Source organism: Lepisma saccharinum, unplaced genomic scaffold, assembly GCF_977018435.1.
Source record: "Lepisma saccharinum unplaced genomic scaffold, izLepSacc3.1 HAP1_SCAFFOLD_641, whole genome shotgun sequence".
Lineage (NCBI taxonomy): Eukaryota > Metazoa > Arthropoda > Insecta > Zygentoma > Lepismatidae > Lepisma > Lepisma saccharinum.
Genome location: NW_028143312.1, coordinates 63,662 through 135,750, shown reverse-complemented (window position 1 = coordinate 135,750; position 72,089 = coordinate 63,662). Strand labels below are relative to the sequence as shown.

Here is a 72,089-nt window from a genome sequence, read left to right as displayed (position 1 = left end):
TTTTCAAGGTATTTTTGAAGTATTACTGGTTTTTTGGGTGCATCAACACTTGGGTTATTTCCATTTGGTTTATTATACGAGGCTACAATCACTATCTGAACACTGAAATTCTCTGATTGAAACTAAAAGCTTAGGCTGTAACTAGAGACTTAGTATGTATATCGACAATTTATAGGACAACACAAACCTTACAAAGGATTATAGGTGACGTAGGACCACACGCCAGAGGTTTGTTAATCTGCAAGAAGCATTTACAGCTAATATTACGAGGAAATGAGGTTGATTTTTTACTGTTTCACAAGAATGCTACCTTTTATACACCCAATATTTGCTTTTTCAAGTAACTACATGTACCAGAAGTACTTACAGGCCAACTCTAACTAGACTTCGATTTATATAAATGTGGCAAGAACTATATTTCTGAGGAAGTACGCAAAAGCAGATTACACGATTAAAGTATCTGAAAAACAGATTTTTCTATGTAAGTATATTTTTATTGACTGGATTATTTAACAGATCAAACAGGAGGACTGCAAAATTCATTAAATGTAGTTCTATAGTATAGGTGGTTTCAGAGATATAAAAAAAACAAATATAAGATTTCGCTTTTTTTTGCTTCTGAGGCTAATTGCGACGCTAAGGGTAAATGGCGAGGAAATGTAACGGAGGAGAAACACTCTCAAAAGTTATGGTCTGCATGTAAGTTAATACCACAGAGATATTACAGTAGGTGTAGGTTCTACCACCAGAACATTTCTATTATAATAATACTGGTTATGCTGTACTGTTAGCTAAAGATGCTGATATTTGAGAAACTTAAAAGCTTATTTGCAAAATTTTAAGATAAATAATAATCTGTTAGACTGTAAACATATTTTATATCCATTCTGCACAAGATCCGATGACAAAATTTAAAAATTGTAATCGCCCAGACAGAGACTCGAACCCTGGACAGATAGGTTAAAAGCCTAACGCTATACCAACTAAGCTATCTGGGCACAAGGTATTTTTTTTTGAAAAGTTAGTTATGTTAAGAAATATATTGAAACACTTGAGAACACTTTTGGTCTGGTTCGACAGACAAGGAGACAACATTTCTAAATTTTTACAGACTGGGTGTATTTTTCCACTATAGAGGCCTTCACTATATGTAATTCGAAACGCTAAAGTTCAGCTAGCTTCCAAAATTGAGGTAAAGATTGTGTTTGGCGAGATTAACAAGTTACAATTATATCCAGTTACGGACAAATAAAGCTAAAACTCCTAGATTTACTGTACTAGCCAAGTTTTAGTAACATTTTCTTCACTTTAGTACAAATACCAAAGAAATAGGTATATTTTATTTATAATTTGACAAAATGTACTAGTATTTAATTTACAAAGTTAGGTAAAAAGCAGTATTTTTTAAAAATATTGTTACTGCCTTCAAATTTTATGTTATTTAGCCACTAACAACTGATTTACACTGTTTGTCATCCTTTAAATAGGAAAAGAAGGAATTATTTGTTTATTATTTTTACTTTATATTTATATTTATTTAAGAAAACAATTCTACAGTTAAATTAATTTTAACAAATTGTTACTAATTTATATATCAAAGTTATGTTATTTAGAGTGTATCAAGGCGTATAAAGTTAATATTTGTACTTATCAGTTCAACTAACAATTATATTTTACACACAAAAGATGATGTTTACAGTTAAATTACTTGAATCAGAGAATAATATTTTACAGTAATTGATTCATTCAGCACTAGTCAGTACTTTTATGCTTCAGAAAGTTTTCTTAATTTTCTATTACGCATGAAATTTTGGGCTATTTTTAAAATGTATTTCTAAGGCAAACTGGTTTAATTTTCTGCTTATAATGCAAAGTTGACATAGTTTTCGCACAATGCATTGTACATTTGTTATATTCTCTACTTACAATCCAAATATTATGCTTATTTAATGTATAACTAACTAACTCTCTAGCCTTCTTAAACCCGAAGGTTCATGGCTGCAGCAACACATGCCTTTCATCTGTCCCTGTCCTGAGCAAGATCTATATACTCCTTTTCTTCCCTACCAATTTCCTTTTGGTCCATCTCTACATTATCCCTCCATCTTTGCTTTGGTCTTTCTATTGGTTTTTTACCATCAGGTTTCCCAACAAGAATCCTGTATACTCTTCTTTCCTCTCCCATTTGTACCACAGGATCTACACACCTAAGTCTTTTTGATTTAATCATTCTAATAATATCTGGACATGAATACAAATTATGTACTTCCAAATTATGTATTCTTCTCCACTCATCTGTCTCCTCATCTGTTTTAGGTCCAAATATTTTCCTAAGGATTTTATTTTCAAATACTCTCAATTTATGTTCCTTTTTCAATGTAAGGGACCAAGTTTATTTAATGTATTTAACTTTTATTTTTTGTAATTAACAAAAATTAAAAGCTTATACTGTAGTTATTATATCTTTTTCTATCAGCTTATTTTGAAATTAATATTATTAGGTATAGTCTTTGATTTATAACTATATTGCTTTTTTTATCAATTTATCTAAGAGTACACGCAGACAAACACATGTGTTCACACTTTTATGTAAATAGATATGCCTTTTTTCAATATTTTAGTATGAAGATTGCACTTTAGCTATTTAAGCAAGGGTAGGAAAGGTAGGATTTCTGAGAATTTGTTGCAGGATTTTGTTGTCCAACTATAGATGAGAACTGAGCTGGGAGACTGTTTTGAACCTTTTCATGAGAGTTTGCATGTGAACTGTATGCAAATTGAGCACTATTGACTGTGCATGCTTCTAAGTTTTGCTGTTATTTTACATCAAGTCTGTGAGACTGTAGTCAGTTTTCCCATTTCAAGTAGTTTTTATTGATTGTATTTGTATATGTTGTGGGGACTTAGCAGTTTTATGTTATGAGGCAGTTTGTTGTAGAATATTTTTACATGATTGTTTTGAGATATTGAGTGTCTGCTGTTTTACTTGTAATTATTTTCCTTCTTGTGTTGTGTATTTGACTATATTTTGTTCAAGTTCGTAGTATTTAGAATAATTGTTATTGACTTGTAGATGTAGGGAGTAATAATCCTTTGCAAGATGCCCTATACTTTAGTCTGAATATTATTCTTAGTGTTCACTTTTGAAGCCTTAGTATTCTGGTAGTATTATTAATGTAGAGGTAAATTAGGCTGAAACGTAGGCATTTTTTTCTGATAAATTATACTCACTTAGTTGTTTCAGCAGGTAGAAATTGCATGATGGTTTACTGCTGATGATGTTCATTTGCTCTTCTTATGTACTACGTATGATGTAGCTTACTTGAGTAACTGGAATTTTCTACTGAAAAAAGGATTGCTTGTCTATTTTATTCCTATGTTGCTGAGTTTGTCCATAAGCAAGCCATGTTTTTTACTCTATCCTATGCCTTGGAAGAATCTAGATATATTGTGTTTGCAGTTTTATGTTTCTCTAAGGTTTCAGCTATGTAGTTTTTAAACTGTGCTATGGGTGTGACTATTGATTTCTCTTTCTGGATGCCATGTTGGTTTCTGTGTATTCCTCTTGCTGCTTGAATTTGACTTAGGTTGTTTGCTTGTTTTCTTAGATCTTTATTTGTTCAGTATTTTTTATTTTTTTTAATATTCTTTTACATAAAAAATTCAAAGTACATTGTTAAAGTCAAAGTGTGTTAAAATTCAATTTTTCAAAGTTAAAGTTTTAAAAATACAATTTTCTAAAATTAAAAGTTATAATAGTACATTTTTGTTAGTAGAAGTTTTTATACTAGGGTAAATTGTTTTGTTGTTAAAGTAAAATGTTAGTTAATGTAAAATTAAAGTAATTAAAATTCAATTTTTCAAAGTTAAAGTTTTAAAAATACAATATTTTCTAAAATTAAATGTTTTAATAGTGCATTTTTGTTAGTAGAAGTTTTTATACTAGAGTAAATTCTTTTGTTGTTAAAGTAAAATATATTAGTTAATGTAAAATTAAAGTAATTAAAATTAAAAAAATAAAAAATACTGAACAAATAAAGATCTAAGAAAACAAGCAAACAACCTAAGTCAAATTCAAGCAGCAAGAGGAATACACAGAAACCAACATGGCATCCAGAAAGAGAAATCAATAGTCACACCCATAGCACAGTTTAAAAACTACATAGCTGAAACCTTAGAGAAACATAAAACTGCAAACACAATATAACTAGATTCTTCCAAGGCATAGGATAGAGTAAAAAAACATGGCTTGCTTATGGACAAACTCAACAACATAGGAATAAAATAGACAAGCAATCCTTTTTTCAGTAGAAAATTCCAGTTACTCAAGTAAGCTACATCATACGTAGTACATAAGAAGAACAAATGAACATCATCAGCAGTAAACCATCATGCAACTTCTACCTGCTGAAACAACTAAGTGAGTATAATTTATCAGAAAAAATGCCTACGTTTCAGCCTAATTTACCTCTACATTAATAATACTACCAGAATACTAAGGCTTCAAAAGTGAACACTAAGAATAATATTCAGACTAAAGTATAGGGCATCTTGCAAAGGATTATTACTCCCTACATCTACAAGTCAATAACAATTATTCTAAATAATACGAACTTGGACAAAATATAGTCAAATACACAACACAAGAAGGAAAATAATTACAAGTAAAACAGCAGACGGTCAATATCTCAAAACAATCATGTAAAAATATTCTACAACAAACTGCCTCATAACATAAAACTGCTAAGTCCCCACAACATATACAAATACAATCAATAAAAACTACTTGAAATGGGAAAACTGACTACAGTCTCACAGACTTGATGTAAAATAACAGCAAAACTTAGAAGCATGCACAGTCAATAATGTTCAATTTGCATACAGTTCACATGCAAACTCTCATGAAAAGGTTCAAAACAGTCTCCCAGCTCAGTTCTCATCTATACTTGGACAACAAAATCCTGCAACAAATTCTCAGAAATCCTACCTTTCCTACCCTTGCTTAAATAGCTAAAGTGCAATCTTCATACTAAAATATTGAAAAAAGGCATATCTATGTACATAAAAGTGTGAACACATGTGTTTGTCTGCGTGTACTCTTAGATAAATTGATAAAAAAAGCAATATAGTTATAAATCAAAGACTATACCTAATAATATTAATTTCAAAATAAGCTGATAGAAAAAGATATAATAACTACAGTATAAGCTTTTAATTTTTGTTAATTACAAAAAATAAAAGTTAAATACAGTAAATAAACTTGGTCCCTTACATTGAAAAAGGAACATAAATTGAGAGTATTTGAAAATAAAATCCTTAGGAAAATATTTGGACCTAAAACAGATGAGGAGACAGATGAGTGGAGAAGAATACATAATTTGTATTCATGTCCAGATATTATTAGAATGATTAAATCAAAAAGACTTAGGTGTGTAGATCCTGTGGTACGAATGGGAGAGGAAAGAAGAGTATACAGGATTCTTGTTGGGAAACCTGATGGTAAAATACCAATAGGAAGACCAAAACAAAGATGGAGGGATAATATAGAGATGGACCTAAAGGAAATTGGTAGGGAAGGAAAGAAGTATATAGATCTTGCTCAGGACAGGGACAGATGAAAGGCATGAGTTGTTGCAGCCATGAACATTCGGGTTTAAGAAGGCTAGAGAGTTAGTTAGTTATACATTAAATAAGCATAATATTTGGATTGTAAGTAGAGAATATAACAAATGTACAATGCATTGTGCGAAAACTATGTCAACTTTGCATTATAAGCAGAAAATTAAACCAGTTTGCCTTAGAAATACATTTTAAAAATAGCCCAAAATAGCATGCGTAATAGAAAATTAAGAAAACTTTCTGAAGCATAAAAGTACTGACTAGTGCTGAATGAATCAATTACTGTAAAATATTATTCTCTGATTCAAGTAATTTAACTGTAAACATCATCTTTTGTGTGTAAAATATAATTGTTAGTTGAACTGATAAGTACAAATATTAACTTTATACGCCTTGATACACTCTAAATAACATAACTTTGATATATAAATTAGTAACAATTTGTTAAAATTAAGTTAAACTGTAGAATTGTTTTCTTAAATAAATATAAATATAAAGTAAAAATAATAAACAAATAATTCCTTCTTTTCCTATTTAAAGGATGCCAAACAGTGTAAATCAGTTGTTAGTGGCTAAATAACATAAAATTTGAAGGCAGTAACAATATTTTAAAAAATACTGATTTTTACCTAACTTTGTGAATTAAATACTAGTACATTTTGTCAAATTATAAATAAAATATACCTATTTCTTTGATATTTGTACTAAAGTGAAGAAAATGTTACTAAAACTTGGCTAGTACAGCAAATCTTAGAATTTTAGCTTTATTTGTCCGTAACTGGATATAATTGTAACTTGTTAATCTCGCCAAACACAATTTTTACCTCAATTTTGGAAGCTAGCTGAACTTTAGCGTTTCGAATTACATATAGTGAAGGCCTCTATAGTGGAAAAATACACCCAGTCTGTAAAAATTTGGAAATGTTGTCTCCTTCTCTGTCGAACCAGACCAAGAGTGTTCTCAGGTGTTTCAATATATTTCTTAACATAACTAACTTTTTAAAAATGCAGGTAGCTTAGTTTGTATAGCGCTAGGCTTTTAACCTATCTGTCCAGGGTTCAAGTCCCTGGCAGAGTTGTTACAATTTTAGATTTTGTCATCGGATCTTGTGCAGAGTTCAAATTTCATAAGTTATATAGTTAGTGTTGGCATGTGTGCTTCTGGTACATGTAGTTACTTGAAAAAGCAAATATTGGTTGTGTAAAAAATAGCCTCCTTGTGAAACAATGAAAAATTAACATTATATCCTCATAGCATTAGTTGCAACTGCTTCTTGCAGATTAACAAAGCTCTGGCGTGTGGTCGTACGTCACCTATAATCCTTTGTAAGGTTCGTGTTGTCCTATAAATTGTCGATATACATGCTAAGTCCCTAGTTACAGCCTAAGCTTTTAGCTTCAATAAATGTATTTTAGTCCTCGGAGACATATATTGATCTTAGAGTAAAAAATAAACCTCGTATAATAAACCAAATGGAAATAACCCAAGTGTTGATACACCCAAAGAAGCCAGTAAAACTTCAAAAATACCTTGAAAAAGGCTATAAAGCTAAATAATTCTTCTAGAATAGTAAAAAAGTTTGGAAAGTGGACCTAGGCCCCTAAGCCGTCTGTTAACTTCGTATTATAATTATATTGTTAAATTGTTATATGTAAGGGGAAAAACAATATTAGTAAGCGTCCAAATATGGACCCTCGGTAAAGGGGTTTCAGACCTCATAGACACATCATAATTTTCGTTACACTAAAAAATTGCCCTCGTATAAAAGCAAATAGTTGAAATGTTAAACATTTCGTGTACTTTATCCAGTAAGCCTTAGCTAGAAATACAATAAATGCGTTACAGACATAAAAATTAAGCAAGCTTTGATATTCTAGTGGCACATAATAAGTATAAAATATCCTTTAAAATACTCTGACAAATAGTTGTGGGTTGTCTGAGATCAACATTTTCAAGTCCTCTCTCCTCTCTCCTGCATAAATAGGCTCTAGAATTCACTAAGCCTCAAAATAATATTGGGTACATAAAATAAAAAGCAGATGAGAGAGTGATGCTGATCACATCTCCAAAATAGCAAAAACAAAAGTATATGGATGGAGCCCTACCTGATATATTTAGGAAACATTACCTAGTATAAAAGTAACAAAATACTCAGCAAACTCTAAAATAAACAAACTTTCCTACGTGGCAGGCGTAACCTGCCCTAAATAAATACATATAGAAATACAGAACCAAAAATAGCATAGTGGAAATCAGTAAACCCTAATAATAATAATAATAATAATAATATATTCTGTGGCTTACATTCTAGCTAAAAGTACTTTTTTTAGTGTTTTTGAAAAAATTAAATAAATACTAAACTCTAAGTTAAAAATTTGTAAATGTATATATGATACAAAACAAAATAAATAAAAATTAATACATACCCTGCAAAAAATCAATAAAAAAGTTGAAAACCTCTCTTTGTGCATCCAAAATATAATAACAAATCCTTTCTGACTGGATTAAATTGTGTTATTTGAGTAATATTAAGCCTAAACTTGTAAAATAAAAGGGTAAAACTTGACGAAACATACTTTTGCATCCAAAATATAATTCAAAACACATCTAAATTGTGTTATTTGAGTAAACTAGAGAATAATCCTGTAAACTTGGAAAATCTCTCTCTCTCTCTCTCTCTCTCTCTGTGTGTGTGTGTGTGTGTGTGTGAGTGTGTGTGTGTGTGTGTGTGAGTGTGTGTGTGTGTGTGTCTTTGAGAGTCCAAAATGTAATAAAAAAACACGTTCAAATCGTGTCATTTGAGTAAATATTAGGCTAAACGTGTAAAATAAACAAATAAAAGTTGAGAACACACACTTTGTGTGTCGAAAATGTAACTAAAAATCTTTCCTGAACAGATAGAATTGTGTTATTTGAGTAATAATAAGCCTAAACTTGTGAAATAAACAGATAGAAGTTGAGAACACACACTTTGTGTGTCGAAAATGCGACTAAAAGTCTTTCCTGAACAGATTGAATTGTATTATTTTGGTAATAATAAGCCTAAACTTGTGAAATAAACAGATAGAAGTTGAGATCACACACTCTGTGTGTCGAAAATGCGACTAAAAGTCTTTCCTGAACAGATTGAATTGTATTATTTTGGTAATAATAAGCCTAAACTTGTGAAATAAACAGATAGAAATTGAGATCACACACTCTGTGTGTCGAAAATATAACTAAAAGTCTTTCCTGAACAGATTGAATTGTGTTATTTTGGTAATAATAAGCCTAAACTTGTGAAATAAACAGATAGAAGTTGAGAACACACACTTTGTGTGTCGAAAATGTAACTAAAAGTCTTTCCTGAACAGATAGAATTGTGTTATTTGAGTAAAAAATAGGCATAAACTTGTAAATAATAAATTAAAAGTTGAAAAAATCTCTTTGTAAATACAAAATTTAATAAAAAATGTTGCCTGAATAGTACAAATAGTGTTATTTTGGTAAAAATTAACTTAAAGTTGTAAAATAATAAGTTAAAAGTTGAAAAAATGTCTTTGTAAGTCCAAAATTTAATAAAAAATGTTGCCTGATTAGTACAAATAGTGTTATTTTGGTAAAAAATTAATATAAAGTTGTAAAATAATAAGTTAAACGTAGAAAAAAATGTCTTTGTGAGTCCAAAATTTAATAAAAAATGTTGCTTGAATAGTACAAATAGTGTTATTTAGGTAAAAAATTAACTTAAAGTTGTAAAATAATAAGTTAAAAAGTTGTAAAAATGTCTTTGTAAGTCCAAAATTTAATAAAAAATGTTGCTGATTAGTACAAATAGTGTTATTTTGGTAAAAAATTAATATAAAGTTGTAAAATAATAAGTTAAACGTTGAAAAAATGTCTTTGTGAGTCCAAAATTTAATAAAAAATGTTGCTGATTAGTACAAATAGTGTTATTTTGGTAAAAAAATTAACATAAAATTGTAAAATAATAAGTTAAACGTTGAAAAAATGTCTTTGTGAGTGCAAAATTTAATAAAAAATGTTGCTTGAATAGTACAAATAGTGTTATTTTGGTAAAAATAAGGATAAGCTGTGAAAATGTTTGACATAAAGTCAAAGTTTGGTAAAAAATAAACTCAAAATTAAGTTAAATAGCACACAGTAACATACATTTACTACCTAAATCAATAATCAAACGGTCCTAGGTTCGTTACCCCGTGATAAAAGCAAATGGTGAAAACTATAGGCCCCGTCCCTAATAGCTCTCCCTTCTTCATAGTACAGATAAAAAAAACCTGCGCTAAAGCGTCCTGTGCCTTGGAGGCAAACCTGAGCGGAATATTAATTGGCGGCGGAAACCGCATAGCTTCAGAGATTTGACCATTGCTGCGCCTTCTCAGACATCCTTTGTTGTCTGATTGAATCCCTCCCCTGCCCTACGGCATTGCATAGCTTTCCCCTGTTCTTGCGTACTGGTTAACCTTGAAAAAACCGGTTCTGAAAATCTACCGACGCGTTCTCTGATTGGTGATTCAGATTCCTTCTTTGTTCTGACGTTCTGACGTCATTTGACCTTGAACGCAGACTCCCCAAATTCCTTTCTCGTCTACCTGCGCGGAGTTCAGATTCTGAGACAGTATTCTGTCTAGCGTCTAAAACCACCGTCTTTAATACAATAATAACATACATTATTACATAGTACTAATTAATAATATTACATATCGTGGGGTCGAGTACCGGGACCGTCCCCAATCGTAATTGGACCTGTACCTACAGCCATTACCACCGTACATAGCGGTTCATAAACCATAGAAAACTTATTTTCAATACTATAAACATTAATATTAACATTTTATACATTACATACTTTGCAGTAATGAATATAAAACCATATGCATAACATTTAGTACCTCTAATTACCTTCTATATACATATTTTTCATAAAATAAATAAATATATATTCATAAAAAGTTATAAACATGCAAATACATAAATGTAAAGTATTCTAAGTACTTGCTAATAAATTCTAAGTACGCGCAAATTAGTTCTAAGTACGTGCAAATTAGTTCTAAGTACGTGCAAATTAGTTATAAGTACATACAAATGAATTGCGAATATTAAATAGCGATTGACGTTATCTCAGATAACCTCTACTCAAGTCAACATTATTTTCTCCATACAAATGCTTTTTGGCAGGCTAATAAGGCTCTGGCGTTTGGGCCTATGCCTCCTACAATCCTCTGTAAGGTTCGAGTTGTCCTGTGATTAGTCAATATACATAGTAAACCTAAGCTTTAAGCTTCAATCAGTGGATTTTAGACCTCATAGACATATAGTGATTGTAGTAAAAATAAGGCTCGTACAACTACTGGAGTTTAATCAATCACTCAAGAAAACCGGCAATACTTGAAAATACCTTGAATAAAGGCTTTAAAACTAAATAATAACATAGAGAACATTTCTTTTTCACAAATATTTATTATTTGAACTAAATACATTACACCTTAATATTTTTATTATTGTACCAACATATGAGTCTTTGAACATTTCTGAATGCGCAACCTTGTTCAGCTGGGGGAGAAGTATCAGAATGATACGTGCACAATCCTCCTTGAAACATATACAAATTATTAAAGGATGGACAGTTTGCAGTTAGCAAATCAACAATTTTATAAATATTAAACAAATCATTGATAATTTGGGATTTTCCTTTGCAGAAAAATGTACTGTCTTGCCAGTTCAAGTTCCTAACTGCCCTTCGGACATAATACATTTCACATCCACGAGGAATATCATACATTAATGCATGGAGATTGTCTTTAATCCAGCAAGATTCTTTGTTCTTTTTTAAATAATCGGGACACTCACAAGCGCATAATACACAGTGTCCAAATTTGTGGAACTCACACAAATATCACGCAATATAAATTTACTGTTATAAATAAATCCTTGTACTGTTATTGGTCAGTCTCTCTTTATTCAACTCTCACAAAAATCCTGTGCTACCATAAGTAAGCTCTGCCGAGCGTATAGGATCTATGAGAGTCTTTACTAGTTCGATATTGTTTGAAATTTCACGTAACACACTATAAAAAGCTTTGTATCCCGTCTGTACCTCGTGTGCCGTCAAATCATCAGCAACAACCTTATGGTTAGTAAGGTAAAAATAAAAAGTATGTTTTGTGTTATCCAAGTCCTGAAAATATTACTGGATTCTCTCGCACATCAACTTAACACATCTTTGGCATTTATTCAAACAGCGTTCTCCTTGGCAAGTAAAATAACGTTCAGAGAGTAAATCTTCATCCTTACAGCATACGCACTCAGACTCGTAGAAATGGTTAACAACACAATCGTAGGCTAGTTGGTTGCCTTCATTGGAATAACATCCACAGCATATAATACCTCTTCAAAGTCTCCAACACAAAATTCTTATAGATATAATTGGAAAAAGTTGGGCATGATACAATTATTTGACTCATGTCCTTGTCGGTTACTTCGTTGGCGTTATTTCCAGTAACAGATCATTCCATTCACAGGTACACAAATAAGAGCACCTGAAAAATAGAAACATGGTTGTAGTCTTGTTCACATTACGCATATTCATTTTTGTATTTACTTTTTCTTCGTTTCATTGTTTTCTGGACCTATATATTATTAATAAAAAAACTAGTGGAGAAATATACATTCCAGTGGTAAAATCTCTTGCAAGATACTCACCGCAGTGTGGTTAGCCATGTTTGTGGAGCTTGAAGACGCCATCTTTCATTAATGGTCCCTTCCAGTTACACATACAAAACTAGAAGAACCTGAAAAATTGTTGTAGTACTTGTTCGCATTACGCATAGTCTTTTTGGTTTGCATTGACATTTTCTTCGTTTCAATATTTGTATTTACATATTAATTAAAACACACTACATATATGTAACAATTCACTTATCTTAATTATAGCTGCCCTTGAGTTCTTTGTCTTCAACTCTCAGACAATAATCACAACTTGATGTCTTTTCTGACACAATGCTTCACAAATACTTATCAAAAGAGCTTCTTCTCGATTTTACGCGCTTTTTATACCCCAAAAGCAAAACCGACGCTTTCTCTGATTGGTTGAAATAAAACCAACGCGTTCTCTGATTGGTTGAAATAAAACCGACGCGTTTTCTGATTGGTTGAAATAAGGAAAAAGTAGAAAAATAAATAGATAAAACTGGTTAAGACACACTTTGTGTGGTCAAAATGTGATTAAAATCTTGCCTGAATATGTTATTTGATTGGAAAGAAACCTAAACTTGGAAAATAAAAAGGAAAGACTTGACAGGACACACTTTGTGCGTCCAAAATGTTAAAAACCTCTTGCTAGAATCATATAAATTGTGTTATTTGAGTAAAAATATATAAAAACTTTGACACGTAGTGAAAGTTTGGCAAAAAAAAACTCTATATTATGTTAAGAAAACATGCAGTAACATAAATTTACTAGCTAAACCAAAAATCAAAGGGTCCGAGGTTCGATACCCCGTGATAAAACCAAATAGTATCAACTTTAGGCCCAGTCCCAGATAGCATTCCTTCTTTCCTAGTTCGGATAACACCCTTACGCTTCGTTCTCCTTGTTCACGGTAAAATTCTCGGTCCAATCTAATTGGGTATTCCAAAAATCCTTTTTTCTTGTGTTCTGGGTAACCTTGGGTTACTTTGACAGAAAAATATTCTAACAATCAAGCATTCTACCCTAAAACCCGAGATAAAGCATCCCGTGCCTTGGGGAAACCCTGAGCGGAATATTACTTCGCTAAAACCGGTTCTACAAGCGACGCATAGCTTCAGAGATTTGAACTTGACAGCGCAGTCTCATACATCCTTTGTTGTCTGGTTCAATTCCTCCCTTGTCCTGTGCTACAGTGTTGCATACCTTTCCCCTGATCTTGCGTTCTAGTTACCCTTGAAAAAAACGGTTCTTAAAATCTACCGACGCGTTTTCTAATTGGACAATCGGGTTCTCGGGTTCTTTCTTTGTTCTTGCGTTCTGACATCATTTGACCTTGACCACAGATCCCCCAAATTGCTCTGTCTACCCTGTTCACCGTCTTCTGTCTAGCGTCTCGGATCAACTTCTTTCATACCATATAACATTATTCCTTAGTACACTATAACCATTTATTACTATTCTTTAGTACACTATAATTATTATTGTTACATTTCGTGGGTTCGGCTACCGGGACCGTCTTCTTTCGTACCCTTACGCTATAGTATTTCATAAACCATAAAAACTTATTTTCGATATTATAAACATTAATTTGAATTTGAATTTAAAATTTTGGGTGCGTCAGCACTAAGGCTATTTTCCACCCGTCACATTATACGAGGTCCAGCCCCTTATCGTTACACAGAACAACTCTAACGTTGCATAACTAAAATCATAAAATATTAAAATCTTCTGACTTTCGTTAAAAGCTGAGGCTGTAAAGGAGCACTCAGCACAAATAAGGACAAAACACAGGACAAGACAAACAAAATTATACTGGCCATGAGGCCAGTCGCCAGAGCCTCGTTAGTCTGCAGTCCAGGGTTTTATAAAAATTAATTATTATCGTTTTATACATTACATACTTTACAGTAATAAACATAAAATCATATGCATAGCGTTTAGTAACACTAATTAACTTCTATATACATATTTTTCATAAAATAAATAATTTAAAATTCATAAAAGTTATAAATATGCAAATACATAAATGTAAATTTTTCTAATGATATGGAAATTTATTCTAATACATGCAAATAAATTCTAAATGCATGCATATAAATTATGAATATTAAACACCGACTGTCGTTGGCTGGGTCTACATCTACTTGCCTTTTGTGTGAAACGGATTTGCAGCTAAATGGAAATAAAGATTTTAAGATACCTTTATATCCACTTCCTTGAACCCCAGAAAAACGACGGGGTGTTTGCAGATTTCGCGGATTTTACCACCGTGCCAATGAGCCAAAAACGGCTAACTTCGGGGTGGTATTTGAATAGCTGATGAGGAAGTGATTTGTCCCTCTGGCTTCTCCATCCCCTTGGAGTCAAAGTTGACCTGATTTCCGGCCTGTGGTTGCTAATGTTTTGCTCTTTGGGGAGTAAACGTATGTCCTAATTTTATTATGTCCCGATGCATCAGGAGAAGTTTACTGTAATTTCTCACATTGGAAAATTTTGAAATAGCACAATGGGCTCTCCTAACTCGCCAGATTATTGACAAACTTACGTGGGTTCAAATTTTCACTTCGATTATGGGATTGACCAGAGATCATCAAAATATTTGAAGGTGACTTTTTCTTAAAATAATGTAAAATTCAACATGTATAAATTTTTCGTAAACATACGTAATATGTAAGAAAAGAGTTTACACTTTGGCACCATGCTGCAATGGGTGGAATGAGATGGAGGGAGGGAGAAACCAGAATGCATATCCTTAGTAATCCATTTCTCGTTTCAAGTCATTTTTACAATAAGGTGCAAGGTGAAAAGAATGAAGAATTTCGGGGCAAGACAGATCAATTGAAGTGTAAATGTAAGAAAAGTGGTCTCAGTTATAATATAGTTACGCTGTCTTAATTAAATGCTTTATGAGCATTATGACATGATGTGGGTGAATGCCATTGGCCTTGGGTAGGAGGGGATGGCAACCCCTGGGATTGACGACTGCTACACAAAAGGTGAGGGATACATGTTATCTGAGAGGTAATCTACATTGTGCTCTCTAAAATAATTTCCCCTAAATATACCATACTAAATATTTGTACTTTCACAACACATGTGTAAAGAATAGCGTTCGTAGTGGAAGGTGTTAGGTGGGGGATGTTGTTCGAGTCTTGGGGGTAGCTGGGGAGATATTTTGCATAAGCAATGGAAGTTAGCTGGGGAATATAATTCTCTCGCATCCCCCCCCCCACCCGACACTTAGAGCATTGGTAAGGACTTTAAGTAACACACAAATTTTTATATTCGTGAATGCACGTCCGTACACAGGCTATTGCTGCGAACCACCGACAACCTTTACAAAATGAAGAGGGCATCAATGTGAACGACATTTCTTCATTTCTTTTCTTAATGAGATCTCATTTCGACTTTACGAAATATTTAGTATGCTAAGTATCACAGTTGTTAAAGGTCCAAGAATCCATAAATTCAAATGGTTTCTATTGGGTTCCGCTGCAGGAACAAAACTTTTTTCTCTCGCACAAATTAAATTCGGAACAAGTTGTGTATGGTTTCATCGAAAAAAGGTTCGTGGACCGTATTTAAATTGAGCCGGAAAAAAGGTTGCTGGACCGTTCTTAAATTCATCCGCAAAAAGGTTCCTAAACCGAATTAAAATTCAGTCGAAAGAAATGTTCCTGGACCGAATTCAAATTCAGTCGTAAAAAGGTTCCTGGACCGAATGAAATTACATTACAGATAAAAAGGTTCTTTACGGTCCGGAACCCATTTACGCTTGCTGATTTTCTCTCCTGGACCGGAATTGAATTTATTTAAAATTCCTGGACGTTTAACAATCCTGTTACGGATAGATAGGAAAACATCGCCCTCAATATATTAATATAACTTAGCGAGTCACCAGAACACGGTAAGCAACAACACATGAATTGAGCGAAAGTTATAATCATGAATGTCTTTCTTCCAGCTTCTCTGTTAGCAAAATACCGCTTATATAGACTACTAATGTCATTAGTATCTTAGTAAAGATAAAGTTGCTGTGAGTATAGCACCGTGTCAGGCACACGTACGAGATTCTCGATCTCGATTATGGAGGTGATGTGATCAACACCATGTTTTTGTTGCCTTTACTCCCGGGGTTGCCCCAGGTGCCCATTTCATTCAGACTGGGTGAGCCCCAGAGCGACGTCATGTGACGACAAGGCCAGAATAATTTCAATAATCACTCACCCCGGGAATCGAAGTCAAAGATTGTACGTATGTACCACCCTTACCACAAAATGTAGAGGAACTCAAGCGTAGGATTCGAGAAGGATATGCTACATAGAAAGTGTATGGCATGAGATTGATTACCGTGGATATCTGCCGAGTTACACGTCGTTTTCATATCGAATCTTGGTGATATGGAAACAAACTTGGTGGGTTTGTCTTTCATGTGTCATGTGACATGCATGCTGAAGCTGTATCATTTGTAGTCTTTGTGCAATAAATTAAGAAAAGCGTTACCGGATTTATAGACACCGTGTATTCTTAATTATTTTTTTCTGTAACAGCTCTGCAATTTTTATCTTGGGGGCAGAAAATGCAGTGTTACGCCACGGGTTAAAACTTGCTGGCAACCAACTCATTTGAGTAAATGTGGTCTGATACATTTACGTAGTGTTATGCAATGTCTAATTATTTGATATTAATGGAAATACTGTTCATGTATATTTTTCCATTAAAAACTTACAATATACTTCAAAACGATAAGGATAAATTTAACTAACCTTTCTCTGCTTAGTGGTGAAATACAAGAAAAAGAACCACTACACATAAGATTCGGCTAGAAATCATTCAATAGGACTGAAGTTCATTGTGAGATATTTTGGTTCTATTATGAAACAATTGCCCCCAATATGTTTTCGATTTTTTTTAAGGGGTCCCTTTTTTATAAATCCCCCTGCATGCTCTTGTACAGTGGCTCTCAAAAGTTTTAGGACAACGACATTTTAAACTAGGCAACCCAACTTACCCACGGCGTTTTTGGGTTGCGTGTAGAGTTAGGCTAAATTTCAGGGTTACCACATGCACAATAGATATTTATAAAATACGCGAAAGAAATAAATCCAAGTATTATTGTATAAAACTAGAAAAAAATATCAGTATTACATTTGTTGCAAATGAGAAATACCTTCTGAAAGGAAGAAAATCCATTTTCTAGTATTTCATACCTGATGAGTCTACGCAAAGGAAAAGGTGAGAGATGAAACAGAAGGGAACAACAGAGAGGAGAAGAGGGAAAGCAAAAGGGGGAAAAGGAAAAGCAAAGGAGGGAATAAAATGAAGGACAGAAGTGGATAAGAGAAGTAATGAGGAGAAAGGCAAAAGATGCGAGAAGAGATGAGGAAAATGGAGCAAAGAGGAGAGAGAGAGGAAGGCAAACAGAATGAGAGTAATGTAACTAACACACATACATACACACTCAAACCGTTGTATCCGTAGCCATCAATGAAATGAATAGTCGTAAAATCCAAACAGAGTAATAATACAAATATAACTTCTACCCGTACACTACAAATCTCTCGGGGTGTAAGCGGTGCTCCTTCCACGTAGTGCACCCAATAGTCAACCTCACTTCCACGTAGTACACCCTGGACTGCAGTCTAACTAGGCTCTGGCGACTGGCCTCATGGCCAGTATAATTTTGTTTGTGTTGTCCTGTGTTTTGTCCTTATTTGTGCTTAGTGCTCCTTTACAGCCTCAGCTTTTAACGACAGTCAGAAGATTTTAATATTTTATGATTTTAGTTATGCAACGTTAGAGTTGTTCTGTGTAACGATAAGGGGCTGGACCCCGTATTATGTAACGGGTGCAAAATAGCCTTAGTGCTGACGCACCCAAAATTTTAAATTCAAATTCAAATTCAAACTACAAATCTCAAAGGGATATCCACAAATGTCCAGATGAGATCCATGGATGTTATGGATATCCATTAGACGTCCATAGAATATCCCATCCTGGATATCAGGCTCTGGATATCCATAGGACTTCCATGCAATATCCCGTCATGGATATTCAGATAATATTATGGCTTTGATATCTGAAATCTCCAGACATGGATATCCATGGGATCTCCATTGTTGGATATTCGGTATATGTTCACGTGTTATTAAAAAAAGCTACATACATGTTTTGATATCCGTGGAAAGATTCATTCATAATGTCCGATCATTCACTATACGTTAATACTCAAACTCTGTGATGCAGCCACAAATTACTCGCAAACTTCCTCATAAGCCATGTCATCGTTTACAAGCCCATTGTGTAACTCAGCGAGTCACGCATGCGCCCAAGGACGAGTGAAGTTCCTTTGCTATTTGTCTCGCTACCCCACGCCAGTTTGGAATGAGGACGTTGAAACGATGAAACGTGTTAATGAAGAAAAAGTTCAAATTAGGTGCATACTCTGCTTATCCACTGTATATTCCTGGATATCCTCTGGATATACAGAACTTCGACACGAATAACCAGATGTCTTCTGGCTAGTATCTTTAAGAATAAAACCAATACTGGAACAGGATTTTGGACTAGTGTTTCAATATCTGGCAAACGTTCTAGTTGGTCAACTGCAAGTTAAAGATGATCAGTGCATTTTAATATGCATTTGGGGGCAAGGGAAAATTTAGTTCTTCCATCTATAAATTTATATTGGCTCACTTTCTGTGTGAAATGTTAGAACTACAACAAGGCATTTGAGGTTGTCGACGCTCATAAACACAAGCACAACTAAATATGGTGTATGTGTGTGTGTGTTGGGGGGGGGGTACATATGTAAAACAATATTATGAACATTGACGCCACTTCGATAACACGCGATATAGAAAATACAGTGAAAGCGATAGTACGCTATGGGACAACTACTTCTTCAAATTTTGCTTTCACAACATTACAAGCATATATTGATTTTCCTCTTTGATCATCTTTTTTACGTTTGTCTATAGGTGTTCACACTTTTCTTACCTTGATTGATTACATTTTGTTCATAGTGTACTAACTAACTGGTAGTTTTATAAAGTGACACTTCATGTGAATACAAAATAACATTTTTCATATATTTAACATTCATACTTTGACTATTCATTTTTAATTAAATTTTTTTCTTTCGATTTGATTTCGGTTAGAATAGGATTTTATAAATTGTTTACATGGTGTTTTTGAACTTTTCCATTTAAGTTGAAATCAGAAAACTCTGATGTTATTAATTCAGATATAATAATTCATATATGTCTCTTTCGTAAAAAAAGAAAGAAAAATAGGTAAAGTGCTCCCCTGTGCTTAGCATCGCGCCATGAAGGCGTATAGGGGGTGTACTTGTTTCAATTAATAAATATTCACATTAGTTTCTGGTTCAAATGTATTTTTAATTTCCAGATCCATCATCAGTAGTATAATTGGCTATAATATTGGCACGATAAATGATGACCCCCCCCCCCAGGCAGATTTGGCTACACTTAAAACTTGCTCAACATGCCCATATGAGCTTTTTGCTCAAGTGTGGTACTCCGTCTAATCCAAGATTTTTGTAAAAATGCCCTCGGGAAGATCCTGTGAAATGATGAGCCCCCTCAGATTGATTTGTCCACACTTACAAAAGGCACTTCTGTCAGATTGTTGTCCATAAATTTGTTAAAAATATGCCCCTCTTGATATTTTTTTTGGATACACTTAAAACTAAGCCAAGATACACACACACACACACACACACACACACACACACACACACACAAAGCACATTGTTGAACCCAACTGATATTTTTTATTAAGTATAGAGTTTTGATTTGAACCCCAAGAAATTTTATATAAATACCAAAGCCAAAAATATTCACACACATACACACACACACACACACACTAAATATACAAAACACACTGCTGAACTCAACTGATATTTTTTTATTAAGCATAGAATTTTGATTTGAACCCCAAGAAATTTTATATAATAAACATAACAAAATTCTAATATTTATTTTTGTTTAACAGGTACAACAAGTTCTGAGCACATAAGCAGTTTCTGAGGAATACAAGGCAGCAGCAGCAGCAAGCAATTAACTTATAGAAGGCAGTGTGTATCCTATCTAATTGCATGGATAATCTTGACACAGGATTTTTTGAGAGAAGATGTATTTCAAAATACATAAAATCTAAGTCACTTGTTGATGATTTAAAGCTTAGATTTTTTGGCCTGTCCGAGTATGACCTGTTTACAGTGCAAAATGAAACTGAAATGCAGTGGGTGCTTGCCAGTGACAGGCCATTCCAATGCCTCTATTTCAATTTTATCACCAAGTTTGAAAGGCTTGTATACAGCAGGTTCAGGAGAATTGTTGGATTGTTTGTTAATCTTTATACAGACAGGTGCCATTATGATTTAAGGTTGAAATTGTTTGACAATTATTGGTTCAACAATTGCTATGAGCAATGTTTAGAGTATAGGATGCCCATGATTGCATCTCAGAGTTTAAATTGGAGACATTATAAATATTCAAATAAAATTATTAACAAGATATCTAAAAATAAGAAGATTCAATTTGTTACAACTGATAATGGGAATTTGTACAGTGGTGAAGATTTCAATCCAGAGTTTGTATCATGTTCCAACTATATATATTTGAATGAGCTTGTCATGTATTTTATAAGGCAAAAATTTAGAGATTGCACTTATGATTGTATTGTTGAGGCACTGGGGCAGAGCTGCAAGTGTAAATCCCTGCCCATCATAGCCAGGCTCGGGTCTGTATGCAGGAAGAGGCAAGATATTTGTTTGAAATCTGCTTGGGTATAATTTTCTGAAGCCTGTACCTAATAATAGCATCACAGCATAACTCTGATAGAGATAGGGACATTGAGTATCAATATTCAGAACAAACCTCTATAAGATATGACAACCTGCAACAATCTGGATGTATGAGATGTTTTATTGATTCTCTATTTTTCAGGCTCTCTTGTTACAATCTTGTTTCTCTCTATTGCCTTCACTATAATAATATCTGCCACATGTTCTATGATTATATGCTGTATAGGATCTTCTCATCAGTGTAACAAATTTCCTGTCTTGTTTCACATGCAGTTCCAAATCCCTGCCCATCACAGCCAGGCTCGGGTCTGTATGCAGGAAGAGGCAAGATATTTGTTTGAAATCTGCTTGGGTATAATTTTCTGAAGCCTGTACCTAATAATAGCATCACAGCATAACTCTGATAGAGATAGGGACATTGAGTATCAATAAAATATTCAGAACAAACCTCTATAAGATATCACAACCTGCAACAATCTGGATGTATGAGATGTTTTATTGATTCTGTATTTTTCAGGCTCTCTTGTTACAATCATGTTTCTCTCTGCAATATTGCCATCACTATAACAATATCTGCCACATGTTCTATGATTATATGCTCTAACAACATAAACCTGAAAACATATCTGTAATCAGTAACTTGTCAGTAATCAATTCTAACAAGTTTAATTTTTAATAGGCTCTTCCTGTTTTGTTTTACATGCAGTTCCAAATCCCTGCCCATCAGTGCTGAAGAAATATCAGCCAGGCTCGGGATTATGTGTAGGAAGAGGCAAGATATTTGTTTGAAATCTGCTTGGGTATAATTTTCTGAAGCCTGTGCCTAATAATAGCATCACAGCATAGCTCTGTCAGAGATAGGGACATATTTTTCAGGCTCTCTTGTTACAATCTTGTTTCTCTCTGCATCACTATAATAATATCTGCCACATGTTCTATGATTATATGCTCTAACAACTTCAATGAAAACACATTTGTAATCAATAATTGTCAGTAATCAATTCTAACAAGTTTAATTCTTAATAGGCTCTTCTCCTCATCAGTGTAACAAATTTCCTGTTTTGTTTCATATGCAGTTCCATCCCTGCCCATCAGTGCTGTAGAAATATCAGCCAGGCTCGGGTCTGTGTGTAGGAACAGGCAAGATATTTGTAGTTGAAATTTGCATGCAATAATCTGGATGTATGAGATGTTTTATTGATTTTATGTTTCTGTATTTTTCAGGCTCTCTTGTTACAATCTTGTTTCTCTCTGCAACATTGCCACCACTATAATAATATCTGCCACATGTTCTATGCTAACAACTTCATGATCTAAACCTGAAAACATATCTGTGATCAATAACAGTAATCAATTCTAACAAGTTTAATTTTTAATAGGCTCTTCTCCTGTCTTGTTTTGCATGTAGTTCCAAATCCCTGCTCATCAGTGCTGTAGAAATATCAGCCAGGCTCGGGTCTGTATGTAGGAAGAGGCATAGTTGAAATCTGCTTGGGTATAATTTTCTGAAGCCTGTACCTAATAATAACATCACAGCATAACTCTGATAAAGAAGCAGCCATTAATGCAGATATTTGTGAAAACATTGACAGGCAAGACAGTGACCCTGGAGGTAAATCCAGAGGACACTGTTGCTGCTATAAAGCAGAAAATACAGGATAAGGAGGGAATCCCTCCCGATCAACAGAGGCTCATATTTGCATGCAAGCAGCTTGAGGATGACAGGGTGCTTTCAGATTACAACATACAGAAGGAATCAATAAAATATAGTTATATTCAGAACAAAACCTCTATAAGATATGACAACCTGCAACAATCTGGATGTATGAGATGTTTTATTGATTTTTTATTTCTGTATTTTTCAGGCTCTCTTGTTACAATCTTGTTTCTCTCTGCACCATCACTATAATAATATCTGCCACATGTTCTATGCTAACAACTTCATAATCGATGCATGAAAACATATCTGTAATCAATAATTGTCAGTAATCAATTCTAACAAGTTTAATTCTTAATAGTCTCTTCTCCTCATCAGTGTAAAAAATTTCCTGTTTTGTTTCACATGCAGTTCCATCCCTGCCCATCAGTGCTGTAGAAATATCAGCCAGGCACGGGTCTGTGTGCAGGAAGAGGCATGATACCTGCAGTGGTACATAAAATTTTGAAATCTGCTTGGGTATAATTTTCTGAAGCCTGTACCTCATCACAGCACAGCTCTGTCAGAGATAGGGACATTGAGTATAAACTTAATTGAAAACATATCTGTAATCAATAAGTCACTAACAAGTTTAATTCTTAATAGGCTCTTCTCTGTGTTGTTTCACATGCAGTTCCATCCCTGCCCATCAGTGCTGTAGAAATATCAGCCAGGCTCGGGGGGTCTGTATGCAGGAACAGGCATAGTTGAAATCTGCTTGGGTATAATTTTCTGAAGCCTGTACCTAATAATAACATCACAGCACAGCTCTGTCAGAGACAGGGACATTGAGTATAAACTTTATTGTGAAAACATATCTGTAATCAATAATCATTATTCTTGTCAGTAATCAATTCCTTCTCATCAGTGTAACAAATTTCCTGTGTTGTTTCACATGCAGTTCCATCCCTGCCCATCAGTGCTGTAGAAATATCAGCCAGGCTCGGGGGGTCTGTATGCAGGAACAGGCATAGTTGAAATCTGCTTGGGTATAATTTTCTGAAGCCTGTACCTAATAATAACATCATAGCACAGCTCTGTCAGGGACAGGGACATTGACTATAAACCTCTATAAGATATGACAACCTGCAACAATCTGGATGTATGAGATGTTTTATTGTTTTTATGTTTCTGTATTTTTCAGGTTCTCTCTTGTTACAATCTCATTGCCCTGCCACATGTTCTATGATTATATGCTCTAACACCTTATCTGTAATCAATAATAATTTTTCTTGTCAGTAGCTCTTCTCATCAGTGTAACAAATTTCCTGTCTTGTTTTGCATGCAGTTCCAAATCCCTACCCATCAGTGCTCAGCCAGGCTCGGGTCTGTATGTAGGAAGAAGCAAGATATTTGTTTGAAATCTGCTCTGAAGCCTGTACCTAATAACAGCATCACAGCATAACTCTGTCAGAGATAGGGACATTGAGTATAAATTTAATTGAAAACATATCTGTAATCAATAAGTCAGTAATAAATTCTAACAAGTTTAATTTTTTTCTCATCAGTGAAACAAATTTCCTGTCTTGTTTCACATTTAAAAATCCCTTCACGTCAGTGCTCAGCCAGGCTCGGGTCTGCATGCAGGAAGAGGCAAGATATTTGTTTGAAATCTGCTCTGAAGCCTGTACCTCATCACAGCACAGCTCTGTCAGAGATAGGGACATTGAGTATAAATTTAATTATATTCAGAACAAACCTCTATAAGATATGACAACCTGCAACAATCTGGATGTATGAGATGTTTTGTTTCTGTATTTTTCAGGCTCTCTTGTCACAATCTTGTTTCTCTCTGCAACATTGCCATCACTATAATAATATCTGCCACATGTTCTATCTAACAACTTCATAATCGATGCAAAAAAATAAACCTGAAAACATATCTGTAATCAATAATAATCTTGTCAGTAATTAATTCTAACTCATCAGTGTAACAAATTTCCTGTCTTGTTTTACATTTCCAAATCCCTGACCATCAGTGCTGTAGAAATATCAGCCAGGCTCGGGTCTGTGTGCAGGAAGAGGCATGTTTGAAATCTGCTTGGGTATAATTTTCTGAAGCCTGTACCTAATAATAGCATCACAGCATAGCTCTGATAGAGAAGCAGCCATTATAAATATACATATAATGCAGATATTTGTGAAAACATTGACATTAATATAGGATCAATGGTGGAAAATATCAGAATCAGATTATCAGCAGCAGCTATAAAGCAGCAACAGTGTCTTCTGGATTTACCTCCAGGGTCACTGTCTTGCCTGTCAATGTTTTCACAAATATCTGCATTATATGTATATTTTTATGGCTGCTTCTCTATCAGAGCTATGCTGTGATGCTATTATTAGGTACAGGCTTCAGAAAATTATACCCAAGCAGATTTCAAACATGCCTCTTCCTGCACACAGACCCGAGCCTGGCTGATATTTCTACAGCACTGATGGGCAGGGATTTGGAAATGTAAAACAAGACAGGAAATTTGTTACACTGATGAGTTAGAATTAATTACTGACAAGATTATTATTGATTACAGATATGTTTTCAGGTTTATTTTTTGCATCGATTATGAAGTTGTTAGATAGAACATGTGGCAGATATTATTATAGTGATGGCAATGTTGCAGAGAGAAACAAGATTGTAACAAGAGAGCCTGAAAAATACAGAAACAAAACATCTCATACATCCAGATTGTTGCAGGTTGTCATATCTTATAGAGGTTTGTTCTGAATATAATTAAATTTATACTCAATGTCCCTATCTCTGACAGAGCTGTGCTGTGATGAGGTACAGGCTTCAGAGCAGATTTCAAACAAATATCTTGCCTCTTCCTGCATACAGACCCGAGCCTGGCTGAGCACTGATGTGAAGGGATTTGGAACTGCATGTAAAACAAGAAGGAAATTTGTTACACTGATGAGAAGAAAATTAAACTTGTTAGAATTGATTATTGAGAATTATTGATTATAGATATATGTCCCTATCTCTGACAGAGCTGTGCTGTGATGAGGTACAGGCTTCAGAGCAGATTTCAAACAAATATCTTGCCTCTTCCTGCATACAGACCCGAGCCTGGCTGAGCACTGATGTGAAGGGATTTGGAAATGTGAAACAAGACAGGAAATTTGTTACACTGATGAGAAGAAAATTAAACTTGTTAGAATTGATTACTGACTTATTGATTACAGATATGTTTTCAATTAAATTTATACTCAATGTCCCTATCTCTGACAGAGTTATGTTGTGATGTTGTTATTAGGTACAGGCTTCAGAGCAGATTTCAAACAAATATCTTGCCTCTTCCTACATACAGACCCGAGTCTGGCTGAGCACTGATGGGTAGGGATTTGGAATTGCATGAAAACAAAACAGGAAATTTGTTACACTGATGAGAAGAGCTACTGACAAGAAAAATTATTACTGATTACAGATAAGTTGTTAGAGCATATAATCATAGAACATGTGGCAGGGCAATGAGATTGTAACAAGAGAGAACCTGAAAAATACAGAAACATAAAAACAATAAAACATCTCACACATCCAGATTGTTGCAGGTTGTCATATCTTATAGAGGTTTATACTCAATGTCCCTGTCTCTGACAGAGCTGTGCTGTGATGTTATTATTAGGTACAGGCTTCAGAAAATTATACCCAAGCAGATTTCAACTATGCCTGTTCCTGCATACAGACCCCCCGAGCCTGGCTGATATTTCTACAGCACTGATGGGCAGAGATGGAACTGCATGTGAAACAAGACAGGAAATTTTTTACACTAATGAGGAGAAGAGCCTATTAAGAATTAAACTTGTTAGAATTGATTACTGACAATTATTGATTACAGATATGTTTTCATGCATCGATTATGAAGTTGTTAGCATAGAACATGTGGCAGATATTATTATAGTGATGGTGCAGAGAGAAACAAGATTGTAACAAGAGAGCCTGAAAAATACAGAAATATAAAATCAATAAAACATCTCATACATCCAGATTGTTGCAGGTTGTCATATCTTATAGAGGTTTTGTTCTGAATATAACTATATTTTATTGATTCCTTCTGTATGTTGTAATCTGAAAGCACCCTGTCATCCTTAAGCTGCTTGCATGCAAATATGAGCCTCTGTTGATCAGGAGGGATTCCCTCCTTATCCTGTATTTTCTGCTTTATAGCAGCAACAGTGTCCTCTGGATTTACCTCCAGGGTCACTGTCTTGCCTGTCAATGTTTTCACAAATATCTGCATTAATGGCTGCTTCTTTATCAGAGTTATGCTGTGATGTTATTATTAGGTACAGGCTTCAGAAAATTATACCCAAGCAGATTTCAACTATGCCTCTTCCTACATAGAGACCCGAGCCTGGCTGATATTTCTACAGCACTGATGAGCAGGGATTTGGAACTACATGCAAAACAAGACAGGAGAAGAGCCTATTAAAAATTAAACTTGTTAGAATTGATTACTGTTATTGATCACAGATATGTTTTCAGGTTTAGATTATGAAGTTGTTAGCATAGAACATGTGGCAGATATTATTATAGTGGTGGCAATGTTGCAGAGAGAAACAAGATTGTAACAAGAGAGCCTGAAAAATACAGAAACATAAAATCAATAAAACATCTCATACATCCAGATTATTGCATGCAAATTTCAACTACAAATATCTTGCCTGTTCCTACACACAGACGCGAGCCTGGCTGATATTTCTACAGCACTGATGGGCAGGGATGGAACTGCATATGAAACAAGACAGGAAATTTGTTACACTGATGAGGAGAAGAGCCTATTAAGAATTAAACTTGTTAGAATTGATTACTGACAATTATTGATTACAAATTTGTTTTCATTGAAGTTGTTAGAGCATATAATCATAGAACATGTGGCAGATATTATTATAGTGATGCAGAGAGAAACAAGATTGTAACAAGAGAGCCTGAAAAATATGTCCGTATCTCTGACAGAGCTATGCTGTGATGCTATTATTAGGCACAGGCTTCAGAAAATTATACCCAAGCAGATTTCAAACAAATATCTTGCCTCTTCCTGCATACAGACCCGAGCCTGGCTGTGATGGGCAGGGATTTGGAACTGCATGTGAAACAAGACAGGAAATTTGTTACACTGATGAAAAGATCCTATACAGCATATAATCATAGAATCTGTGGCAGATATTATTATAGTAAAGGCAATAGAGAGAAACAAGATTGTAACAAGAGAGCCTGAAAAATAGAGAATCAATAAAACATCTCATACATCCAGATTGTTGCAGGTTGTCATATCTTATAGAGGTTTGTTCTGAATATTGATACTCAATGTCCCTATCTCTATCAGAGTTATGCTGTGATGCTATTATTAGGTACAGGCTTCAGAAAATTATACCCAAGCAGATTTCAAACAAATATCTTGCCTCTTCCTGCATACAGACCCGAGCCTGGCTATGATGGGCAGGGATTTACAATTGCAGCAAATATTTATTTACCTTGATTGCTGTCTCTGCTGAAATAAACAGGGCTGCCTGCTGCGAGTTGATTCCCAACTGCCAGATTCCTGTGCCTGAAATCACACTGAGAGGCTGGACAAAACTCTCCCACAGTTGCATATGTCATGCAAATTATTCTGCCCCAGTGCCTCAACAATACAATCATAAGTGCAATCTCTAAATTTTTGCCTTATAAAATACATGACAAGCTCATTCAAATATATATAGTTGGAATATGATACAAACTCTGGATTGAAATCTTCACCGCTGTACAGATGCCCATTATCAGTTGTAACAAATTCAATCTTCTTATTTTTAGATATCTTGTTAATAATTTTATTTGAATATTTATAATGTCTCCAATTTAAACTCTGAGATGCAATCATGGGCATCCTATACTCAAAACAATGCTCATAGCAATTGTTGAACCAATAATTGTCAAACAATTTCAACCTTAAATTATAATGGCACCTGTCTGTATAAAAATTAACAATCAATCCAACAATTCTCTTGTACTTGTTGTATACAAGCCTTTCAAACTTGGTGATAAAATTGAGATAGAGGCATTGGAATATCCTGTCACTGGCAAGCACCCACTGCATTTCAGTTTCATTTTGCACTGTAAATAGGTCATACTCGGACAGGCCAAAGAATCTAAGCTTTAAATCATCAACAAGTGACTTAGATTTTATGTATTTTGAAATACATCTTCTCTCAAAAAATCCTGTGTCAAGATTATCCATGCAATTAGATAGAATACACACTGCCTTCTATAAGTTAATTGCTTGCTGCTGCTGCTGCCTTGTATTCCTCAGAAACTGCTTATGTGCTCAGAACTTGTTGTACCTGTTAAACAAAAATAAATATTAGAATTTTGCTATGTTTATTATATAAAATTTCTTGGGGTTCAAATCAAAATTCTATGCTTAAAAAAAAAATATCAGTTGGGTTCAGCAGTGTGTTTTGTATATTTAGTGTGTGTGTGTGTGTATGTGTGTGAATATTTTTGGCTTTGGTATTTATATAAAATTTCTTGGGGTTCAAATCAAAACTCTATACTTAATAAAAAATATCAGTTGGGTTCAACAATGTGCTTTGTGTGTGTGTGTGTGTGTGTGTGTGTGTGTGTGTGTATCTTGGCTTAGTTTTAAGTGTATCCAAAAAAAATATCAAGAGGGGCATATTTTTAACAAATTTATGGACAACAATCTCACAGAAGTGCCTTTTGTAAGTGTAGGCAAATCAATCTGAAGGGGGTCATCATTTCACAGAAATTCCCGAGGGCATTTTTACAAAAATCTTGGATTAGACAGGGTTCCACACTTGAGCAAAAAGCTCATATAGGCATGTTGAGCTTGTTTTAAGTGTAGCCAAATCTGCCTCAGGGGGGCTCATCATTTCTCGAGTTTATATTATAGCCAATTACACTACTATCATCGTGCCTGGAATTATATTTTGCACACTTAATTTTATGGAGGTAAGAACAATTGCATTTTTAAAATGAAACAGAGTTACACATCTTATGATTGTTAAAAACTAACGCCAAAGTTTTTATGCAAAAAGTATTTTTATCTGATACTTAAAAATCACGAAAATTGAACTTACCTATTACTTATAAGATATATTACATGTTCCTCTATCTTAGTTTCCATATTTGACTCCTTCTATTTCCTATTGTAATGGTATGTGTGCATATTACTCTTGATTTGTGTCGTTAAATTATACTCGCGTGCACTCTGTCTCAAAACTTTCCGGATTTAAAGGTATATGAAACAGCTTTAAACATCCATTGTAAGGAAAGGGCTTTAATTACGCAACTTACCATGCTGTATAACGGGTTGCCTCGTCACAGGGAAATCTAAGTCTGTAGTCAAACTCTCATAACACTCTCCCTATACGTTTCCTGTTGTAGTAGGTTAAGGATATATTATTACATAAACTGTAAAATTCTAAGCGCTTGTAAAATCCTCTCGTCTATTAGTTTATATATCCATAACCTACTACAACCGGAAACTTAGATTTCCCTGTGACCCGGCAACCCGTCATACAGAATGGTGGGTTGCCTAACTAAAGCCTTTTTCTTACAAAAAAATGTTTGACGCTGTTTCATACACCTTGAAATCCAGAAAGTTTTCAAGAAGAACGTAAGCGCTTATGTCTTGCAAATATGACTTGTTTGAAATGTTTCACACAACATATACGAGTTCGGAAGTTCCACGCTTTCCCATATACTCCAGCGCATAGCTCCTAAACATAGAAATTCAGGATAACAAAGCAGGGCTGGTTGGGATTTGTGTACGTAATGCCAGTGTTCACTCTCCAAATAAGTCTAAAAAAATGCCTATAGAATTAAGAAACTCTCCTTTAGGTTACGGCTACAACAAGCTCTCTCACGACGTGATACCGGAAAGATTAAAACATAATTCCTTACCTTTATCAAAGTTTATTGTCGTTCTAGCACTTTAGAACACTCAGAGTTATTTAACGCTGGGGACTCCCCGATGGCGCAGTAGTAGGGTCGTCGCCTTGTAATCAAGGAGACCTAGGTTCGATACCCGGTGGAGGCACATAGTGGTTCGGATCCCACTTTAGGTCCAGCTTTATTGTGCATAGAGTGGACTTAAAACAACAAGTCAATCAATCAATCAAAGTCATTGCTATCGTTCACCTCCACGGCATGTTTTATTACTCGTATTTAACGGAACAGGATTGTACGTACAAAACTAGTTTCCTGAAAGCTTATACATAATTTATTTACAAAGCATATCAACCCTAATTTTGAAATAAACCAGAACACTGACAAATAAATAAAAAGGAAATATAACTAGAAATAGTCGACAAAAATCATAAATTCATAATGATGTTTACATTTTGTAAATTTCCTACTTTATGCCACTTCTTTTGGCTAATCTCGACGATAAGGATGAATCCTCAATTAGTATAATTCACGATAGAGCATTAGCAATGGAACACCCAATCTCAGGATATAATTCGAAACCGGAATCTTCGGTGGCGAGACCATAATTAGAGCAGTTAAAGCACTCACGCATCGAGACGGTACAATGCCACAAAATTAAAAAAATGCACTTGTGGCGTATATTATTCCAAATTTTACTGTTATTGTGTGCTCTTTCGGATTTTCTTTGCCTTGTAGTATTACAATCAGCAAAAGTATTTTATTTCCTTAGAGTAAAACCGGAAACATTTTTTTTGACAGTTAAACAGGTTCATTTTGTCACGAACTCAACACTTGTCAGTCATCAGTCATCTACTAATACTTTACTGTATTCACCTAAGCACCTGTTACATTGTGCTTTTGGATAAAGAATGCAATATTCAGTCCCCTGGTTTCCATATATTGAGAGGTATTTCATTTCCAAATTTATAAGTGGATTATATAGTTTCTTTAAATATCTTTAAGGAACTATTGGTTGATTCACATCCTATTATTTAAGAGAAAATAAGTAATATTTTCTGTATTGTAAATGAAAAATAATTTACTTATGTGATCTGTTTTTAGATTGTTTCGGATTGGGTGTTCTGGATTTGTTGAATTCTTGCCAGCATTTTCTCCAAAGGAACGAATTCATCATTATCGGATTTTAGATAAGAAGATGGATGATCGAATCTCAATTGGCATGCACACGCTGTGGGAGTTTTCATGAGGTTATAGTCATTGTATTGAATAATTTCAGCTAACGATGTGAATTAAATATTATACAATGTAATTTGTTTCTGATTCCTTGACTCTTGATAAGTGGGCGAATATCTGCTTCTTGGCAGATCCACATCATAGGAAGGCACAAATCTTTTCTAATCTTATTTTGTCCCTTTTATAACTGTAAAAAAATGGAACGGTACACTTACAAGCGACAATATCCAATTGAATGGAACTAAGAAGAAGACGTACTCGTACCCCTGGGGGTACCCGAAGACTTTTTATGGGGTATGCACAATTTAAAATAATTATAAATAATGAAAACTGTTTCTGACAGAGATAACTTGAAAATGTAATAAAGGGAAGCAAAGAAAATAGACATTTCTTTGTCAACATTTTCCTCAAAGTAAATATAAAATGGGATCGATTGAGGATTTCATGTTACTCCCCCACCGATCACCAGACTAAAGAATTCTAACTCTGATTTATTATTATGTTCAGAACTTGTATTATCATCTTTTTCCAAGAATCGCTTTTGTTTACTCTTTGCAACAATGAAATCTTGCAGCTGCGCTCATTCTTGCTAATCGTGCTTTGAATGGTATTAGAATTGTTTCTTTCAAACGCTGCTAATAATGAGAGCGTTTGTGAATGTACGTTACGGACTGGAGAAAGAAAGAAAGAGAGGGAGGGAAGAGGGGAGAGAAAGGGGAGTTCAGTGTTATTTCGTGACTGTTGTGTGAAGGTGCGGTTTCTTCTCGTCTCTACCTCTTTATAGTTACGTTCAGTTTCTCGTTATACTGTGGTGATTTTAGCTTCTGTTGCATCATGGATAAATTCATTATAAGAGGAGTCGGACCCTGTGGCCGAGTGGTTAGCACATCGCGCTGCAACGCCAAGGGTCCCGGGTTCGAATCCCGCTGGGGCTTGGTTGTTTGTGAATGTCCATTCATCAATTTCATCATTTCATCACTCATCCCCATCTTCGCAAATTAGCCAAGAGGCACAAAAAGCGAAGTAAAATAACCTAAATCAATCGATCAATCAATCAATCAATCAATTATAAGAGGAGAGGAAAACGTAAAATCAGTACAAGTGAAAGTGGCGTTAGTGTTGAACCACCGACAGTGAAAAGTGCTGCAGAATCGGTTCCTCCTCCACCGGATATCAGTGAAAATAGTGTTGAACCATCTACGAGCAAGTCGCAAATCTCGAAAAATTTGAAATACAGGTATTACATTAAATATGGATTTGTATCGAATACGTGTGATCCACCTCTTCCCCTCTGCGTTATTTGTAATCAAACTTTATCGAATAACTGTACGAAACCATCCCTCCTTCACAGACACTTGGTAACCAATCATAACGAGTTTAAAGACAAACCAGTTGAATTTTCCAGGCACAAAGTGGAAAATTTAGGTAAAAGTTCAAATGTAATACCGAATTTTATACAATCAACAAAGGTGGCACTGCAAACATCGTATGAGTTAGCGTTGTTAGTTGCCAAAAATAAATCAACCTACACCGGGGTTGAATCTCTTTTCATTACTGGCGCTTTGATTATAGCAGATACAATGTTACAAAAAAATTCTGCCAACGTAATAAAAACAATTCCGAATTCTGACACAAGTGTAGAATTCATGACATGGCAGAAGATGTTGTTGAGCAAATAGTAGAAAGCAATAAAATGGACAAAAGATTTGGGATTCAAATCCATGAATCGTTGGGTGTCTCCGATGATGCCGAGCTACTTATATATGTTCGGTATTTTGAAGTTAAGAAATGTGCTATTAGTGATGAAATTCTGGGATGTAAACAATTACCAGAACATACAAAAGAAGAGAATAGTTTTAAAATTCTTAATAATTTCATAACATTAGAATTAAATTTGTCGTGGGACTGGTGTGTACGTTTGTACACAGTTGGTGCTGCTTCACTGACAGGTCAGAAAACCGGTCTTTTTGCTCTTATTCCCCAAATGAACCCTCACACAATTTGGGAACATTGCATTATACACAGAGAAAATTTTGTCGCGAAAAAAAATATCTCCTGATTTAGACGAAACGCTGAACATTGATGTAAATGTAGTCAACTTAATCAAGTCGGGTGCACTGAACATCCGTATTAAAAAAAAAAAAAGTGCGAGGTGATGGGATCCGCACACACTCAACTGTTTATGCACACTGAGGTGCGGTGGTTATCGTGAGGACGAGTATTGACTCGCCTTTTTGAACTGAAAAATGACGTAAAATGTTTCCTTTCAAAATTATAATCCGATCTGGTGACGTATCTTGAGAATAAACAGTGGCTTTGCCAACTAGGTTACTTGACGGATATATTCAACAAATTCAACGATCTCAATCTTCAACTCCGAGGCTTCGACAAAAATATTTTTAAAGCCCGTGAGAAAGTGAAGGATTTTATAAGAAAGTAATACTTTGGATTGATTGCGTTAATGAAGGAAATATTGCAGTTTTTCCAACTGTGTTGGAATATTGTGGACAAAATGATGTTAGTATTGCTGGTGAACTTCTGGAAATAATCAAATTCCACCTAGAAAATCTCAAGTTACAGTTTTTGAAATACTTTCCACAAATTAAGAAAAATCATAACACACAAGATTGGATTACAAATCCGTTTTCCACCACCGCCATCAATTCCTCTGATCTTCCTGTAAAATTGAAAGAATGTCTGCCGGAAATGTCCACTGATAGATCACTTGAAATAAAATTCGAAAACGTGTCTGTTTGCGAGTTCTGGTGTTACGCAGGCAAAGAGTATATTTAACTTAGTGACACTGCCATCACACTCCTTCTTCCCTTCTCCTCCACTTATTTGTGTGAGCAGGGTTTTTCTGCATTGACAGCCATCAAAACGAAACACAGAAATCGCCTGAATCCAGAATCACCACTGATACTCGCACTAACGAAGATTCAGTCACGAATCGAGGAGCCGGTGTCCAGAAAACAAGCTCAGCCATCTCATTAACAGGTAAGAAATATTAAAGTTCATAATATATTTTTGCTATACCCGTAATTTTCCTTCACTTTATAATTATCCTTTTTATAGTAAAACTGTATTATTTAATAGGTAATGATTTGCATAATTTATTTTAGATGTATTTATGTATAATCTGAATTAAGGATAACTCGGGAAAGGAGGGGGGGGGTACACGCTTGAGTGGCAAAGTTTCTTTAGAGGTACGCGGAGAAAAAAGGTTGAATAAAACTGGGATAGACATTTAAAAAATGCGTAAACATGGCAAACTTTTCTAGATGAATTTCTAAATGTTCCTTCCCTTGTAAATCAAATACAGACTGGGTTGTTTTAATTTAGAAAATAAGTATACATTTGGGCATACAAATCTATACATAGGAAATAGATTAACGTGATATTTTAATTAATTAATAGAAATTAAGTTACACATAATAGTAAATGTACAGGATTGGGTACGAAGATCTAGCCCGCATCATCTTGTCAGACATTCTCACCAGGGGCGTAACTAGGCTGGGGCAGCAGTGCCGGTGCTCCGGGGTCCCCGAGGTAAAGCTCCAAAGACATGTATATGTGTCAAGCTATGAATTTACTGTTTCAGGATCTTTATATACAATAGTATGGAAATGTCTTGAATAATAACGATGCGGGTCTTTAAGTTTGTAAATTTTTGTAAGTGAGTACAAGATGAATAAACATTTGATTAAGGTTTAACCGAGAGTTTAGTTTATCACAATAGGAGATTTTCAGTCGCTTGCTCACGACATGAGGAGCGTAGGGTATATTCCTAGAGACTTCAAGTTACGTCACAGGAATAATTCTTGCTTTTAAAATACTTGTGGAGCACCTTGAAGAACTGATAACACACATTTAATGTTGACCAAAAGTAGTTATTAGAAAATGTGCAGAAAGTGTATTATTTTAATGTAAGTTAAAACAAGGGCTTTAATGTCAGGTGAGGATCGATGTGCACTATAATCTCAAAATATACATCCCAAAAAGCACCGAAGAATACAAAATAGGCAGTAAAAGTTATGAACATTTACAGATTTTTCATCAATTTTCCGGATTAGGCATTCAAAATCTTCCACATAGGCATTAATGACTAAAATTAAGGAGCTATAGTTGCAGCATATCAAGGAAAACAAGTCCTGTCACAGTACGGTCATGGAAGGAAAAGGGCCCATAAATCTTTTCATGGGAAATGGCACAAAAGGCATTCACTTTGGGAGACTCGCGTTCGTGTTCCACAAATTCATGGGGGTTAGCAGTCCCCAAATCCTTACGTTTTGTCTATTCACTTTCCTTGAAAGGTGAAAAGTTGCTTCATCACTGTAAATTAACCTCTCAGAGAACCCATCCGTTTTCATTAATGCGAGGAAATCAGCACAGAAGGACGTGCGCAAAGCATCATCAGTGTCTTTTAAGGCTTGAACTAGTTGCAAGCGGTAGGGTTTCATTTGTAAACGTTTCCGCAGAACCCGCCAGACAGTTTTCTGTGAAAGTTGAAGTTCTCTCGCTGCGCGGTAGGTGGACTTCTGTGGACTCCGCACGAAACATGTGCGCACTCGTTCCACTGTCTCTTCCTCAGTCGACGGACGGACAGTCGATTTTCGTTTACAGATGCAGCCCGAATCTCTTAACTTAAATGTTCATACCACTTACGAATGGCCTTCCCCGTAGGTGGTTCTCTCCGATATTTGGTACGGAAATGCCGTTGCACACTAATCACAGACTTGTTCACATGATAATCAAGCACACAGAAAGATCTCTGTTCTTCAGTGAACGCCATTTTCCTCCTCGCTGCTTGCTGCTGACTCCTAGCTGTAGAAAGTGGAAACACTGCGGGGAAACTCAACTTTGAAACTTAACCTTTCGAAGCGCATGTATCACAATAACATATGTTTATTAGATTTCACAGAATGAATTTCTGTAATCGGGTCCATCATTTTGACTTACCCGTATTATTGCTTAAAATTATGAAGCAAATCTCAGAATTCAGTCCACCCAATGTTTCTCAAATTTTGAGCTACTGTTTCTGACTCATCCTCAAGTCATCCAGAACAAAGTGTTCAATGCGAGGTTAAGTACCCGCAACAATCGGAGTGTAAGTAAAATTGATTGTACTTCACCGAGATTGGGGTGGGGCTTTTTGAAATTGTGTGAAATGGATTAAAAATATATATTGGAACTCTTCAAAGAAGAGGTGGAGTGTTCATTTTTGTACCTTTAGCTAAATTTTGGAAAGCTACCGGAAGCACGAGAAAATTTAGGTCATTCAGCACCATCACTAGGGCGATAACACAATTTAGAAATACGATGAGTCAAGATACGCCTCATGCTTTGCGAAGGTGTCAACTTAGGGGAATAAGGAACCTACAAACAGTTTCATCGATGATGCCATTCACAGATATGTTGTAAAAAGCGTCGACCCATTAGATTCCTGTAAATATAAGTTATTGTATGCTACAATTTATTTATTTTTTTATTCTCATAATATCATTCTTAAAATGATAGTTAACTATACCTAGTTACACGTAATATAATTAAATTTTATATCAGAGGTAAGGATCAATTTTAAAATATTAGTATTATAATTTGATGCCTATGACTTATTCCCCCGCGAAGTTTGATACCCTCTTGAGGAAAGTGGCTGGAACAACACTGGTATGTTGTTCATCCTGTGGTTCCTGACCCTTACAGACCTATACTGGCTCAGATCACTTCCTAGCACGTGGGTTTCTATTGTATAATTGTTACATTTCGACCTCTTCAGTTTCTTCAGTTTGTACTCAACCTTTTCAATCATCCGGTATGTTGGTAACGAAATTTTTGCTTGCAATTTCTCAACAAAGCATATAGATTAGAAAATTAAATTTCAGTAAGATAGTTAAAAATTATAGGCAGTTTTATTACGTTTATTATAATTGCAGAAAAAGAGATCAAGCAAATTGAAGACCATTGTAAATGAACCAAGTCAATGCAATTATGTATAGTTGAATTGAATTCTAACGATTGTCATATATATTTGTTTGTTTGGTGTCCTCCATCTTTCCTCTTATTATATGATGTGATCATTTCCTGTTTCCTTCGGAGTAATAACTGCCTGAAAATAAGAAAATAATCATAATTAAGATCGGAAATTCTTGAGATTTTACCATATTATCACAAATTTCGAAACATAGACAGAGGAAGCTCTCAAACGCACTCCTTCTTTCTCTTATTCTTTGCTAGTGAATCAGCTTTGAACATTCTATGGAAATGCGAATCCACCGCCAATATTATCTCGTGCTAATAATAAGTCTGAAACAACGCAGTTTGAACCAAATGATCCTTGAAATTGCAAAATGGCACATAACCGACTGATCTATTTAAAATTAAGCCCATGCATACGAAAGAAAGTATAAATATATATTTGTCTGTAACGTAAACGTGATCAAAATGTGTATGTGCTGTTTACGCACGTGGTGACAATGGAGGAAACTCTTTGCTGATTCAATGAGTCATAGCTGTGGGTAAAATAATAAGCACGAGAGAGGAGAACTGTAATATCGGAGAGGAAAGCGAAGTGAAAGGACTGCTTGATAAAATGATATGCTACTCAAATTTTTAAAGTTTAAGATGTTCCTTGTGCTCATTAACATTTATGGAAGACACCTACGAAAGTTGCAAGTTTAAGTCATATTCAATCACAATTTCTGCTACATGTTAAATTTTTACGTGACAGACATTTCTACAAAACATTGTATTTGCATTTTTTCATATAAACGTACATTCGCAGATTGTAGCATAATTGTAAACATCAGGGAATAATTTTTCAATGATATTGAAGTATTTAAATTGTATGATTTGAGTAATCTCGGATTTAATGCGTGTCAAAACAGTTGGTCTTTTTTATTTTTACACACATACATTCCGAATCTAAGAAGCTAATTGTTCTACAAATGTAGTCTCAGATTTTTTTCCATAGTAACCTTGTGATAAATTCGCCCATTAAGAATACGCGACAGTTTATGTTACACTCTCTGTCCCAAAAAATACGTTAGGGTAGACCGGGGGAAATCGAGACACGAGGGAATTCCAGTCGTTTGAGTTTACCCGCTTATAACTGACAGACAAAATAAATAATTCATTCCAGTTTCAACATTATGCTGCCACATGCAGTAAGAAATGAACACTTCATGCTACGAGCCCAGGAAAAGCGTCAATTGAGGCTGGTCTGACTTCTTTGTTGGTGACATTCTCTAACAGCTTGTGAAAAACCAGTCAATAAGTGCTATATTTTCAAATTTAAGTTTTTTTGAGGCATTTGCTACAGTAATATTTAAAGTAAAATGGATTTTTGTAAAGACCTGTTTCTCTTGCACGGTATTTTTATGTACTGATTGCATTTGTTGAACAATGTAATTTAGAGCAGTTCCTGTCTCTTTTAAAAAGAAAAGTGGTCCCCTATGCTTTGCACCACGCCATGAAGGGGTGTATAGGGGGTGTGGAGTTAGGGGCCATACTTTCGTGATCACGGCCGAAGGTGTGGGTCATGTAATCCAGCACCACGCCCCTGATCGACTTTACCCCCCAGAGTTTCCTCCAGGTACCCACTTTGTACGACGCTGGGTGGGCTCCGGAGCCGCTGGAGAATGGTTATGTTTAGCGGGGTAAATTGGTTAGTTCATATTTCACTTCAGAATTAATAAAATTCAAATTTTTCGTTCTATTATATCACTTGCCCACGAGAATTGTAAAATATGTTAGTTCTGACCCATGGCAAGAGAGTCGGTGGTCATGCAAGTGTTTTAAGATTTCTTGCCAGTCCATTTTTAACACGAAATATTATTTTCAATGAAAATATTGTACAGAGCATTCCCTGACATTCGCTACGAGACTCGGCTGAAAGCGGCCCGGTATCAGAGCTTGTCTCTCCCGGCGAACGGGTCCGCGACAGTCGCACGCTACAGTCTGTTTTTTCGCTCTCCCTACCTTCGCTCTTTTTCCCATTCTGTTGACGTTGCAGACTGACGCCAGAATAATCCTCCCTCGGAAGTTGTGTTGTGTCGTGTCCGTATGTTGAAGATTGTGGCTTAATATGGCACCACAAAAGTTTACATTACAACAAAGGATTTATCTTGTCGAGTGTTACTTCGGAAAGAGGAATTGTGGAGAAGTGCGACGAAATTTCCGTTCCGTTCCACATAGGACCAGTATATTAAACCTCGAAATAAAAATGAGAAATCTAAAAAATAAAGTATACATAGACAATTCACACACCATCCGTGAGTTAAAAGAGAGTATTGTACGAGAATTACAGTAGACTAACTTGCACGTGTAAATGCCATTTTTTTTTCGGAGATGCCAGGAATGTGTTGCAGCAGAGGGACATCATTTTCATCACCTTCTGTAGTCAAAGTTAGTACACAATATGTAAACTGTAATTTGAATAGCCGACTCTACCGACTGTCGCGGACCCGTTCACCGGGAAAGACAAGATCTGATGCCGGGCCGCTTGTCGCCGAGTCTCGTAGCGAATGTCTTTATTAATATCTGGACTGTTTTTGCATTAACTTCAACCCCTTATTGTTCTAATTAATATAGGTACAGTGCCCCTACTTGTAATGTTGATAACATGAGAAAATAGTTATGTTTAAAAATGTGAAATATATAATTTGTGAATTCTAAAATGTGCAAAAATGCTGTATTTTCCCCAGTAATTATATTATACGTTACAAAATGAGGGAAACAAGAGAACGGAGAACTAGACCGATTCCAGTAAAGCAGAAGAAAATACCTAAGAGGAGGTGGAAGAAGAAGAATCGCTTTGCAACTTCTGTAAAATGGCATACATCGATAAAGGAGTCAGAAGGCAAGTGACTGGATTCAATGGCAGGAATGTAAATTGTGGTATCACGGAAGTTTAGTTAAAGCCTTTAGAGGCAAGCAGTTTGCATGTGCAGTATATATGTGCAAACAATAAAATAACCGTGTGACTTTGATTAGGTGCTTGAAAGTTTGCTTTTGTATTGACTATATAGTTCCCTCAAGAAAATATCATTTTTACCAAGAAAAACAACTGTTTTTAAAAAGTGACCCGATTCCCCCCCCCCCCCACCGGTCTACCATAATGATGAATTCAAAGTGCCACCTCGGTGACCTAGCCTGCTAAGTTAAAGACGTATGCTCTCGCAAATTTTCCGGGTGCTCCTTCAAAAAATGTTGTTTTATCATTAGTGATCCTCACTGTCTCGATTGGCTAAAATTGGTAGAAAAGAGCTACCAAATAAGATGAAATATAAAATATAAGATAAAATTCAGTAAGGCTAATCAAGACTGGACCTACAGTTTAAAGTGGGATCCAAACCACTATGTGCCTCCACCGAGTATCGAACCCGGGACCCCTTGATTACAAGGCGGCAACGCTACAAGGACTTGAATGCAAATAACTTTTCTTAATACGCTTTTCTGTTTGACGTCTCAAACCACGCACACATGTACAAAATGGCCACGTAATGGATTAACTTTTTGATTAAAATAAACAAAATGCAAATAATGGTGTAGATATTAGCTTGGTATATCTGAATACGTGGCACAGTAAGTTAAATTTGGTTTAGGTAAATAATTCAAATATCATTCCCAAGTCTCGGGCATTAAGTTTCTTGTCGTCTTGATTTGAGATCTCTCTCTCATTCTCGACGATATCGATTCGGGATTGGGATCCTTAATCTGAAATAATTTTACACGAGCTCCTGTTGAACAGATTCACAGGACTTCGGATCAAGTCACAGCTAAAACTTCAATCGATTTGTACCAAGGAAAGTAAACATTTTGTCCTTCAAGAGTAGGATATTCCAACACCTGATGAAATGATGCTTTATGTCAAAATAGAAAGAAGTATCTTTTACACGTTTTCATGTTACTAAGCACTAAACTTACCTTGGAAACACACTTTAGCAGTCATGCCGTAAGATGAAATAATATAGGAAGACTAGATAAGTAGATAGTAGTTGTTCTCGCAGAGATGAGACTTTCTCCATATGGCTTTAAATAACCTAAGCGAGATCTTACTGCTTTGCTTAATAGCCGAAGTATGAATCACGCAGCCTCGACGAAAAAAAATACACTAACATGCAACAGAAAGGAAGAGGTCACAGGCGCGGGTCAATCCTTGATTTCTTACCAGCCCAGGGTTGCCCCAAGGCACCCATTGATTTGTGCCTGGGTGAGCTCCAGAGCCGCTTTATACGGTGACAAGGCCGGAAAAATTTCGACCTTAGATCATCCACCCCGGGAATCGAAGCTGGGTATCCCGCGTGGCAGTTAGACACCATACAGGGTTTTTTATCATTATTATTATTAAGGAAATGCCCTGAGAGGCAGCTTTCCTCACACAAACTTGACATCAATTAATCTCAAATCTTAAGTATTTCATTCAGGACAGACAATCACAAACATCCATGTCCCACCCGGGATTTAAACCCGGGACCCCCGGTGCCGTAGCGTACTGCGCTCACAACTCCGCCACGGAGGTCGACATCAACTAGACCACCGCGGCTCTGAAATTAGCTTTTCATATTCGGCTTTGAAAATTTTAACACTTCCGGCGATGCACTTTCATGCTCTCACAATACTCGAGTTACATAAGAAAACCTTAACTCTTTGTTTTCCTTCCTTCCTTTAACTTGTTCGCTTGAGAAGAAAATTCCTCCCACACTTCTCAATTTGTTTTTTCTGTTTCAAGATATAAGCATTTTTAGTCAACCAAAAGCCTATTGATATATTATTATATTTTCTGCTAAATTCTTGCATGTATTTTTTTTAGCTTGAAAACAACTAAAGTATTTCTTATTAACTTAAGCACTTAAATAAAGACTTATGGTGACACTTACCGGGCCTGCAACAACAGTTGTCTTTCCAACCTTACCTCCGCAAATACGCTTGCCAATGTACCCGATGCATGTTACGATGAAGAGAATGACGCTGATCGAGGATATTATGATCTCTAAAGCAGCCAAGGCAATAATGCATTGAAAAAATGACTCCTCGGGGATTGTGTCTGTTGCATTTTCGGATGTCTCTATAAATATAAAAATAAACGCATGAGCGACCAAAAAAGACTAACACTATTTGGAACAAAGTTATTGCCTTTTACTTTATTATTTGGGAACTTTTGGCTAATTGCGACTTTGAGAATTAATGATGATTGGATGCAAATTATGAATATACAAAGTATGTACTTATATAAAGGAGGACGCCTAAAGTAAAACCTCCATCAGCCTACACCATGTTATTTGGACGATGGGAAGCAGCAAAACGGAGGAGAATTAGATAAGAACCTCATAGTACCTGGAATTTACACCAGGACGTCATATCTGTTGAATTTCGGTTTCCCTGTTTTTCTTTTCTTTCCTCTTTCATTCTTCATTATATTCCAATTGACATTGCTGGTTTGGAGTTCCGGAACAATGATGTTGGTTACGTATGCATACTCGTACTAGGGTGGTCCATTTCTTTAAGTTTGGAATTTTGGTTCTCCACAAGGTTGCCCCTGTTTGAAATCACATAAGTTACCCCTCTGTAAAATTTCTACTAAATTGAAAAATATTTAGTGGTCGCTAGGATTGATCGCTGTTAGGAGTAAGGTGAAAAGTAAGAAAAGAGCTGTTTTTGGTGTTAATGTATGAAAGAGAATAAAAGAAATCAAAATGTATAAATTGTCTATATTCTGCATTATTCAGTGGGTTTTTTTATCTCCCGAAGTCATTGTCATCACATTAGATTTCGAAGCATCAGGAAATTGTTGTAGATCAATCAGCCGGAGGAGATATTGTTTTTGTTTAACATCTTTTGTAACACTAGAGTTGAATTTTTGAATTAGAGCAATTCCACGCTCTGCGCAATCTTTAACAACCTTCAGTTGACGAACCTATTCTTGCATTTCAACATAAACTGCATCTGTAGGCCACTCTGTAGGATCCTTTACTAAAAATGATGCTGCCTTTTCCCGTCCATCATTGAGTAACAAATCGAGAAGAACAGTTGAGCGCTCTGTAATAAAAGACTGGAGTAGATGCTGATGATTGAAAGTTTTTCCAAGTCTGCGAAAAGCTTTTACTTTTGATGGTCGCTGAAGATTTTTCACCATTTCCCTTTTACACTTATCACTAAGTCGCAAATCAAAAAATAAAGTGCAACTAAATGTTCAGAAAAATACCAGAGGTGGCTACGAAATGCTGCTGATGCAGCAGTTCAAATCTTACGATTAGGGTAATCTTTAATCTGTTCAAGGAGATTGGCGTCGTTCAAAAGGGCTCTTGCAGCTATGGGAGCTTCGTTCCAGTAACGACCATAGACGAGACTTACAAATAGGCATACTTCTCTGCTGTGGTAAGAATGAACTGTTCCTGGAACATGTAAATTTTAAGGCAAGAAGGCAAGAAGTTAAGGCACGAAACTTAACTTCGGTTGTATCTGCCATTTCGAGAAATATCTGACACAGGCTTAGCAGTTCGAGGTAGTCGTCTCTAGGCTGTTGCATTTTCATAGCATCGGTGTAGTACAAGTAGTTATGCATTTAATGACGGAGTTTAAGGAGGTTCTCAGTATTAAACAAGTTGTCACATTCTGTAGTAAAATTCTTTTTTATCAAAAACCCGACCATTGTTTCTCGAAACGTTTAAAAGAAATCACATCTGGTCTCCCACTTGATCCAAACACTTCTCTAAAAACACTAGAGAGCATGATTTCAAAAATATGGTGCCGGCAAGCTATCCAAACAAGCTCTTTAGCAAGACCCTTTTCAATTAAAGAGCATACAACCAAAATTAACCCCGTGTTAGATGCTGTCGTATCATAGCACACTTTGTTCTTTAACACCCACCCACCCATGAAGAACGTTCAAGCAAGCGTGGCCTGTTGTTCACCTGTACCATTCTTAATCTCTGGAACCGCCAATAGTTTTTCTAAACCGTTACCAGTGACAAGGACAGCAACTCGATCCACTTTTTGCATTCCACCAACAATGTTCGGTAGCAATTTACCATCCCAGTGTAAAACAAGAGGGTGTTGGGGAGAGAATGAGGCCTTGTCTGTTTCTTCAACAAACTGACGAATCGTTTGTCTTTTGCGATGTATTGTGTTACGAGATAAAGATATGTCTGCTACTGGCTTTCCTACAGACTGAGCTACAGCCCCAATTACAAACATTGCATTCCGATCAGAAAGGTTAGCACGGTCAATAGATGCCACAACATCCTTGGTAAAGACATTTGTTCTCGTCTTAGGCTTTTTAATGCTGCTCGAAGTAGATGTGAGTTGAAACTCATCATCTGACGAAGAGTTGGAGTTTCCTTCACAAGAATCTGTTATTCCGGAAACAGATGCTACAACTTCTTCACCTGCATGTGTATCTTCCTCATTGCGTCGTCGTCTAGCCTCAGCTTCTTTTTCTCTCTTCTGCTTCCGAATTTCTTTGTCTGTTAAGCACTTGTCTACTCCTGCAATACTGCAGCTCATTGTGTCTTCTCGCTGTATTTGAAGAAATATTTTGTCGTCTTCATTCTTCATTATCTTCAATGCATCCTTAATAACTATGTCAAATATTTCTACCAGGTCTCCTTTAAATATTTCTTCTTTCATGCGACAGCTTTCAAGATCGATTTCCTATTATTTTTTAACAGCAAATATTCGTCCACAAGTTTTCTAAGTTTTCTCTCCACTGAGTCTAATCTTTGACTAGAAATTCTTGCCCTTTCCCATATCTTCGAAACGGATTCGGCTGCAGCCTTCATACATTTCTTAACAGTTTGATTTTCCTCTACATGGTGAAATTGAAACACTCTGAGCACGTCCCCTTTTGATGGTAGTCTTGTACATGAAAGTGTTGCTGTTGGTTTTCCAATTAACCACACTAGAGTTGATGATCTTGTGGATTTTGAAGTATTAGTGGAAGTCATATCTTGTCTGAAAAACAAAGAAAAACTATAATTGATTTAAAGCAATATACTTTGAGTGGCGATGAATGAATAGTCTGGTCAAAATTTCAACATCAAAATTAAGCAATATTCCTTCAAATGAAAAATCACAAAACATAAAAATAAATACAATATTCCGGTATAGAAAGTGTCGGTTCTTCCCTAAATATTTCTGAAAACGTTTAAAAAAATATTTGGTAATGACAAACATTATTTTATGTTATATTCTCATATTGGCTAAAATTATTGAGTGGTGATTTCTTACTTTATTTTACTTACAAATCCTAGCGACCTCTAAATATGCTTCGAATGGGCTAGTTTTTTTGCATACACGCTTCTCTTTTATAAAGGAACAAAAACAAGCTTGTGGAACGTATGTGCTAAAACTTATTTATTTTATTTATTTATTTATTTCGTCTTGTTTTACATGGCGAAGTTAAGGCTGTGGAGCCTTTTCTTCCACTTGACCATGTTTACAAAAAAATTGAATATGAAATAATTAAAATATTGAAAAAATAAAGAAAAAATATAAAAATTACAGAGAAATAAAAAATACAAAGAAAAATTACATATAAGAAAGGTAATCTAACCTATAGATACGGGCACACACACTCACACACACACATACATATTTTTGCCCTTACACACGTAGGCTACAAGCATATACATAACACTACAATTTCTTAAGCACAGTCCAATATTACACATACTTAAAACACAGTCCAAAACGATATACTTTGACGATAATTCATCTTAACTATTACGCTAAATAATTTTTGTGCCTTACGTCCTTCTATCATTCTCTGCACCCGCCATATTATTAGGGAAATCAAACATTTAATTTTCATTGTATAATATGTGTAACTTTAACAATTTTTTGAACGTCATAATTGAGGAAGAGACATGAATTTCAGGTGTCAACTTGTACCAAAGGCCTGCTGAGTTAACAGTAAAAGAATTTGCATAAAAGTTGGATTTGTGGAGTGGAATGGAGAGCAGAGACCTTTCGCGCGATCTGGTGTTGCGGCTGTGAAAGTCGGAAAGATGTTGAAATCGGTTATAGAGATATTGCGGGTCTTTTAATTGGAGGATTTTGTACAGTAAAATTAACTTATGAAAATTACGTTTATCGCTTAATTTAAGCCACTCGACCTTCGCAAAGTACGATGTCAAATGCTCTGAATATTTTAGATCGAAAACGAAACGAATGCAGGCATTTTGAATTCGCTGCAGTCGTTTAGCTTGCTCGTGATTGACATCCAAGAAAGCAATGTCGCAATAGTCAACAATTAGAAATACAAGAGACTGGACCAGTTTAATTTTTATGCGTTCAGGGAGGAAGTTTTTGAGCCGATAGAGTGAATGCAATGCACCGAAAGCTCTTCTAGATACAGAGTTAACTTGCTCTGCCCAAGGAGATGGTGGTTGAGTATCACACCCAGATTCTTAACAGTAGTGGAGAAGGACAGATGAATATCATTTACGTTGAGTCTAGGGAGGCTAGATTTATCTATTTTGCTCAAAATTCTAGGGGAACCTACAAGAATACACTGGGTTGTAGTCGGGTTTAGATGTAAGCCATGGTGTGCAGACCAAGTACTTATTTGTTTAAGGTCATTGTTCACAATTTCTATTGCATGCAGTATTTCTTGCGGGGGGAAAGAGAAATATAACTGAAAATCGTCGGCATAGATATGGTATTTACAGCAGTTAAGCACCGTCGGGAGCTCGTTTATATACAGAGCAAATAAGAGGGGGCCGAGTGCAGTGCCTTGAGGGACACCACATGGAATGTTTTTCCACGACGATTTTCCATATAGGTCAACGACACATTGTTGACGTTCTTGTAGATAGGAGTAGAACCAATTAACCGCGGAGTCGGAAAAATTGAATATCGATGATAATTTAGCGAGTAGAATTTCATGATCAATTGTCTGAAAAGCTTTTGTAAAGTCTAGAAGTACCAGAATCGTAAGTTGTTTATTGTCCATGGCTAGCCTCATGTCATCGGTTACGTTGACAAGAGCCGTGCAAGTGCTGTGGTTGCTTCGAAAGCCAGACTGAAGAGGATCTATTAAATTATTTCGTGTTAGAAAGTCCCGGGTTTGATCGCTGACGAGATGCTCTAGTGCTTTAGACAAGGCTGGGAGGATGCTGATTTGTCGGTAATCGTTGACGTTTATTATGTTGTTTGTTTTAGGTATAGGGCGTACCAGGGCGAGTTTCCAAGACGAGGGAAATGCGCCGGTAATTAAAGAAAAATTAAAAATATGAGTGATAGGAGCAAGTACGTGGTAGAGATTTTTTTTAATCATGAGGATAGAAATTTCATCTACTCCTACGGCCGATGACTTTATCTTCTGTAACTATTTTCTGACCTGTTCTGGCGAAAAATAAGAAAAACAAAATTTTGGAGCAGTTGTGGAGTGTGTTTCAATGTTACGAATCGTTTCGTGTTTCACATTATCATCGACGATCGGAAGATCACAAAAGTTATCGTTCAATACTTCCGGTGGGAATTTATTAATGGATTCGTGGTTTCTCCGCTTCCCAACTCCCAGTATTTTCAATTTTTTCCAGAGGACGTCAGGTTTGCTTTCGTATGTTAGTAGTTCAGACGCGAATCGGCGCTTTGATTTTCGTACTTCCTGGGTGCAACGGTTCCTCAGGATTCTGTAATTTAAAGATGGATGTGTTATGATCACCAACCTTTATCCCCTTCCTATATTTGGTGTACGCTTTGTCAAGCATTTCCATAAGCCGATGCAACTCGTCCGTCAGCCAGGGAGCAGCGGGACGCGAAACACGCTTCTTCCTGAGTGGAGCATGTTTATCGTACAATTGGAGGATAAAGGTATTTAACAATGAAACTTGCTCATCCACTGTAGGTAACGTACTGATTAAATGCCATGGTAAAAGGGCAGCGTCTTCATTTAGGCGGGCTTCATTAATGTTTTTGAAGTCTCTATATGGAACTTGTTTTGCTTTATATTTAGGAACGCGAAGATAATAGGACACGTAAATTAAATCGTGGTACGAAATTCCAGGCACTGGTATTTGGCCATGGCGCGTTACACGATTTTCGTCAGAAACCAAGATGACGTCAAGCCATGAGTCGGAAGTGGCCGTGTGGTGGGTTGGATTTAAATGGCATATGGAAAGATTTAAAGCAGAGAACGTGTCACGGAATTCTATAACCTTTTCTTTTTTGCTACATAGGTCGGTATTCATATCTCCCAGAACGATCGTGTGTGAATATTTTGGTAGAAAGTTTGCAACGTCGTTCTCGAAGTTATCAAGGCGAGTGCAAGGTGGACGATAGACTACCGCCAGGAGGAGTTTTTGTTGACAGATACTGATTTGGAGGATTATATATTCCGATGAACCGTCATAGGCATCGGGCGACTTTGAGATAATTTTGGCAGGGACGTCCTCGCGCAAATAAATTGCCACTCCCCCTCCCCTCTTTCCGATTCTGTCTTTCCTAAATAAACGAAATCCCGGCAGATGCACCAGATCGTCCGAAAGACTCTCCTTCAACCATGTTTCCGAGACCAGTAAGGCATGTACGTCTTTGTTTATATGAATTATATTTTCTACTTCTAGGAAATGAGCGAGAATACTTTGCGCGTTGATATGAATTGCGTTAAAGCTGCCGGGTGCAAGATTCAGCTGCGGCCCAGAATATGGATAAACCGTTTCCGTTTGTAGCGCTGCAGTTAAGTAGGAAAGGCCATTGTCGCTGTTTGTTGGAGAGATACAAATGTTGCAAAGTTGGTTGAAGAAGTTCGACGTCGGCGTTGCCGGATTTACATTACACAGATCGTCTCTATCCGCCATAATATTGCTTACGGTTTTTAGAAGTGCCGACAAATGGATGGAAAGCACACATTTTAAAAGAGATTACATATATAATTAGTTTAAAAAAGATTTGACTTACCATAAAAGTAGCGTTGATGAAAGGCAGGTGCAGTGAACACAGAAATAATAATACACTTCCATTAGATTTAAATTTAAAGACACTCACATGGACGGAACGTATGCACAAGGATGAAAAATTGATACGCAAAGATAAAATAGTTTCAAGCGCTTGTACACAATAAAAACACATAACACACAACACACACACAGTTGCATTATTTAAACATACACTAATGATTCCTTATTGCAAATTTACTTTTCCTCCCGCATTTATTTCATGTTGTCAAGTGCCGCTAGTGTTGTGACGGATACTTTCCGGCCAGTCGGTAAGAGTATGATAATTCTTCCATCTTGGGTCCACACGTTCCGTTGGCCGTGGCGGTCTTTTGCCCTCCGCAACACATATTGTCACACGGACGTCAGGGATTCGGTGATGAGCAGCTTCGTATCTTTCAGAGATTTCTTCCGCCTCCAAACTTCGTCCCTGGTGCGGTAGCTGGTCAGACGAAAGATGATGGGCCTCCTTCCTTCACGGACGGCATCGGCGGCGGTTCTTCTTTGAGGGCCAAGGCGGTGAGATCTTTCGATGTGCTCCAGAGTGATGTGCTGTAAGTTTAGATTCTTGTGGAGAACGTCAAGTACCAGGGAGTCTCTTTTAACCCATAAGAAATGAACCACCCTAACAAACAGTCCATCTAAAATCCAAGACAACCAATTTCTTGGATATATCAGGTTGAAAACTGTAATATTTTAGCACTCTATCACCCTCATATATAGTAGATGAAGTAAGACAATAAAACTACACAAAGTATACTTGACTCAATAGTTGTGTAAGACTATTCCTTCTATATGCCGTTACGACTCCTAAGAGCTATATTGTATGTACTCATCACTTTAAATACAATATTTATTTATGGTGGCCATCGGCTAATGGCACCACAAAGTGTCCTAGAACTAAAAATAATATTATTGTTATGGCTAAGTGATGGCTTATAGCTTCTCATTTGGTAAAGTAGCATGTACGTATATATTATGAATGTTACAAGTGCAATGCAATCATGTAGTGTGTAATCTTGAGACACATATTTTACTAGTAAAAATAACTTTTCCACAGAAATAAAATTATAAATACGTCACTAGCAGCATGCAGATAATTTCGTTGGAATAGTCCAACACTCTGAAACAATATGTGCTTATGGCTTACAAATTTAACGAGGAAGAAAACATAGTACTTGCATAAATATACTCACCCTAGTCACTATTCGTTTATATCTATACTTTCGTTATCTTGCTTTGCTTTCTACAATTCGCGGCTAATTACGACCATGAGGATGAATGGCCAATAGATGAAATAAAAAGGACCACAGGCAAAGGAACACCCACGTCCACATTTATTTCATAAATCTTCAGAAAGTCATACTGTACTCTATTTATCCAGTAGCATAACTAGCGAGTTTTTGCCTCAGAGAACCTAAGGACCCCCCTCCCCCCACTCTTTAATGTCAACAACTTAAAAATCATTCTGTTTGTCCTTCATCTCGCAAATTTCTGGTTCTTTTAGAAACCTAACTGTACTAAAAGCTAACATATAAAATACAATATAATTTTAGAAGAGAACTGAAGCATAACTTACCATATTGATACCTTCGTCTCACTTCTGCCGCAAACAACACGTATTTCACAGTTCTATACTAAAAGATAATAGAGAGATACACGATCTTGTGCCACGTAGAAAATATTCCCGCCCCTTTCTGCCTCTTCTCTAATTTTTCTCTCTTGCCGACACCAGATGTGATTGAAAATACTCCAACGTCTCTTATTTTAAAGTGCTGCTTTGAAATTAGTATTATTATCAAAGATTTGAATCTATATAATTTAAAATAATACATTTTTAAAAAATGTAGAAAAAACTCTGTTGTTTATTCTCCTTCACCCTTCATTTGCTTCCATTTGCCCAGTTCTTCAGTTGTGATAAGTTGCATCCCATTTTCATCCACAACTACTTAATTTATTAAATGAAATCGAGAGACATGAGATGATTCAAAACACAGAAGCAATAGTAAGGAAACATTCATATTTAATAACCATTCTAAGGTCAGAAACCTAAGTAATACACTACAAAAGAAACGAAGAAAAATATATTAAGAAATGTTCCTTACGAAAGCAGAACATGTTTCCTCTCAAGCCCAAGAGACAGAAAATAACTTTCTAACGAGCCTTGCTGAACAATCGGTCCGCCAGCAGAAGTTTACACGCATATAAATCCGGATGCAAGTCCGTACCTGGAACGTAAGTTAGCTTGATTTGAAAACATTCTCCTATTGTACGCTTTAAAACAATAAGTTCAATACAAAGAGAGGTATTATTTTAAACTTTTCTTGTTTCCTTTCAAAATATTATTACAGGTTTTTAGGGTATACTAATTCGTTGGAGACGGATTGTTGAGCACTAAAAATTGAAATCTTGCCTATAATTCTGACTGAACATATCTAGACCGTGAATAACGTGTGAAATAGTATAAATTACCCAGTTCATCGCTTTGAGATAAAATTACCAGTAGTTGATATACAGTTAGCAAACCATATTTCTCATAGAAATTCGGAAAGTAATTTTTAATTGGGGGTGCGGGGATGCGGGACAATTGAAAATTGTGATGCTCATCGAGTATAATAGCTAAAAGTCATAGCCTATACCTTTCAGCCATACCTTCCTTAAGAAATTCCTGAATACGCCAGTGCCGAAGACATGGGTATTCCTTACCGGGATTACGCTTTTGATATTATGTAATTGTAGTGTTGAATTATCGTTATCTACGAAAGTACATTTACTGTAAAACATGATATACTTTACCCAGATGCAGAAATTTAATTCTACAATGGCAGACTTGCATGCTCATCATTAGTTTCACTATGAAAACTTTGTAAATTGCCCATTCAGCCACAGTCTCATTGCTATTACTCAAAATTTGCTCATTTCATATTCTTTACCAAAATTAAGGAATACATATATAAACAAACTGCGTTGGTTATTTATTCATTATCAGCATTATTGTATTGTAACATTGTAAACCTTCTCTACCATTCATATAATGATCAATAAGGAAGGAGAATTGAACATACAAGAATACCATCAACTTACTCCAGAACTGCACACCGCCTCAGTGATCGAGCACGTTGGGTGTCTGGCTTTTGATTTCAGCACCGCACAAGTCCCTTCTATAATTTCATCTAATAACAACTCATCAGCATCGTCGCGATTATACAAACTGGCAGAAAATAACTGTAAAATAAGATAAATACAAATCCAGAACTTGGCATAATGCGAGTACTTGCTGGTGCTTATCAATAGGTGTACAATGATGTATCGATGGCTGTGTTTCGTTTTCCATGTAATAGATAATAATAATAATAATAAAAGCCGGATTCAGCGGAAGAGAAAGGGAAATTCTAGACTAATGAGGGGCAACCACAGACGTTGAATGATTTCTGTGGAAGGAGAAGCAATTTATATGAGTAAAGAAACATCCTTCAGTTAACCCAAATTGCTATTGTTATTAATTTGGTCAGTATAATTTTTTCATCGTCATTCTCATCATCTTCATTATTATTGGGAGCTTCCCGATGGTGTAGTGATTAGAACGTTGTCGCCTTGTTATCAAGGGGTCCCGGATTCGATACCCGGTGAAGGCTCATTGCACACTATAGGTCTAGTCCGGATTAGCTTTTCTGTGCATAAACAAGTAGTCAGATTCAAATAATCATTATTGAACATAATAATAGGCGTATCATAATTTGATTTTTGAACTTTTTGGTCATGAACGGTTGATTTTCTCATGTTTTAGGTTAATCTCAAAGGCGAATTATAATACGTGTGTAAGTGAAACAAATTAAAGAAAATTTGACACACATTGGAAAAGTTAAAAGGTAACTAATCGTTTTCAATGTTACGAGAATGAGTGGGATTGTTACGTACCTTTCAGTCTAACGTGGAATCTTTCCCTTTGCTCCTCATGTCGTGACAAAAGACTCCTGCGATCACAATGCGTGAAAATGAAAACTTCCTATTCACCTATATGTAAGGTATATTTTTAAAAACACACTTACAGCAATCAAACTTTAAACCACAAGTAGTGTAAACTTATTGTTTCAAAGTAGCACTTTGTAGGTATCCTCTTTTTTTATCACTTGAATATCACTTTTTGACATATTTTGACAATTTTTTGTCAACGTTTTAGCGTTCAGCGATGTTTTAGTACAAATTTTCACTGCATTATTTTTTTCCCACCTCGCACTTGGTAAGTATATCACGATCTTACGTGATATAACTTAACCTATCCATTTTATTCGTGCTAAACTACACGAGAGCCTCTACTGACCTACTTAGGTAGTAGGTGGAACCCAACGTTCTGGACGTACCCTTTGACCTACTTTTTATTTTACGACGTTTTACGCACTAAACTAACCTACAATGAGAGAAAAATGGACAGAAAAAGCTCTGGCATCACTTTTTAAGCTATTTTTTACCTCCTGCAAATTTTGCTCTTATGCTAACTCGCCCTTTGACCTACTTTTGAAATGACTTACGATATTTTCCTATAAGGAGGCTGTCTCCTCTTACTGTAAGGTTCCTTAGTGTAATCTACCACGACCTGCTAATATTTAGGCTTCTGCTCTCAGCGTAATCCGTTTTACGGACTAAACTAACCTACAATAAGAGAAAAATGGACAGAAGAAAAGCTCTGGCATCAATTTTTAAGCTATTTTTTACCTCCTGCAAAATTTTGCTCTTATGCTACCTCGCCTTTTGACCTACATTTTTGAAATGACTTACGACATTTTCCTATAAGGAGGCTGTCTCCTCTTACTGTAAGGTCCCTTAGTGTAATCTAACACGACCTTGTACTCTCAGCGTAATCTGCCACGATGTGTTGTTTTTTTTTAAACTCTCATGTGTGATCTTCTACAATGTGTGTGCCCCCCCCCCTTGCTACGACCTAAACGGGACACCTCTCTCTCCTACGATGTTTTTTGGGCCCTCCAATGCTACGATGTTTTTTTCTCCTCATGATGCAAAAAAAAAAAAATGATATTGTAGCGACTGTGCCTCGTGTGAAGGGCACACATTGTTCAGTGAACAAAAAATATAGGATAGAGCTTGGAAGAGAGAGTACAAGCAAAGCGCGCCGCCCCCTCAAATTTGTTTAAGAAATTCGATTTGATCCTAAAAACTCTGCAAAAAACCTATTGGAGTGCTTTTGGCGTATGTTTTAGATTAAAAAAAATTTGTAATTGTGGGATTGTAGAAAAAGCCATTCTTGCTCGACGAAGGCAATATATTTTAAAACTGCTCTGTGACCCTCTCGTTCTTCACGTCGTACGCGAAAGACTTCTCTGCAATCAGGATGACGCTACATAGAGTATCGGCAGGCAAGGCAACGTGGAACTCGCACACGACCTTGATGTTGGTGCGATCGTTGACCACCACCTGCTTTCTCTTAGATGTGTTGATGACGAACATCAGCCTGCGTGTTTTGAATTCGCTGGGCGTGTAGTACATGTCCACGCTTCCCTCGGTCACGCGTTTGTAAGCCGAGAATGCTTCGTAAAGTTTTAGGTAATCGTCTTTGGTCATGTCGAGGTTGTAATTTTCGCGCGGGAACACTTCGTTCCTGCCGTTCTTGAGATAAACGTTCTTGATCTTGCAGTCGTCGAATTTACTGGAATCTTTTTCCTGATTGTTATCGCGTCCGGTCTGAAAGAGCACCACGACGAAATCTGGCATGTCGAACTGTATGTTGTTGAACTGCGTCGTCACGTCGAATTCCATGTGACTTCCCGACGCCATCTTCTGCACGCACTGGTAACCGTGAAAGTGAATCGGTACCTGCGGACTCTTCAAGATCAGTAGACCCAAATAGAGAATTCAACGCCCGAAAGTGGAGCTCGGTGGAGCTCGCCTTAATGGTTTGCTCTTGTAAGGCATGAGCTCCATTTTCTCGCAGTGTTACCAACTCCTCACTCGAAAAAATCACCAGGGTTTTTGTTTTTGGGTATAACCTAACCTAAAGCAAGGAGGTGGCAACCTTGCTTGAGGTATTTTCTCGCAGTGTTGCCAACTCCTCACTCGAAAAAAATCACCAAGGTTTTTTTTCTTGGTCTAACGTAACCTAAAGCAAGGAGGTGGCAATTTTGCTTGAGGCTTGCCTTACAGTGCATAAAGCAAGGTTGCCAACCCACTGGTACTTTTGCCATAGCCTTTTACAAGAAAAAAAAAAGAGAAAGGGAAGAGTTAAACAACCGACAGCTTACCCACAGCCTTTTTTGCTCTAACCTAACCTAAAGCAAGGAGCTGGCAACTTTGCTTGTGCAATCAACCCGGTCGACCGCCCTCAAGTGGAGATAAGCGTTGCCAACTCCTCACTCGAAAAAAAAAATCACCAAGGTTTTTTTGGTCTAACCTAACCTAAAGCAAGGAGGTGGCAATTTTGCTTGTGCAATCAACCCGGTTGACCGCCCTCAAGTAAAGATCAGCGTTGCCAACCTACATATACTAAACAAGGAGAGCCGGCACTGCCGTAAAAGAGAGAGAGAGATGGGTGGATGGTAATATAGTATGTGTGTGCGTGTGTGCGTATAATATGTAGCATTATTAACTAGAGTGTGTTGGCAATTTACTTGCAACTAAAAAAATAGAGATGCCAACGTTGGTGTAAGATGAAGAGAGAGAGAGAGAGAGAGAGAGATTTATGGCTGGCAACAGTAACGAGCGAATGCGCCATATCGTAATTTTCCAACTCCGTATATCGTGATTTTTGTAAACCTCTCTCTCGGGGGAAACACGATGTGTTATACACACGCGCGCGCGCGCCTGTATTGTGACGCAAACAAACAAACAAAATAATAAATGTTGTCTTTTAGGATACCTGGCCCCCTATAACCTCGCGAGGGTGCGTGGTGCCCAACGCAGTTCTAATGGCCGCGGCTAACAAAGCCATGCCTTTGTAGAGTTTCATGGGTTCTTTTTTAACCCCCCCCCCATAACTCCCTACAGAGGACCTCCGTGTGTAATGTGTGTGTTTTATGATTGAAGAGAAGAAAAATATTTTGGTTAAGAATAGAAAGTGTAAGAAGTAAAAAAGTTTCCGTAGGGTGCTGCATCTGAAAGAAAATAAAATATCCTCAAAATAGTGTACATAATATGATAGAAAAATATAAAAAAAATGTAAATGCAAAAATTAGTGTGAATGATTGTTTTTTTTAAAAAAAAACGATAGAAAAATATAAAAAAAAGTGTGAATGATTATTTTTCTTTAAAAAAAATGATAGAAAAATATAAAAAAAAGTGTGAATGCAAAAATTAGTCTGAATGATTGTTTTTTTTTAAAAAAAGTGGTGCAAGAAATAATACGTACTTTTTTGATGCAGAAGTCTAATGGTGCGAGCAGGTTTCTTCCTCGTCATGACATCCCCATTCTCGGGTGTGGATGTTGCAGTCGAGTAGCCTCAATTTGGTGTCGTGGGGATCAAGCGCCACTTTGTTGATCGTGGATGTATGCAACTGGTCGATGGTGCTCGTGATCCGATGTTCGGTCATGCGTTTGATTTTTTTGTCGAACAAGCACGACTTGTAATCTTCTACGGTCAGTTTGTTTGTGCTCGAACGCCCCACCCCTTTTGCTTTTTTTTATTTCGGTCTCGTCCTGGATTTTCACGGCATACATTTTCGCTCGAAGACCCGCAAACTCTGTGATGATGCGGCCGTTGACTTCATCCTTCATCTTCCCGATCGTCATTTTCTGGCTGTCGTCGAAGAGCGCGTGATCTTTTGGATAGTTCGAGAAGTCGAAATGGTGGCTTATGCTTTTTAGATCTTCGTATAGATCATTGGTGTGGATGTTGTACACGAAGCTGTCCGTGTCGGTGTACGCCACCTCGATTGCCTCTCCATAGCGCGGTTTCATGATGTCGTAGTGAAACTTGTACATAGCCAGCTTTGACAACTCGAGGATTGCGACTCCCACGGCGATTGGTTTGTCGAATGTTATGTGGCGGAGAGCACGTTCGATCAATACCAACGTGTCGCTCAGTATCGTGAAGTTCTTGTACGTGGGCTGAGCGACGAGCTTGTTTATTTTCTTCGGGTCGGAGACCAAGTTGATATTTCTTCTTTTCCTCGCATCTTCCATGCTCTTGCCGTAGATGCTGTTATTCATCAACTTGTATAGGTCTTTGTCTGCGGAAGAAGAAGCTGATGCTCGACGTTGAGTGTTGCCGTCGATATAGGGTGCTAGCCACCTGGTCTGTCTAAACTTCAATCCCGAGTGCACGCGCTTCAAAACCAATCCATGCTGGAGGTAGAATTGTAGGAGGCGATAATGCACCACGTAATTCTCTTTGCTCTTGAAGGTGAGCATCAGCTTCTTCTCCGGAGTCGATTCCATCACAGGTGCCATCGCAAATCCATGGTGTTCTCGATGAAGCGATGCAGGATATTCCAAATCTACTTTCAGGAAACATCCATTTTTATGATCTTCACTCCATTCCAAACAATCTTGAAGTTCCTGCTCGCTCATCCACTCGTATTCTCCGATAGGCAGAGTCTCGGACATGGCATAACCATACAGATTGTTCATGTCCCAGTATGCCAAGAAGTTTGTCGGTTTCCCTGCATCGAAATCGGCAACATATGGATTGTTGGCCTTGACGTATCGAAGGGGACACTGGACGATTCCACCACGTTTTGCCTCTTCGACAAACAAAAGTTGATTGACGTTTTTGATGAGTTCTATCTTCACCTTCGTGGATTTTAACATCGCCTGCCAAGAATAACCCGGTGTGGTGTAGCTGAAAGCGGGGTCCAAACCATATGCTGCCATTCCTCTCGAGCGATGGAGATGAAAACGGTCGCTCAATAGCGTAACATCCAGCTTCAGATACAGATCGTGATAGTCACCCATGGTTTGACAAGAGAATGTAGACCACACGAGGTGAGCATGATGGTAGTCCTCTTCGCTGCAACAGGTGTCGCTAAGACGACTGTAGAATGCTTCTCTTGGTGGTAATGATGTTTCTGAGAATTTGGAAGCATCCGTCATGTATTCGTACGGGTAAACACCCTTGCGTCTCAACAGTGCTAAATGTTGGTTGCCGAAACATTTCCTGGTGGCGATCAAATCATCGTCGGTGAGTTGAGACGCGAGTGTCGCCAAACTCAAAGACAGAAAGTTGTAGGAGTCCAAGAAGCGAATTTCTACGCGATTGCCATTTCCAACGTCCACCTTCTTGCTGAATGAAATGAATTTCTCGTTGGTGCGAGCTATGACGCTAATGGGTTGAGCGTCGCATCCCATCTCCTTTATGAAGATTTTGGCGTCGTAGCCCTCCAAATTGTGAATGAATACTGGAATAAAATTCGGTTTTTTGATTTGTAGATTACAGTTGTTACACAGGGGGGCCATATATTTTTCCGTGTGATGATTGTGGTGGCGAACTTTGACATTTTCGAGGGTGAAGTTACTTTCGCACACATCACACTGAGAGGCAAGGTCGTATGCTTTCTTCTCTTCCTGGGTAAGAGGCTCCATTGCTTTGTCTTCTCTTAGTGGAGGAGCGAATTGTATGGCCATCTGCTTCAAGGTTTGAAGGAATATTTGTGGAGCATCATTGCCACGATGTAAAATAACATCGCCTGTGTTGTTGACCATCAATCCAAAAGCGCAGGCTTCGTGATGTAGAATTTCGGTGGTGCTCGATACGCTGGGATTCGGTTCGCATGTGGCGAGTGGAAGTTGGAAACTTTCAAAGTCGGCGCATATCACCACGGGATGCCAGAGTAATGCGGTGTAGTTGGAAAATGTCATGTCTCGAGAAGGCATTTTGATAGTCGTAGCCGAATGTTTACTACACATTTCATGATGATCTCGGAGTTCTTCATCAGCATTCTTTTTTCCTTGACCGTAGAATATACTCAGGCATCTGTCGCATACTCCAATTTTATGGTGATCTGTGGTAATTTGACTTCTTGTTAATTTTGGAAGATTCTGAATTAGACAGTAATGATAATTATCATCATCTTCGATCAGGAGTAATCTGATGACACGATTACTTTTAATGTTGCTGTGTCTGAGAACGTAGATGGTGTTGTTTTTGTCTAATCCGAAGATGTGTACTGCTATATTTTCGTTTTTATCTGTCTTGTACTGTGCCTCAAATTTACTAATGTCTCGTAGATTTACGGGGTAATTAATGCCAGCCATAGGTTTTTCAAATTCTGAGAGATATTCTGGCTTGTTGTAGTGGTATAAACGATGTTTGTCATTATCGGCTGGGTGATGATCGGCAATGATGCACCACAAAAAGCATCTGTTATCCTCATTTTGAATGTTGATGATGGCTTTCTTACTGGCTATTTCCGGGGGCAATTCGATGTAGCTGGATGCCCCCACCGGGTTGTATCGTGCCACCTTCAAAGTTAAAGTGTGAGGCGAATCGCAAAGTGTCCAACCCGATCCACGTTGTTCGAAAGTCTCGTGCTTGTTCAACAAAGCGTCAAACATCTGGTTGCAAATGGCATCCACCTCATCGACGTCGGCGGCGTGGAGGCTTTTTACACCAGTGTAATGATGGAAAGTTTCTCGCTCTTTTTTTACGTTTTCGTAAATGACGGAAACGATGAGGTGGATTTTCAACGAGCATTGCAACAAAGCTTCGGTGATAGACGAAATTAACTTGCTTTTGACCGAGCGAAAAAAGTTGTTTAGATCAGATGTTTCTTCAGATCGGAAAGTCTCCTCGGTTAAAATATTTCTAATATTTTCGCCGGCACTCTTCTGCTTTTTTCGTGGCGCTTGATCGTCAACATCGAGCTCTCTCTTACTCGATCCTTTACCATGCACATTCTTCCGATGTCTTCTCAAGTTAGAAATGGATATATATTTCCCACATTGGTCGCATGCACGTTTCGCTTCCTTCTTCTCCATTCTTTTGCTAAGAAAAAAAGATGGTTACTAAATTGCACACATTTTTTTTGTGGTGTTATTTATATTAGATACGTTCTCAATTTTTTCTTAAATAACCAACATGAATCTTTTTGGTTTCCGAAAGCAAACAATGGAGACTGTACACCGCACGACGACAGATCATGAATTTCTACCTTCCGTATTAACTAAACTCAACGGTCTGTTGATCATTCACCTCAACAGCATTTGGACGAAATTGGATGAGGACGTGGGCAAGATGTTTTATGTTTTTAATAACAATTTACATTTCTACGAAATTCCGATCGACGGGAAACTTCAAATCACCGTGAATCCGGAAAACGCAGGCGAAATCAAAATTTCTACCGGCAAGAACATTTTTCGAATCAAGCACGACAAGATGCTTTCTAACATTACGTACGATGTGTCTGCAGGAGATTATCTTTACGTGGAACTCCTCGGAGATTACGATAAACTTATTCCTCTCTTCGTAGAATTACGAATCGTCTATCCTATTATAAATAACCGTTAACCAAAAATGCCTAACGACATTTTCGGCAACACCAAGCGTGTAGACCACGCAGAAGAGATTCTCATGTTGGACATTCGAGTTAAGAAGTTGAGGACCGATTTGATTGCTTTGCAGGAAACCTTAAACAAAAGTTTAGAGTCGGAAATCGCTACGCTCCAAACGCAATGTCTCGACCCCATTCTGAAAATCGATTCCGAACTGAAAACGCTGATAAAAAATTATGTCGACGTACCTTCTTACGACAGCGTTCAAAATATACAGTTGAGCGTGGATTCGCTTCAAAATGATTTGGCCAAATTACAGCAATTTCAATCGAAAAATGAAGATTTGGAAAAATTGAAACTCGAAATCGAAGAACGAACTTCCGCAATCGAAAAGAATTTCTCCGAACTTCAAACCGTGGTGAACGATATTGATGTAGAACGCTTGCACGTCGTCGTTTCCAAATTACAAGAAGAATTCACCGCCACTTTGGAAGAAATTAAATCCAAGTTACAGACTTTGGAAGATACAATGACGAACCTACCATCGTCGGACGAACTGCAGGTCATCGGTAAAAGCGTCGCGAACATAAAAATTCAATTGGAGGCCTATCAAGATTTCGAACACATTCAAACCACCATCGCTACGCTTCAGGCGTCTCTGGAATTGATCAACGAAGAAATTAAAAATATTCACGCTGAAGCGAGAGCGTTGACGAGTATTCAGGACACGTTGAGCACGGTTCAGCGGAAAATCGAATATTTAGAAAATTTGAACGTCGAAACGAATCTCGCTCATTTTCATCACGTACTCGACAACATACAGGGTGACTTGGAATCGTTACGGACGAGCGTGCCTTCGAGCGAAGATTTGGAAAAATTGAAAACGGCGGTGACGGCACTATCCGATTCGAGCGACATCAAAAGTTCGTTGAGCGATCTCGAGAGTAAAGTGGCCAATCTCCCCACCTCCAAAGAATTGCACGCTTTGAAAAGAAACATATCTCGAATGCTGAAACGAGTGGAAACGGAAACGGCGAACGCGGAACAGATTCGAGACGAACTTGCTTCGCTGGTGTCGACGCTGCCCACTTCGCAGAGCGTCGCCGACCTTCACACGCAGTTTACAGAGATGCGAAGCATCGTGAACGATCTTACCGAGAAGAGCTCGAAATTGAATCAAGTCGAGAACCTTCAGAACATCGTCGTCAACATCAGAGATCAAGTTGGAGTGCTGGAATCCACGCAGGAATCGACGCTGGCCTCTTTCGGTGCCAAGTTGCAAGAACTCAACGAAAGCTACAAGCAGTTGAACGTGGAAGTGAAAATCAAACCGTCATTTTCTACCGTAACAGATACCATAGTCGAGCATTTGGTGCCCGTACAAAACACACTGGGTCAGCTTCACAGCAACCTCGTTAGCATCGATACTAAATTCGCTAAACTGCATTCTCTGCAAGCCATCGAAATCAACAGCGTACCCAATCAACAGAGAATCTCCACGTTCGTCGAAGGTAACAAACTGTACATGTTGCATCCTTATCATCCGTACTACAAGTTTCTCCTCGATGGCACGATTCAGATAAACGAATTTTCGTACTGGTCTCACGGCAGAAAAGCTAGCGTTCCCACCATGACTTTGATATCGAATCGTGGTGTCCAGAAAGCAGGAAACATTCCTCTGGCACGTTGGAACGAAACGCGCAACATATATGAAATACACGAAGACGAAGATCTCACCGTTTTCGACGTGAGTGCCGGCGATAAGCTGATCATTCAAAACACGAGCGAAGTGCCACCTTCTTTGAATCCCATCACGCTGGTGCTTCTCTTGAAACGTAATCTCTAAGAAAAAAATGTCTAGGCAAGCCATCGTCGAAGAATTGCATAAACCTGCACGCCGTAACTACGAACGTTTGGCTGTGGTAACCAAGGGCATCGACGACCTCTGGCAAAGTGACCTCGTGGAGATGAGTAGCGGCAATTTGAAAAACGTGCATAAATTGAACAAGGGCAACAAGTACCTTCTCACTGTCATAGACACGTTTTCGAAATTCGCATGGGCTCTACCTTTGAAGGCGAAAACGGGAACATGCGTCACGGAAGCATTCAAATTAATTTTTCGCGAAAGCGGTGGCAGACGACCACGGTTTCTGCAAACGGACAACGGTAAAGAATTTTACATCGCCGTATTCCAAAAGTTTATTCAAAAACACAAGATTCGACATTATTCGAGCTTCAGTCACATCAAAGCCAGCATCGTGGAAAGATTCAATCGAACCTTGAAAACACACATGTGGAAACGATTCACGCTTCGGGGAAATTACAAATGGGTCGACGTCCTGCCGGAACTCGTCGACACCTATAATGATACAGTACACAGAACGATAGGCATGAAGCCAGCCGACGTTACCAAGTCCGACGAGCAGCGTTTAATTTCTACCGTTTACTGTCCAAAGTACACACCCACGACAAAAAAAGCTAAATACAAAATTGGAGACCAGGTGAGGATCAGCAAATTCAAACGCACCTTCGAGAAGGGATTCACAAACAATTGGAGTACGGAACTTTTTACGGTGGTTCGAGTTCTACCCGGAAACCGACACACGTATATAATAAAAGATAGTAGCGGCGAGATTTTGAAAGGAAGATTTTACGAAGAGGAACTCTCTAAAACGAAACACCCCGACACGTACCTCATCGAGAAAGTATTGCGTAGGAAAGGTGACAAACTGTTTGTCAAATGGCTGGGACTTCCAGAAAAGAGTTGGATCGACGCGAACGAAGTGATCTTGTGAGTACGTGGAACGTGGTGAAGCGTCTACCGGATCCGGAAAGTCAAACGAAGAAAAAGAACGGCAAGTTGCTTCCCGACAGCATCCGCTGTCTGATCGTAGGTCCTTCGGGGTGTGGGAAAACGACACTGCTCGTGGACAATTTTCTCCTCGCACCGAATTGGTTAGATTGGAAGAACAGGCACCTGTACGTGTTCTCGAAAAGTTTGGAGCAATCCAAATACCAGCAACTGATGAAACTGTACGATGGTCTGGACATTGCAACGTTCGCCTCGGAAATAAAACCACTCGACGATTGTCGTGAAAATTCAGTCGTCGTGTTCGACGACGCCATCCTGGAAAATCAAAATGAAATTCGCAACTTTTTCACGCAAGGTCGTCACAAAGGAATGGATTGCTTCTACCTAGCTCAAACGTTTTCCAAAATTCCAAAACAGTTAGTACGCGACAACGCTAATTTCATATGTTTGTTTCGTCAAGATCACACCAACCTCAAGCACGCGTACGATGACTACGTAGGCGGAGACATGAACTACAATCAATTTTCGGAAGGCTGCTCTACTTGCTGGAACGGTGACGATTTCGGATTCGCGACGATCGACATGACGAGGAAACCCAACGATGGAAAATACAGAAACAAAATCAACGACTTTCTAAACGTTGCAACGTTGTGAGAAACGACGTATATAAATAACGTCATGACGAAACGGAAAATCGAAGACGAAAATCTCAAGCTTCGCGATTACCTCGCAAAACGCTTCAAAGGTTGGAAATCCGAGAATCGCGGATTCTACGAAGAGAAGAAACGTCAGGATCAACCTGTGATCGATGCCATCAGCAGTCTAGGTAAAGAAATTAAAAGTGTCACGGAACAAAATAAAAATTTGATTAATGAACTCGTACCGCTCGCAGCTAAAAGTTACGCCGTACCCACACCCATTTCGAGCATTCCTTCGACGCCGTTCGAACTGAAGGATGCACCGGCACGACGTCGAGCCATAGGCAGCACGTCGTCGTCTTCGGATAAAATCGAGTTGGGACCTTTGGCACGAGACTACCTGAGCACGGGGAAATTCGACAAGGATGAAGTGTTCGGATTGTATCCCAGCATGGAAACCAGCGAAGGCGGCGGTGTGGTGTGGAAGATTGGGAAATCGAAGGTGACCTTCGAAGGCAACGACATTAAAGTCAATTTAGGCGACAAGGATAGTTGGAACAGGTATCCGGGTACGGTGGGACTGTGGGAACTCGTCGCCAAAAAGCAGCCGAAAGATTACACCGACGAAGATTACCAGAGTTACAAGGAAATTCTGATCATGACGGATGCCTTGTACCAGAACAACGACGCCTCGCAGAATAGGGTGAAATCGAGCAGCGGCGAGAAGTACAGGAATCTCATCAAACCGATTTGGAACCAGGTCAAAACGGGCAGCGGCGTCAAACGCTACAACACGTTACCCAAAGAATTCGTTTGGGTGGACGACGTTAGGAAACTCGTGGACCGATTGTTGGTGATAGCCGGCGAAGAGAATGCAGGCAACCGTAATTTCTACAACGAGAAGGTTGGCATCGTGGACATGATCAGCACGAAACTTTCCAACTTCATCGTGAACGACGACAAGGGCATAGGTTACCTGATCAAAATCATCAACACGCTGCCTCCGAAATTCTGGAACGTGGCCGAAGGAAAGGGACTCGTGAACGACATCATCAACAAGTTACCTTTCGAGATGCATCTACCTGGCTACCAGTACTGCGGACCGGGTACCAAACTCGAGAAAAGATTGGAGAGAGGAGACAAGGGTGTGAATCCGTTGGACGCCGCATGCAAAGATCACGACATCGCCTACAACACCACGCAGACGGATCTGGATGCACGTCACGAAGCAGACAGAAAGTTAGAGCACGCAGCTTTCGAAAGATTCGTGAGTAGAGACGCATCGTTGGGTGAACGGGTCGCCGCACTAGGCACCACCATCGCCATGAACACGAAACAAAAATTGGGGTGGGGTATATAAATAACATACAGTAAAAAAACAACATGGATTGCATAACTAATTTGCCACCCGAGCTACTATCTAAAATATTCAAAAAGGTAGTTAACGGAGATGTTAATAAACTTGTAAACATAGCAAGAACAATGCCGGAATTTCGCATCCCTTGTGAAATGGTTCTCAAGGACCTTCTTCGGGAGATCAGCGGCCTGAGGTGCGGTGATCTCAACATTCTGCTTTTGGCTGCAGGGCAAAAATTGGACGATAGGTCGGACGAACTGTACGAGGCAAGGCAGGGAAGAAGACAGTATACTGATGATTGGTACAAGTCTATGCAGGAGACGGAAGATATCACTACGCACATCCTCGCGTTTTCCGAAGCACGAACTTTCTTCCTCTGTTAAAAAATAATAATATATATACGTGTCAAAAAAAACTTGATATATAAATAACACACATCGTGAAAAAAAAATAATCTTCGGTATATATAAATAACACACATCGTGAAAAACAATTAAATTTCTCTCTAACACTTTGAAATTTTTCTTTGATATGACGACCGAAAAAATAAGTGATCTCCAAGCATTAAAACAAATGCTAAATTTGTCAGTCGAGTATGTAAAAATTCAGGAATTGGAAGTCGACAAACCTTACACGATAACTTCCGGTTCAATTGTTTCTACCCAGTATGGTCCCAAGGTACGCCTGTTGCTCAACGCACAATACAGTCTATTTTTACCAGATCGATACGCTAACATGTTATCCGACGAGAAGCTATCTATTTTAATCGAGAACAAAACTCGAATCGTGTACAAGGGGACAAAGGAACTTCTTGGCAAGAAAACGAAGCACGTAATAGAATTTGTGTAACGACAGCGAGGCCTTGAAAATATATAAATAACATACCGTAAAAACTACACAAGAAAAAATCTCAGAATATATATATAAATAACATACCGTGAAAATAACACATAGAGCATCAACATGAAGCCCAAGGGTGTCGTGTACCAGATACCATACTCCAATCTAAAAAATCTAGGTGCTCTCGATGGGTTACTCACCAAGAAACAACGCGAGAAGAAACGTTCTTGCTTGTCGAAAGGACACGGAATGAAATTGCTGCTCAGCACACCTCAATTGAGACGCTTGCAACGTTCGCGGAAACAGCAAAAGATCGGAGGTTTCATATTCAGCATCCCGGCCATCCTGGCAGCATTGGGGGCCGTGGGAAGTTTGGCCGGCGGAAGCGCCGCCATCGCGAAAACCGTCATCGACTCGAAGAAGAACAAGGCGGAATTGGAAGAACAGAAACGTCACAACCTGGCCATGGAGAAGAAGGGGAAGGGCGTGATGAAAAAGTTTAAAAAAAAGAAACAGAAGCACTCACCAACCGAGACATTGAATCTCTGATCGAACCGTTACAAATCAAACACTTCAGAGGAGTTTTCATGTCCGACTCGTTACCTTCAACCGTCAAAAGAAGAGAATGCGGAGTAGTCAACTTGGACGGTCAAGAAAATCCAGGCACGCATTGGATATGTTACCACAAAAATGACAATGATAAAGCATTCGTTTTCGATTCTTTCGGAGGTGTTCCACCTACAAATTTAATTCATTATCTGAAAACGAACAAAACCTCCATATACTACAACGACGAACGCATTCAAAATTTCGGAGACGTGAACTGCGGTCATCTCTGCCTCTCCGTGCTCGCGTTTCTCTCTAAAATAAATAACCCTACGATCGAGGATTTCCAGAAAGCATTGTGGAACCTCAAACAGCATCACTAGGATGGGCGTGTTCCATCTCACGAGCGAATCTTCAATCTTGAAACTCACGCTGCACGACGACATCGTCTATCCTAAATCCGTGGCTCTGCGTGCATTCTACAGCATGTACCTCATACCCAATGTTACGCAGCACAACAACAAAATTAGCGTCGGAAGTGAACACATCGTCGTCACGCCAGGACAATACAATCTTTCTACTTTGCAAGCTCAATTACCCAAAGGCACGTATCTTTCTCAAAATTCGGTCACGCACAGAGTGGAAATCCTATCCGCGACGGAGACCGTGGACCTGGGCACCATGGGAGAACTTTTAGGTTTCGAGAACGACACCAAACTCGAGGCTGGCATTAAGCACGTAGCAACCAACATTCCTAAATTCTTGGCCATAGAGACTCTGAACGTACACTGTAACGTGGCGGAAGGCATGATCACGAAATCCTCGGACGGATTACTGGGAAGTCACAAGCAGACGGGAATCATAGCCACGTTCAAACCAAGTTCCGAGTTCATGGAACCGATCATCTACACGCCCTCTTCGCCGATCTATTTTCCAGTATGTCGCAACCGCATAGACGACATAGAGTTGGTGGTGACGAACGAGAAAGGAGACGTGGTGGATTTCGCAGGTGCAACAACTACTGCCATCGTGGAGATCAACGTATAATAAATAACCATACATGTAAAATGGAGCAAATCGAAAGTTACGAATTGCAATCTTTCCCTCCCAACCGTCGCACGTTCGCCAATCTTAACGAGGCGAACAGGGAGATCGAATACGATGTGGACGTAGGGGATGGGTTCGTTCATCCTCACAGAGCGAACCTCTACCTTCAATTCGACGTGGTGAAGAAAGAAAGCGGAGACACGTTTCCCGCAGCAGCAAACTTGATACTCGTAGACAACTTCGTGCCTCACCTGTTCTCGCAGGTGGAGGTGAGGAAACACAACACCGTCATCGACAGAATAGATTATCCAGGCATCACGTCGACGGCAGTGGGAACGTTGAAATTATCCAAAACGGATGCAGCATACTATCAGGCGGGAGGATTCGAAGCAGGAACCAAAATATCGACGAAAAGTCACACGGTGCTCTTTCCCATGCGTCTGCTGCCTGGTTTCTTCTCGGACTACAAGGAGATCATGTGGAAGGGAGGACTGCGCGTTACGTTTCGAAGAGCGACCAACGACAACGACGCACTAATGCGATACGCTACTTTGGGTCCGGACGGCACCACGCCGATAGCCAACACTCTACCCGAAGCGGCGAAATGCGTCATCCGGAGCATGGAATTGAGAATGCCGGTGGTGGAATACGAAACGAACTACGCCCTCAAGTACAAAGCGGAGATCTTGAAAAGTCCGCAGGTGTCGATTTACTTTCACAGTTACCAGTGCGTACAGAAGGTGGCATCGGGAAGTCACATGGAATTCGACGTGACGACGCAGTTCAACAACATACAGTTCGACATGCCAGATTTCGTCGTAGTGCTCTTTCAGACCGGGCGCAATAACAATCAGGAAAAAGATTCCAGTAAATTCGACGACTGCAAGATCAAGAATGTTTATCTCAAAAATGGACGCAACGAAGTGTTCCCGCGCGAGAATTACAACCTCGACGTGACCAAAAACGATTACCTCAAACTTTACGAAGCTTACACGGCTTACAAACGCGTGACCGAGGGGAGCGTGGACATGTACTACACGCCCAGCGAGTTCAAAGCACGGAGACCCATGACCGTCATCAACACATCTAAGAGAAAGAAGGTTGTGGTCAACGATCGAACCAACATCAAGGTCGTCTGCGAGTTCCACGATGCCTTGCCCGAGGATACCCTATGCAGTGTCATCCTGATTGCAGAGAAGTCCTTCGCCTACGACGTGAAAAACGAGAGGGTCACAGAGCAGTTTTAAAAAATATCGCCAACAAGCAAGAATAGCTTTTCTACATTCCCCAATTACAAAATTTTTAATCTAAAAACACATCCAAAGCACTCCAATAGGATGCAGAGTGTTTTTTAGGATCAAATCGAATTTCTTAAACAAATTGAGGGGGTGGGAGGAAAAAAAAAAGAACCCATGAAACTCTACAAAGGCATGGCTTTGTTAGCCGCGGCCATTAGAACTGCGTTGGGCACCACGCACCCTCGCGAGGTTATAGGGGGCCAGGTATCCTAAAAGACAACAATTATTATTTTGTTTGTTTGTTTGCGTCACAATACAGGCGCGCGCGCGCGTGTGTATAACACATCGTGTTTCCCCCGAGAGAGAGGTTTACAAAAATCACGATGTACGGAGTTGGAAAATTACGATATGGCGCATTCGCTCGTTACTGTTGCCAGCCATAAATCTCTCTCTCTCTCTCTCTCTCTCTCTCTTCATCTTACACCAACGTTGGCATCTCTATTTTTTTAGTTGCAAGTAAATTGCCAACACACTCTAGTTAATAATGCTACATATTATACGCACACACGCACACACATACTATATTACCATCCACCCATCTCTCTCTCTCTTTTACGGCAGTGCCGGCTCTCCTTGTTTAGTATATGTAGGTTGGCAACGCTGATCTTTACTTGAGGGCGGTCAACCGGGTTGATTGCACAAGCAAAATTGCCACCTCCTTGCTTTAGGTTAGGTTAGACCAAAAAAACCTTGGTGATTTTTTTTTTTCGAGTGAGGAGTTGGCAACGCTTATCTCCACTTGAGGGCGGTCGACCGGGTTGATTGCACAAGCAAAGTTGCCAGCTCCTTGCTTTAGGTTAGGTTAGAGCAAAAAAGGCTGTGGGTAAGCTGTCGGTTGTTTAACTCTTCCCTTTCTCTTTTTTTTTTCTTGTAAAAGGCTATGGCAAAAGTACCAGTGGGTTGGCAACCTTGCTTTATGCACTGTAAGGCAAGCCTCAAGCAAAATTGCCACCTCCTTGCTTTAGGTTACGTTAGACCAAGAAAAAAAACCTTGGTGATTTTTTTCGAGTGAGGAGTTGGCAACACTGCGAGAAAATACCTCAAGCAAGGTTGCCACCTCCTTGCTTTAGGTTAGGTTATACCCAAAAACAAAAACCCTGGTGATTTTTTCGAGTGAGGAGTTGGTAACACTGCGAGAAAATGGAGCTCATGCCTTACAAGAGCAAACCATTAAGGCGAGCTCCACCGAGCTCCACTTTCGGGCGTTGAATTCTCTATTTGGGTCTACTAAGATCTCCGCTTTGTACTTGAGGGCGTAGTTTGTTTCGTATTCCACGATCGGCATTCTCAATTCCATGCTCCGGATGACGCACTTGGCTGCTTCGGGTAATGTGTTGGCTATCGGCGTGCCGTCGGCGTTCAAGTTGGTGTATCGCATCAGTGCGTCGTTGTCGTTGGCCGCTCTTCGAAAGGTGATCCTCAGTCCTCCTTTCCACATGATCTCCTTGTAGTCGGAGAAGAAACCGGGAAGCAGACGCATGGGAAAGAGCACCGTGTGACTTTTCGTCGATATTTTGGTCCCCGCTTCGAATCCTCCCGCTTGGTAGTATGCTGCGTCCGTTTTGGATAATTTCAACGTTCCCACTGCCGTCGACGTGATGCCTGGATAATCTATTCTGTCGATGACGGTGTTGTGTTTCCTCACCTCCACCTGCGAGAACAGGTGAGGCACGAAGTTGTCCACTAGTATCAAATTTGCTGCTGCGGGGAACGCGTCTCCGCTTTCCTTCTTCACCACGTCGAATTGAAGGTAGAGGTCCGCTCTGTGAGGATGAACGAAGCCGTCGCCTACGTCCACGTCGTATTCGATCTCCCTGTTCGCTTCGTTGAGATTGGCGAACGTGCGACGGTTGGGAGGGAAAGATTGCAATTCGTAACTTTCGATTTGTTCCATGATATATGGTTATTTATTATACGTTGATCTCCACGATGGCAGTGGTCGTTGCACCTGCGAAATCCACCACCTCTCCTTTCTCGTTCGTCACCACCAACTCTATGTCGTCTATGCGGTTGCGACATACTGGAAAATAGATCGGCGAAGAGGGCGTGTAGATGATCGGTTCCATGAACTCGGAACTTGGTTTGAAAGTGGCTATGATTCCCGTCTACTTGTGACTTCCCAGCAACCCCCCGTCCGAGGATTTCGTGATCATACCTTCCGCTACGTTGCAGTGTACGTTCAGAGTCTCTATGCCTAGAAATTTAGGAATGTTT

The 72,089-nt window shown here is 37.9% G+C and overlaps 1 long non-coding RNA gene across 1 annotated transcript; it reads right to left on the bottom strand.

Moving 5' to 3' along the window:
• Nucleotides 1-37,854: 37,854 nt before the first annotated feature.
• Nucleotides 37,855-52,100, bottom strand: LOC145983094 (uncharacterized). The gene is made up of 3 exons (XR_014441222.1): nucleotides 52,006-52,100; nucleotides 42,842-43,029; nucleotides 37,855-38,070 (listed from the first exon to the last, which is right to left on the bottom strand). It is a non-coding gene; the product is annotated as an uncharacterized LOC145983094 (long non-coding RNA).
• Nucleotides 52,101-72,089: the final 19,989 nt, after the last annotated feature.